Source organism: Chelonoidis abingdonii, chromosome 13 (genome assembly GCF_003597395.2).
Source record: "Chelonoidis abingdonii isolate Lonesome George chromosome 13, CheloAbing_2.0, whole genome shotgun sequence".
Classification (NCBI taxonomy): domain Eukaryota; kingdom Metazoa; phylum Chordata; order Testudines; family Testudinidae; genus Chelonoidis; species Chelonoidis abingdonii.
Window position 1 is genome coordinate 32,587,506 of NC_133781.1, and position 71,170 is coordinate 32,658,675.

A 71,170-nucleotide genomic window follows, 5' to 3' on the forward strand; every position below is an offset into this window, starting at 1 on the left:
TTTGAAGATCAGGGGACATGTGTGTGTCACAGGAGGGACAGGTTAGGGCCAGGAGAAGCAAAGGCGACTTTGAATCACATTTTCATTGCCTGGACTCTTAGGTTGGTTGGGAGCAAGTGCAGCCCCCACAGGTATTCAAATTTATGGGAGCCCTATGCAGTCTGCACTGAAGTCCAGAATCTTCGTAGCACTTAGCACCTTGGAGCCTCGCTTCCCAGGACATCTCTCCATACACATTATGCTATGGGATCAGTATAGGGTGGCTCCATGCTGCTCTTGTGCCAGAGAAATTCTTTCTCAGCCTGTTGTGATTTCTTTAAATGCCTTCTGTGCTATCAGAGCAGCATACAGGGGGCCAGAATTGGCCCTTGAGCTTATATATTTTTCATTGTCTAAGTTAAACTGGTAGACGTCTGTTTTCTAACAGGAGTAGACAGGATATTTTACCTCTGAATTTGGCACTGGTGTGACCACTGCCGGAATACTGTGTCCACTTTCTGGTGTCTACTGTTCAAGGAGGATGTTAGTAAATTGGAAAGGTTCAGAGAAGAGCCAGAAGAATGATTAAAGGATTAGAAAACATGCCTTATAGCAGTAGACTCAAGGACTGCAATTGGAGTTATCTTAACAGAGAGAGTTAAGGGATGACTTGATTACAGTCTATAAATATTAATATTTAATAATGGGTTCTTCAGTCCACCAGAGAAAGGTATATAACATGAGCCAGTGACTGGAAGTTGAAGCTAGACAAATACTGAGTGAAATAAGGTGTAAAATTTTAACAGTGAGAGTAGTTAACCCTTAGGACAACTTACCCAGCATCAAGGTGGATTCTCTATCACTGACAATTTTTAAATCAAGATTGAATGTTTTTCTAAAAGATCTGCTCTAGGAATGATTTTGTGGAGGCCTATGTTCTACAGGAGGTCAGACTAGATGATCAAAGTGCTCCTTTCTGGCCTTAGAATCTATGAATGCAAAGATTTTTAAACACTTAATATTTGAAACTATTTACTTGAGTTTCAGGTCTGCACATAGTCTGGAATTGTGATCCTGTATTAATCACTGCCACAGGATGGTGGATTCTGACTACCAAGTTCTGTAACTAGACTGTGCATTACATCCTTTCCATTCCAGAAATAACAACAAACATACTACAAAGGGAACATTGGAATCTAATTAATAATAATAATGCCAATACTGCCCTTTCCCACACACATGTCATCAGAAGAAAACCCCATCCCCAAGAGCAGTATTTACAACTTTACAAAGACATATGAGCAGTTCTCTGGGCAGCCCTTATAAATAGCATTTACATATTAAAATAAATATGTCCACATTGCCATAGTAGCAGGAGGTTTTTTCATTATTTAAAAAGAAATATGTTACAAAACAATATCATTAATTTTATATTTCTTGCTTAATTTTTTAAAAAATAAGTAATAAAAAAGTCATTTTATAAAATAATACAAAAGTAAATTGAGTATAAGAGTGTCCATTCCTAGCACATGTCCTTGGTTTGTACATTATGATACATCATGAGATGTTGACCTCTAGGAAGTCATGTAATCCTTCACTTCTAATTGGACAAAAAAATCCAGTGCTTTTTTCACCATATGTTGTAAATCTATGATGTGAAACATTCTCAGCAAGGGTAAGAGTCCTTTTAGCTCTTGGGAAAGGTTCTCAATGCTGGTGTTTATGACGTTGCTGTTTCCTGCTTCAGGCCACCTTGTGTAACACAGAAAGAGATTCTGAACAGCCAGGATTGGGCCCTGAAGTTTAAAGGTAATGAGTTTCAGTCAAATGGTGTAAGCAAGAATCTGTTCTTTTTTTTCTTGACACACACTAAGTGTGCACGTGTACTTGTGAGTGTGCATGTGTGTAAGTGTGCATAGCTGCATGAGAATGGAGAAGGTTAAAGAGTTTGGGAGAGAAGCTTAGAGGCTCCTCCTCCTTATCTGATCATTCTCCCCTTTCATGGAGAATTCTTTCTAGCTACCACTACTCAGCATCCCCAGAAGTTTACTGGGCTCCAGGCCCTGTTGCTGTGCCATCTTCTGAACATCAAAACCCATATGCATGAGGAACTGGATCACATTCATCTCCTGCCCCGTGAACTGGTCCCGGATGGTAGGACATGAGGGGTTACAGTGGGGCCAGGGACAGCTGTCAATCAGATGGATTGGGCAACCCTTCAAAGGGGCTTTCCCATTTTTGTTGCTGTCATGCAGGCTGCGGTCCCAGCAATGCAGGGCACGGGGTAATGAAGTCCCTTTCACCTGGATGTCTGTCCAGTGACTGCAAAAATCAAACCATACAGATTGTATCAGCGGGGTTAGGGTATCAGTATTACCATATTCCCTTTCTTGCTAACTCATGACATTTCATAGACTTTGAAGAGAGACACTTACTTGCGCGTAATGATCTCATGGGACAAACAGGCTGGAGCAAAGCTAGCACTGAAAGGAAGGAAACACAGATCAGGTATGGTGAGAAGCCAAAAAGGTGACTTGTCTGACAGATAATTCCCCGCTCCCTCCCATCCTGGAATTGGCCAGAAGTTCTGCTGTCCCTGGCATGATGCTTGAATACCACAGTGCTGGACATGCTATAAGAATCTGAATAGACTAGAAGAGGGTGGAATTTTCAGAAAATGGCACATTTCCATAGCGTATTGGTTGGGTGCATTTATAGGGGCTCATAGGCGCTACAGTGACTCCCGTGAAGAGCTGATTTAGCATGAAGCATCTAAGACATACGAGAGGTTTCATGTCATCCTTTCATCTGTTGCTGGGGTGTTTTATGATCAGTGTCTCTTAAAACATTCCAAAAAACTCTGTTCCTGCCTCATTTTTTTTTTTCAGATATGTTAAGAGTATGTTTCCTGATGCAGATTAGGTACACATACCAAATAAATCACATTGGTATCAAGACAGCCACTGTGACCCTCCCACAAACCAGCTTATGCACGACTTTTCTTAGGGAAAAAACACCCCAGCTTTTCCTGCTGCAATACTCACGTCACATCCTTCAGAGTGTTTCTTAGCTCCCGGCCCAGATTCTGGATGTAGAGCCACTGCCCCTCCTGGACAGGCTGTCCAGTTAGGTGCACATTATCTACAGTGAGCTGGGCCTCATCGAAGAGCCACTGCACCACAAAGACTGGACCTAGAGGGAAAAAGAATTGGAGAGTCTTCATCAGGTTAGCAGCAGTAAATGAAGGAATTGCCTAGGACCAATTTCAGACTCTCAGGCAGGTAGGCCTTTCTTTTTGCACTTACATCGAAGAGTGGGATAAATTTTATAGCCAAAAAAGCAATTCCATTCCTCCCCTTCTTTAAACTGCAGTTTGCAGCGTTCAGGAACAATCCCATTCCAATATCTGAAAGACATAGCAATGGTGGGGTTAGTGCCATGATGCCATGCAGTCTCATTCCGCTTGGAATATCTCCTATTCACTAGAACACTGGGGCATTTGCTGGTTGCAGTTGGAGAGTCCTCTGTGCATGAATGAAGCAGTGAGCACAAAAAACCCTGCACAGAAGAACAGAGCTAACCTTTCTTGATTCAGCTGGAAGGCAAGCAGGTGTGAACAGTATTATTTAATCAAACATGACTTATGACAAGGAGGAGAGCTGGGATTTCATTAGCCAATGATACTCTCTGTTCTGGAGGTGGACTGGCTGCTCTGATAGAGTTTTCCTGTCACTTGCTTTTATGATCCTAGGGTATGGAACCTTCCCCTAGATAACAATCACTCAGAGATGGAAGGATTAGAAAGACGGCAATTTCAGTTTATTAACAGCAACATTCTTCCCTGTGTCTGTCTGGTCACATCAATCTACAGTGTCTGCAATGTCACAGTCTCATGAATATGCCTTTGAAATTGTAGTTCTTTTCTTTAGAAGTATAAGTTCATCAACAAAGTGTGAGGCACGTGATAGGTATCTTATAAATACAAAAAGGACGCAAGGAAGACAGGAAGAGTGTCAGAGCCCTGCCTCAGGATTTCTCCTCATCCTTAGCTCTTGGGTAAGGGTAGTTTAGAATATTTTATTGTACCTGATTCCTCTCCTAATAGCTTCTGTTGGGGCACAGGTTATAGTATCAATACAGTCAGTTCTGCGGTACTGTTTATTATCCAGGAACCAGCCAGAGTCTGCCAGCCCTCGAACCTGAATCCCTTGATAACCCATCTCCTCCAGCTGCTCTGCTACTCGATCCACATTCAGAAGCACCCCAGTTCCCCCAGCACTGCAATGACAAGATCAGTAATTCAGTCACAGACCTGCAAGACAGCTACAATACATACTGCTTTCACCGTTTTGATGCATTGAGCAATTTGACTAGTCTGTAAGGACATAATCTAGTCAGCAAGTTATTTCCTCACTTCATAAATTCTCAGAAATAAAAGCAATGCTAACTAGTTCAGGAACCAAAGGCCATCCATTTTATTTGCTTCTTTCTGGCACAGCTCTTTCCTGTTATTACCAAGAGCTCTGGCAGCTGAAAATAGAAAGACTCTGAAATTTGGAGACAAAATTTTCCATGTTTCTATTGTCTAATATTCTTTCCCCATAAATAAATTCCTCTGAATCAAAAGCTGAGATTCTCCTATAGCCAGTATTTCTACATCATTCCCTATTGCAGCTCCTACAGGAAGAGGCTCAGAAGAGTATTTGTGTGAGCTTTCCGCTACCAGTGCTTCAGCTTCACTCTTCCTAGCACCACCTGCAGGCAGTGTCTGGGAACTAATCTCCCATGACTAATCTAAAGACAGTGCTCCATTGCAGTTGCTCTTTCCTGTTATTTCTCTCTTCATTGTAGGACAATCTTATGCAGATACTTACCTGCTTCCTGCCAGGAGTAGTACCTTTGCATTACTAAGGCCTTTTCCCACCAGCTCCTTTACTACCTCTTGTATTATGAGGGCTCCCATGAAGGCATATTCATCTGCAAAAGAAAGAGTTAATCATCAATAGGACTGTGATGTATAGGCTAAAACTTTATTGAATAGGCTTCCCTCACACATCCCCATCCCACAGTTGCTCAGGACCCTGAAGGCAGAGAAACTGTTTGCCGTGAACAAATTCTACCATTTGAAGCCTTTATACACTGAAATTTACAAATTGTAGCCTTGAAGAATGTTAGTCCACATGAAAGTAAGAGCAAGGCAGGTAGGTACTGAGGGTCTTTCCTAGCACAGGCCTTCACTGGCTTGATCCAGAGGGAAGCATATGTCCTGCTGAATTACTCGTACTACTTCATGCAGCACCTTCGGGCTATGCTTCTTAGTTACACCAGACTGTATCAGGAATAACTTGATTAAAGTCAGTGGAGTTTCATCCAGTGTAAGTGAGAGAATAAGCCCCCTTGAGTTTTCTGTAGCGGTCTCACATCCAAGTGCTAATCCTGGTTATCTTTTAAGACTCATCATATCCTGAGGTGGCATGATTCATCTGCAGGATGTTAAAGATCTTTAATTTTATCTGCATAAGGAAATGTCCATCTGTGTGTGCCAAGGAGACATCACAATTTTGCACTGTTGTCACAGTGATATTGTGTTGATCCAAAACAAATATCACCAGGCAACAGCATCATATTATAATGCACAAATTTTTGTCTTGCAGACCAAATTGCAAGCAGCTCCTGCCCAACAATGTGTGGGCTGAACATCCATTTGGGACAAGAATGTGACTGAATTAATTACACTTATCACTCAGGTCAGCAATATGAGAAGACATTACAAGCCATAGTGCCCCAACCATTCCATTTAATTTGCAGTGTATGCAGGGTAGGAGACGGTTATCTAAGAGGAAAGGCTGCTTCAGGAACTCCAGGTGCAGCCTGCAGGGACTAGATGTGCATCTGTGACATCCCTGCATGCAGGGACTCTGAACCATGCCTCGGCAGGATGTGATGAGGGAAGAGGGATGTTTTATCTGGAGATTACTTGTTATTCTTTCCTGCTCCTCAGCAGGAAAGGCTTGTCTCTCATTCACATAATTTCAGAGAAATCAGGCCATATCCTCTTATGTGTGATAATTGTCTGGCAGCCAGCCCATCGGCAGCACTCACTTTTTTCAGATTTGGAAGAGGCACCACTCCAAACATCACTTGAGCAATAGGGGATGAAACTGCAAGAGATGAGAAGTTCGTGAGCACTCATTTTCGCTTTATATACAGAGGGGTGAGGCTAGGGTCAACGAGCTGGAAGGAAATCCTGCAGAGAAGGGAAGAGACTGTTTTTTTGTTCAGTGAGATGCTTATACCACCCCCTTGAATACTCAAAGGATTACCTCTCGTGGCAGTCAGTTACTGTTGCTTTTTTTTTTCCTTCTGGATGTTAGCCTTTTTATTGATCTAATTAGGTAAGGCTACGATTTAATCATGGGTATTCTTAGTAAAAGTCACAGACAGGACACGGGCAAGAAACAAAAAATTACTGCCCATGACCTGTCAATGACTTATACCATAAATACCTGATTGAATCTTACAGGGGTGCTGCTGAGGGGGAACCCCGAGGGGCCAGTCAGTGGCTGCTCTGGCCGCTGCCAGAGCGGGAGCCCTAGGGGGCCAGCAACTGCTCTGGTCACAGCAGGGGGAGGGAGTCCCAGGACCACTTCCAGGAGCTGCTCAGATGGTCCCAGGGCCAGCTGCATTGGTCCTGCTCAGACGGTCCCAGAGCAATGGACAGTGCGGCTGGCTTCAGGGCCGGGGCCGCTCCAGCAATGGGTGGCTCCAGGGTCGCCCGAGCAGCTGGCTGCAGAGCCGCTCAATCAGCGGCCACTGTGGCTGTCCCCAGGGCCTCCTGAGCAGCCCTGGGATCATCCACACTGGTCAATGCTGAAGTCAGGGAGGTTGCAGGAAGTCATGGAATCAGTGACTTCCATGACCTCCATGACAAACACGGAGCCCTAATTATGGGCATCGTGCTCTAGAGCACAAATCTAAATTCTAATCCTGGCTTTTCCATTGACTTGGGCAGCATTGGGCAAGTCACTACCTTTCTTTGTGCTTTAGTTTCCCTCTATATAAAATGGGGAAAACTCACCTACCCTATGTAATTGCTAAGTATTGTTATTAAATGTCTCTGCAGAAATGGAACTATCTTTCCATCTCTTAGCTTTTTGTCCCCAGCTGCTGCAATAGAAATTATCACCTATATCCGCTTCTCTTCCCTTCTTGCAGCACTGCAGTCCAGAAGGTCTATGTAGAAGCACAAGCAAGCCAACCTCCCCCTCCTAGGTCTCCCCTCTGAACAGAAGTAGGCATCCGAAGCTCACTGAGAACTGTCAGGCACGTCACCAGCCACATGGCCTGATATGGTATTTCCCCAATTTATTCCTTTGGAGGATATCCTCTGGGATCTCCCCAGTTTTTCTTGAGGTTCATCATTAGACCAACCCATGCCTTCAGCTGAACTGGACACAGGTCACTCTGGACATTGTCAACACCGCTCCTGGGAAGGCTGAAGTGGTAGACAGAGAGAACAATGTAGGGTTTTCCCTTTTACCAAGGATTAATTGTGTTATCTGACACTGTAGCACTCCCTGTTCTTGCTGTCCTAGAAAGCAATAGATCATGTTTGCATGGTCCACTCCCCATTCTTACACCATGTTCCCTTTTCCTCTCATGGTGCCTCTTTGTACATAATTTTTGGAATATAAACTTGTTCCCCTTGGTGCCCCTCCTTACACCATGTTTGCGTTCCACCAGTGCGGATTTTCTTCTGGTTGTGATGACAGGATCCCAGTTCCTGCAGGTGGATGAAAAGAAATATACAAAGGCTGTTCTCAGATTTTAAAGCAATAAGAATGAGGCTGGTGTGGGGGCTCTGGCCGTACAGAAGGGAAACTTACACTGTAATAGCCATTGGTGAAGTGGGAGGGACAAACAGAAATGTGTCTGTGCCTACATCTTGATGGATATGATTTTCAGCCCTTGATTCACATCAGAGGTGAACCCCAGCACTTATTACCTTTCACACTGAAGAGGCGCTGTGATACCTACATAAAAATACATTCTTCCTAAATTCTGTAAGGTAAATTCCAATACTAGCAATTATAGGATTTGTGTGAATAAGAGAAAGAACCTACATGTACAATCAGCCCTTGGCATAAACAGTGCAAGGAAAGGTAGAGATCCCATAATCCTGTGCTGACTCAGTAACTGTGTGGTTTACAGACATGTGGGGATCCATGGTGTTACCTGCACCTTCTAAGCAGTACTAAAAGAAAATAAAAATTTATTAAATGCTTCCCTAATCTTCATAAAGGCAATTATAGTACAGTAGAACCTCAGAGTTGTGAACACCAGAGTTACAAACTGACTAGTCAACCCAGGGCCATCCCTAGCTATTCTGGGGCCCTATGCAGCCCCCCCATGGGGATGTGTGTGGGGCCCCAGGCCTCTGTGGGAGGGAAATGGGGGGGTTTTCCCCAGGCCTCTGCGGAGGGGGGCAAGGCTGACTTAGGGGACGGGGGGAACCACCCCCCAGCACTCACCGGCAGCGCGGCTGGGGCTGCGCTTCCTGCTGCTGGTGAGTGAAGGCCCAGCCATGCTGCAGAGCTTGGGAGTGGGCAGGGCTGGAGTGGACCAGGGGCAGGAAGAGGCGGGGCTGGGGTGGGAAAAGGGGGGCAGAGCAGAGCAGGGTGGGGGCCCTGGGGAAGAGCCGGAGCAGGGGCTGGAGCAGCACACAGCTGCACAGGGCACCAGGAAATTTGGGGCACCAAATATCCTGGTGCCCTGTGCAGCTGCATACTTTGCGTATGGGTAATGATGGCCCTGAGTCAACCACACACCTCATTTGGAACCGGAAGTATGCAATGAGGCAGCAGCAGAGACAAAATTTTATAGCAAATACAGTGCAGTGTTAAACACAAACTACCAAAAAAATAAGGGGAAAGCAACATTTGTCTTCTGTATAGTAAAATTTCAAAGCTGTATTAAGTCAATGTTCAGGTGTAAACTTTTGAAAGAACAACCATAACATTTTGTTCAGAATTACGAACATTTTATGAATACCCACCATTCCCAAGATGTTCATAACTCTGATGTTCTACTGTACATGCCAAAGGAATCTTACGTAGTTATGAATGGGAAAAGGGTGACCAGATGTCCTGATTTTAAAGGGTCAGTCCTGATTTTTGGGTCTCTCTCTTATATTGACTCCTATTACCCCCACCCCTGTCCCAATTTTTCACACTTGCTGTCTGGTCGTTCTAAATGGGAAGGAAGGTAGGGCTTTCACAAGGCCCTATGGGAGGGCAGGTGAAGCTCAGAAACTCACAATCTGGTTTCCCATCTGCAGCAGTTTGGGGCCTCCAAGTCATAGGACCAGGCCTATCTGAGGTAGATAAACTGATCCAAGTGAATTACATAATAGCATGTGTGTGTCTTTGCAAATACATTCACTGGTGTGTGTGAGTCCGTCTGTGAAGGCCTCTCTCCCAAACTACAGTGAATGAATTTCTTCTGGAAGTTTGACACGCCAAGACTATTATACAAGAATTATATAAGAGCCTGTTACGATGATTACCCCTTTAAGAACAACAGATGAAATACTGAAGTCCAAAGGTTCCAGTGAGGCTGGCCAAAGAAGTAGGAGACACAGAGTCAGATTCTGGCCTCCACTATGCCCCATTTATACCATTCTAGTGACGTAATGGAACCTCAATGGCCCTGATGGGAATTCCTCCAACACAGAAGCAGTGTAGAGCTGATGTGGGCAGCCATTCATCATTCTCCTGTGCTGTCCCCAAAAGTAGAGCCATGCCAGGGAGAGAAACGTGGTTGGTGTATTGAGGGCTGGATGGGGAGTGGCCCAAGTGCAAAGTAGTCCAGTTCTTTCCATTTTCAGCTGTGTCAGCTATACAAAGCCACCATAAATTGAAGCACCCCCTAGGACTACTGTAACTTACGCTGAGAGTTAAGCCACCTGTTAGCGAAGCTCAGAATTAGGGAAGTGAATATGTGATGTATATAGCTCACCTTTGCCCCCCCACCTCCTGTGCTGCGCCTTCTACGCTGTGCCTCCCGAAAGGTGCAGCATTAAATTTGGCCCACAATCAGGGAGCAGTGGGGTATGAAGCTCAGCAGCCAGAAGAGGAAAGAGAGGAAGGAAGGCTGGTAATCTGTATTTCTAGGCATTTATCTGAAGCTCTGAGCATCAAGCATCATTCACGCCATTATACAAAGGGGGTGGAATGAAAATAAAAATAAGATACAGGGAAGTCACCAAACAATAAAAATAGGAAAACATTTAAATATAAACTGCTGTAACTGCTTCCAGTACTACAGGAAGCTAAGCACAAGAACCCGTATCTTCTGGTATGATCTACTTTCCACTACCCGAAAGCACAAAGTAGATAGATTCTGGCTGAAAGTGGCTAACAGAAAATTCCCCTTGTGGAGGGAAATTCCAGTTTGCATAAAGCCAGCTGAGGCAGGGCCTGCACTAGTTTTGGGCAACATGTTAGGAGATGGAGGATACCTATCTTTCTCTTATGCCAGTGCCATAGGTTAAAGTGGGCCATCAGCTGCTCTAACACTGGAGCAGAATCAAGGAGCCAGTTATGGAGCAGCCACTATTGTGCACTGAGAGGAGTTTGGGCACAGAGAAAAATTGAGCCTAGATGCACTAAATAAGAGTATGTAACATTAAATGTCAATTTTCAAAACAGATTCTGCTGCTGGCTTTGAGTGGGTCATCCATTACGGGCAGAATTGCTGACTAAAGCTCAGATCTTTCAGCATGAGGGTAAGGGTCTCAGGGGGAGAAAATCTGTGTGAGCATCTTGCAGAGATCCCTCCCACCTCATCCCATTGGTGATGAGGAGTCAGGATAGTGTTTTTCACTGGTGCCTGAGGATCTGCAGGAAGTCAGGGCCATCCACATGGTGGCACTGTCTGTCTCCACTGACTCTAGCTCCTTGGCACATTAGAGCCATGTTACCATGGTGGTCCCCCTTCCACAGCTCCCTCTGGGACCTCAGAGGGAGGGACCCCCCCGTAGAATATTATATATTTGATTGATTTACACAGGGCTGGAAGAGGAGGGTGATGTGTACCCCTCAACCTACCCACCCAGTGTAGACCTTGGACTACACTTTAAAAGACTCTTGTCTCCCATGTTGCAATATATAAATCAATGATACTCCTTCATCTTAGATGCGTGCAATACTGGTCATCTCATCTGTAAAATTATATTGCAGAATTAGAAGGAGTTCAAAGAAGGATGACATCCCTGCAAGTGTACATGCATACATGTGTATGTATGTTTTCATGTTTTTGCGAGGGCATGTGCATGTGCATACTAATTAATGGTTCTGTGTATGCATGTACAGGCAAATGCGTGTGACTTACATTATATTAATATCTGAACAGGAGCAAACACGGAGAAATGACAGTGTATATTGTGAGGAATTCTGCTACACTACAAAATCTGTGTATTTCCCCCGCCTATTTTTTTTTCCTTTTGTTATAGAGGGTAGATGTAATGTGTAATGGTGTTTCCACCCCCTGCACAGAAAGACTTACCAGTTTTGGTAATGGGCCACTCCTTGGAGCTCATCAGCCTCCTCATTGTATCATAGCGAGTATCACAATTTTCTCTATTAAAGCAATACCATCCCCCTGGGTCATGAAAAAAAAAAATCAAGTCAGTTCCTTGCTGTCATTTTGTTCAGGGAAGGAGTGGCAAAGTGTCACAGAGAGAGAGAGATGAACGTGTACACTAGAACATGGGATTCCCAGGCTGAGATGAATGGTGCAAGCAGTGGGTAAAAGAAATGGCAGAAAGAAGTAGCTGGATTAAGAAGCTTTAATTAGGGTCAGGTGGGTAGTTAGGATGCCAAGAAATCCACTAAATTGTCAGGCAGCAGAGGTGTATGACAAAGTGAGTGTGTCGGGTGGAAGGATGGAGACACTGGTTATGCAAAAGGCAGCCAGCACACAGATTTTGCACAGCCTTTGAAGAAAGCAGTTGGGTAGCTCTCCCTCTACCCCCACCTCTTTATTTACAAAAGAGGCTAAAAAGCTTGACCTGTGCTTAAATAAAAAATAATCCAGGCTCACCTTCCAGGAACAGCAGCCACCTTCTACTGCCTTTCGATTCTTTGAGGTAGTAGCTTAAAAAAAAACACACACACACAAGCAGAAAGCAGCATTAAATTCTTTAGGCAGACTGACTAGCTTAACCACAAGCTCTTTGAATCACAAACTTATTATAATATCAAGAGGGTTATATAAAATATTTGGTTAAAGAACAAGAGAAAAAACAGGAAGGCTGTCAGAAGAGCTCCAAACCATCTGATCAAAGGGCCTTCCCAGAGATCCTGAGCCAGGCAGATTGGCTTTTATCTCTCTCCAAAATAAATGCATTAAACAAATTCCTAGAATTCTTAAGAATTTCCAGGCAGGAAAGAGTTATTCCACCTGTTGCTTGCTGTGTTTTTAGTAATGACCAGGAGGTGGAAGCAGAGATTGAGTGCTAGACAAAAATGTTCATACTTTGTTTAAATATACATAAAGCAGGACTAAGAGAGGGCCAGCAATCATCATCATAGGCACTTCTCTGGCTTCTTCCATTACAGGATCTCAAGGCACTTTACAAGGTGGGTAAGCATTGTTATCCCCACTTATACACACTCAGATGAAGAACAGAGGAGAGTGCTGGCTCCCTGAATTAACTACCTCATGCTGGTGAGGGTAAAAATAAAAGAGGGGTGAGGATGAGGGTGAGTGATAATACGGGAGGAGTCAGGATCAAGTAAAATAGCCGCAGGCAGATTTCTTTCTTAGGGACTCTGTCCCCATGTCATCCTGTCCACCCCTGTGACTGTGAACTTCTTTGGCTGCCTTTGGATGTGCCCTCTAAATGCTTCGGATTCTAATGGACTTTGGAAAACTACTGATAAGTTACAGTGAAGGACATTGACCCTCCCTTCCCCACCCCTCAGGGTTGGGAAGCAAGCACAGAGAGGGATGTGAATGAAGTAGTTAGTAAAGTGAATGAAGCAGGATGGGAGAGGAGCATGGAAGAGATGGAGTAAATGAAAGGGGGAGTTGGAGAAGCAGAGGCGTATGGGGTGGGTCATTCCCCGAAAACTTTGGTGATGGTTCTCCAGCATCCCTTCCAGCCCGCACAGCAACTTTGGGGCGCGGGATAATGCGGGCGGAATCGTGAAGCCAATGGTGGGGAGGTGAAAGGGCCTCTATAGTGCGGGAGAGCAGAGGGGCCAGGACTCTGACCTGACGCTGGCCGGGGCTGTATCGGGACGGGTGCGCTGGGGGCTGATCAGGACCAGGCTCACGTCAGGGTCAGGGGAGGCTCGAGTTGGTTGTGTGCTGGAAAGGATCCCAGCCCCGCACTCACCCGGCCGGGCTGCCGTCGTTGCAGGTGACCGAACTGTTGAGCAGGAGATGGAGGCGCAGCTCGTGGTGCAGGTTCTGGGCCGAGCAAGGATACAGTGACTGCGCCAGGCTCTTGATCTGAGCCATGAAACTATCCATGTTGCCTTCCACGGCGGTGAAGTCCAGCGGGAAGCTCTCCACGGGCTGCCCGGTCGCTTCGCTTCGCTCCCGGGCTGCAGCCGCAGCTCCCGGCTGCTGCCCTCGCCGCCTCCAGTTCTTTCTGCCCTCGCCACCGGGGCCCCAGTGCAGCAGTCCCAGGAGCAGCAGCACTTGCACGGTTCCTCTGCCCATCGCGACCCGGAGCCACCTGCGGGAGAAGGAGCTGAGGAGTTGGGCGCTCGGACGAGCTCTGCCCCCTGCTCCGCTAGGCTGCAGACTGGCGGGGGCTCCGGGTCCAGGAGGAGCTAGTCCCGGGGGCGGGCAGCGCTTCGCGAGCTCCGTCTCCCCCGGGCTGGCCGGAGTTGGGGTCTCTGGCCCGGGCCTGCTCCTGCTATTCCCAGGGCAGCGCAGGGTCTGGTCGCTCCGCTCAGTCCCGCTCCAATGAGCGGCGAGGGCAGCGCCTGGGCGTAGTTAGCGGTGCCCGGGCTCTGCGGCGGGGCTCGGGGGCGCTCGGCTTTTCTTGGCGCACGGACTCGCCTCGTCCCAGGGCAGACGCATGACAGCGGGGCACGGGGAGCCCGCGGGGCGCCGCCAGCCCGGGCGCCGCGTGGGGCAGCAGCCGGCCAGCCCCCGCCCTGCCCTCCCCTCCGCCCCTTGGGATCCAGGCGGAGGGTGGGGGGGCTTTACTGTTTCCTTGCCAGGAGATTCCGGCCTTTGCTCTGCCGGCTCCTGCCCCGCCTCCCCCGTCCTATCCTGTCCGGGCGCTGCGATGCGCAGCGGGGGGCAGCGGCGGATCCCCCAGCCAAGGGGTTCTGGACTCCAGGGCGGGCTGAGCCGGATAGGCCTTTGAAGTGCTCTGCTTCAGCCGCCCGGCGCTCTGGCCCGGCGGGCTTGTTTGCTCTGGGAGACGTGCCCAGCCCGCGACTCACCTCCAGTCCCCGGCTGGGCTCGCTGTGTGGGGCTGCGCGCTCCCGCCCCAGCCCCCAGCCCCGCGAGCAGACTCACGGCCTGAGACATTTCCACTGGCTGCTTCTCAAATGGCTCCTTCCCCCTGCCAGGGCGCTTCCCTGTCCCCCGTCCTGCCGCGGGCCTCGGTTCCGTCCCCTCTTAAGGGGCTCTCCGGCCCTGCGCGGCTCTGAACTGCTCCTCCCACTCTTGCACGCTGGCAGGGCTTGCTCGAATGAGTGTGGCAGCCCGGTCCCCGTTCGGGAACCGAAGGAGTCTCCGGTTCGGCTGTTTGATTTAAGTTTGAAACAAAGGCCTCAATGTTTAGGACTGCAGGGGGTGAAGGCGGCCGCTCCCATTGCTCCTCTCTTCCCGCCAGCACCTGCCTGGGCAACAGCAGGGCAGAATTAAATCCCATCCCCACCTGTGACCCAGGAACACCCGGCCTCCCCGCCTCATGTGCCCTGCCAAGGCTCTAGGGTAGGGTCCGGAGCTGGAGCCGCAGAACTCACCAGGCTCTGGAGCTAGCTGAGGCCAAGCCCAGACCCAGTTCTGTCTCTGGTGCTAGAGTTGAGCAATCCAGAGTGCTAATGGAGTGGGAGCCCTTAAGGCCCTATGCCTGGAGTCTCTCTCATATGAGATGGAGGCTGCGCTATTAGGTGGAGAAGGAGAAATGAATGAGCTTGGTGAAGGTTGAGATGGGACCCAGGACAGGTATTCCTAGTTTTCAAAGGAGAAAAGAACTACCTTTGGTTAGCTCCGATTCTGCCCCTCCAGTGCTCTCACTAAGGGCATGTTATATTCCCCAGGGTTTAGGTGTGGAGAGGAGGTACTTTAATGCTTTTGGAATTTCAAAGGAAAACACTCGTTGCATGGAAAAGCTACCCAGGCTTATCTCTGAGAGATGGAATCTCCCCTCCAGGGATGGTCAGTACATCTTTAATTATTGGAGAGGGTGGCTCCTTTGTCTATTTCACTGGAAGTTATCCCAACAGCACTCCCAGAATTTTTTCACATGGTACACAAAACTGAACCTCCTCATGTCTACCCCTTCCCCCCAGGGCTCCTCACTGCCCCTCTCCCAGCTGGCTCCCCTGTGTGAGTACTAACTGCAGCTCCCCATACTTGTAAGTAGGTCTTGATGCACTCTCTGAGCAAGTCCTGCAAGCAGAGTGCTACGTGAATTGGGGCAGGGCCCTAGGGTGGGGTAGCTCTGGTGCAGGAACTGACCCTATGGCTGCACCGAGGAGAAGCAGAGCTGGCCACCCCCTGCCCACTCAGGTTTGGCTCCACACCCCCATGATGGGAGTCATGGGGCCAAAATTGAGTGAATGGCATTGCAGCCTGGCTTATGCAGCACCACTCAGGTTTGGCCCTGCAGCCCCTCCCTGATGGGTGGGGGCTGCAGGGCCTTACCTGAATGGGCAGTGAGGCAGCCAGTGCCGCTCCTTTTTGGAGCTGCTGTGGGGCCAGAACCTACACCAGTGCTTCCAACTGGGGGCCTGCCCAGCGCTTGTCCCCTTTGATCCCCTGCCAATGGTGAGACTGCACATAAGGTGTAGGGCTATGAGCACCACTGAGTTATCTCTGAGTTTTGGTGCCTACTAGATCCTCTCTGCCCCACAGCATCAGCACCCCACTCCAGCTGTGATATCAGTCAGAGCTCTCTTGCTGCCTTTGAAGTCTTGACATAGTTCCCAGCTCACTCAAAAGCAAAGGAGCTAGCTCAGGGCAAACCAAACCCATCTGTGGAAAAGAGTCAGTGTAAGTGGTCAGCATAGCCCCCAAAACTAGGAAGTGCCAGCTGGGGAGTCTGCATGGCCAGGCAATCAGGAAGGCTGTGACTTGAGTGGGGACCTGAGATGAGTGTGGGACTGCTCATGTGACACAAGATGCAGGATATAGACACTACAGTTAAAATCTAACACAGTACATATACATACAAAAGGAAATTAAAAACACCCAAACCAAATCAGCAACTTTCTTCATGGTGGTGCCAGTCATGGTTCCATCATGAAGGCTGAGTTCCATTTTGAGAGATTCAATCTCATTGTTCTGTATGAAAACTACAGTGTATCCTCTCTGAACTTCCAGTGTTCACTCTGAGTGCAGAAAAAAAATCTTGAGAATTTACAAGTAAATCTGTTAGTTTATTAAAAATAATTTTAAAATGTGTCCTTTAAGATATGTAGCATCTGTAATAGACTTTTATTTGTCCCAAATTATCTTGACAACAGAATGGCACAGACTCATCAAAGCTTCCACATAGTTAAACTTCACTTGAACCTTATTTATAGGGTACATTTGAAGAAATTTAGGTGTAATTAAGCTAAAGTTATGAATAGCTGTTGTATGTAATTGTTATGATTAGATAGGCTACAGGCAAAGTCTGGTCAACATCTCAGGTAATTTAAATGGGTCCATTTTGACTCCACTGATCACTTGTCTCCTACAAATTATTTGCATACAGCAGTTCTATTGGTTGTAATTAATCAATGGTATGAGGAAGACATGTGGATACATGTCCAAAGTTCTCATGGGTCCAACTGTTGTTGCTGTTCTTTAAAGGTTCCATGGCCACATGCTAGTGGTTCCACTGCACACAGTGAAGCATGGTCTGTGGGAATTGAGACATGAGCATGGGGGGAACCTCAAAGTGCAGATGTTGAGCTCTCCAACCTCTCCTTTTACATAACACCAGTCTCTGTAACTTAGCCCTTTAAACCAATAGAGTAATTATACCTATCTCATAGAGCTGGAAGAGACCCTGAAAGGTTATCAAATCCAGCCCCCTGCCTTCACAAGCAGGCTCCAGTGCTGATTTTGCCCCAGATCCCTAAGTGGCACTCTCAAGGACTGAGCTCACAACCCTGGGTTTAGCAGGCAAAAGCTCAAACCACTGAGCTATCCCTCCCGCAAATTAAGGATTAGAGCCACTGGTACACTTTGACTCTTTTTTGATGCTATGGAGATGCAAAGCACCTGTAAACCCAGCCTAACTAGCCAATGTACTGTGGCTGATTTACACTGCTCTGGTATACTGGTGAATTGTTCTTAAAAATTAAAAATTTAAAAGTGATTTAAGGTTGGTATGATTGAGTATGAGATCATGAGAACTATCTCATAGTAGCATTTTCTTTATGTGTGTGTTTTGGAGGGGTTAGTGTTCATGTATGATATTTTTAATAATTTAAAAAAAAAATTCCCAGACAAAAAACTATGTTCAGATGGAGTTAGGGCTGAAAGCACATAACAATAATTTAAGGATAAAAAATATTACAGGCTGTTGTAAGTATCCCCAAACCATGGATTATAAAAGGAATACACTTTAAACACAAACTAATTTAGATAGGGAGTGCACAATGAAACAAACAACCTCCACTCTACCATATATTGACACTATCAGGGGAAAAATAAAAACATCTACGTTTAAATCAGTTTAATCTAATCTGAGACCGCAAGAACTAAAATGCTTTAATCTCGTAATTATATGGTATTTGCAGGGCAGAGTTAAGGCTGTGTGGATGCCTAACTGTGCATTTCTTACCTTAACATGTTTAGATGTCTTTGAAGTGACCATGAGAACAAAAGAGTGACCATACTGGGTCAGACCAATGGTCCATCTAGCCTTATATCTTCTCTTTTAGCAGTTGCTGGTGCCAGAGGCTTCATACGGAATTAACAGAACAAGCCTATTTATCGAGTGATCCATCCCCTGTCATCCATTCTCAGTTCCTGGCAGTCAGAGGTTTAGGACACCCAATGCATGGGGTTGCATCCCTGACAATCTTGGCTAATAGCCATTAATGGACTTGTCCTCCATGAATTTATCTCATTCTTTTTTAAACTCAGTTATACTTTTGACCTTCACAGCTTCCCCAGGCAATGAGTTCCCCAGGTAGACTGTGTTATGCAAAGAAGTACTTCCTTATATTTATTTTAAACATGCTGCCTATTAATTTAATTGTGTGACCCCTGGTTCTTGTGTTACATGAAGGTGTAAATAACACTCCACTATTCACTTTCTCCACACCACTCAAGATGATATAGATCTTCATCATAGTCCCCTATGACAGAGTGTACTCCCCATACTGGCTCAGAGTAGGGTTGCCAACTTTCTTAGGGCACAAAACTGAATACCCCGTCCCTGTCCACAGGCCCTGCCCCTACCCTTCCAAGGCCCTGTCCCTGCTCACTCCCTCCCTCACTTTCACTGGGCTGGGGCAGGGGGTTGGGGTGCAAGAGGATGGTGAGGGCTCCAGCTGGGGGGCTCTGGGATGGGACCAGGGATGAGGGGTTTAGGATGCAGGAAGCTGCTCAGGGCTAGGGCTGAGGGGTTTGTAGTGTGAGAGGGGGTGCAGGCTCTGGCTGGGGGTGTGGACTCTGGGGTGGGATTGGGGATGAGGGGTTTGGGATGCAGAAGGGGGCTGGGGTAAGGGGTTGGGATTTTGGGAGTGTGCGGGCTCAGGGAAGGAGTTTGGATGCAGGAGGGGACTCTGGGCTGGGGCAGGGGATGTGGTGCAGGAAAGTGTTCGGGGTCCCAGCAGTGCTTACCGTGGCTCCTGGGAAGTGGCCACCAGGTTCCCACAGACCCTAGAAACATGGGTGGCCTGGGAGGCTCTGCATTGTGTGCACTTCCTTTGTGCCCCCAGATGCTTCCCCTGCAGCTCCCATTGGTCACAGTTCCTGGCCAATGGGAGCTGCGGAGCCGGTCCTTTGGGTGGGGGCAGTGTGTGGAGCCACCCTGGCCACCCATGCTTCTAGGGGCTGCAGGGACCTAGCAACCACTTTCAGGAGCTTGCAGAGCTAGGGCAGGCAGGGAGCCTGCCTTACCCCCGGGCCTCCGCTGTGCCGCCAACCAGACTTTTAACAGTGCCGACCAGAGCCGCCAGGATACCTTTTCAACCAGGCATTCCGGTCAAAAACTGGATGCTTGGCAACTCTAACTCAGAGAGGGCTGAGGTAGCCCAGGTGGTCCCAATCAGCCAATTAGGTTGCAAGCTGGGAGAATTAAGGGTGCAAGGAAAGCTCTAATTAGGAGGAATCTTATTTGAGTAGAGGTAGGATGGGCTAGCATAAACTCAGGAAGCTGCTAGCAGCAAAGGTTGCTGGGAGGAAGTTTGTGGTCAACCCTTTGTTCAACAGAGAGAGAAGGAGGGAACCGAGGGAAAGAGTAGGACCCTGGGGGCCTGACATGGCCTGAAAGGAAGGGCATATCCTGAAGGGAGCTGTGTGGAGTTGAGAACCTGTGGGGTAGGAAGTAGCAAGGTTGGTGACTGAACAGACATTGACTGCGTATTGTAGGGTCCCTGGGCTGGATCCCAGAGTAGAGGGTTCACCTATTTGCCACTGGGGAAGGAGCAATGGCAGGGCAGTGAACTGGAAGACTGCCTCGGTCACTGCAGAAGTGACAGGATCAGGGCACTAGGCATGAAGACTGCTGGATGTCTCTTGAGCAGAAAAGACTTTGAAGGACTCTACCCTGTAAGGGGGAAATGCTGAATGACCTGGCTGGAGGGCCATGTCAGAAAGAGGCAGCTTCTGCAGTAAGAGAGGGGGCTGTAGACGGAGAAAGAAGGATGGAGGGGCAGCATGCAACTGTGGGTAGGGGGATTGACCTTGTGAAGCAAATTCTCAGAACAGCCAGGAGGAGGCGCCATATTGTGGTGAGTAGAGCACCTTGTCACACTGCCCCTTAGTCATCTCTTTTCTAGCCTTAACAGTCCTGGTCTTTTAAATCTCTCCTCCATATGGAAGCTGTGCCATAACCTTAATAATTTTTGTTGCACTCTCTGGACTTTTTCCAATTCTAATATATCTATTTTAAGATGGGGGTGCCAGAACTGCACACAGTATTCAGGGTGTAGGATACCATGGATTTATATAATGGCATTATGATATTTTCTGTCTTATCTATCCTTTTCTTAAAGGTTCCTAACATTCTGTTCATTTTTTTGACTGCCACTGCACATAGAACAGATGTTTCCAGAGAATTATCCACAATGACTCCAAGATCTTTCTTGAGTGGTAGCAGCTAATTCAGACCCCATATGTTATATGTATAGTTTGGATTATGTTTTTCAATGTGCATTACTTTGCATTTAATTATTAACATTGAATTTCATCTGCCATTTTGTTGCACATTATCTTGAGTAGTTTTGTATCATCTGCAAACCATGCCATCACACTGTTTACCGCTTTTTCCAGATCATTTATTAATATGTTGAATAGGACTGGTCCCAATATAGATCCTTGGGGGACCCAACTATGCACCTCTCTCCCCTATAAAAACTGACCATTTATTCCTACGCTTTGTTTCCTACCTTTTAACCAGTTACGGATCCACAAGAGAACCTTATTTCTTATCCCATGACTGCTTAGTTTGCTTAAGAGCTTTTGGTGAGGGACTTTGTCAAAGGCTTTCTGAAAGTCTAAGTACACTTTATTAATTGGAACTGGATCACCCTTGTCCACATGTTTGTTGACCCCTTCAAAGAATCATAACTGATTAGTGAGGCATGATTTCCCTTTACAAAAGCTGTGTTGGGGGGTACGGATCAGTGTTCACGTTGCACTCCCCATCAGTGCCCTGGCTGGGGAAGCTAATGATCCAACCACAGGACCAAATTCAGTGATGAATCCTGGTCACGTGCCACCTGAGGCACGTTGTGCATGCACTTAGAAGAAGAAAAGCTGTGTTGACTGTTTCCCAATTAATCATTTTCATCTATGTGTTTGATAATGCTGCTCTTTATTATAGTTTAAACCAATGTACCTGGTACTGAAATTAGGCTTAAAAATCACTGTTGCATTAGATATTTGCTATTCATCTGGTACTGAAGCTAATTATTGCAGAACTTCTAACTGGTTTGTACTCTGAGATCCTTGAGAATGTGAATGCCATCTGGTCCTCGAGACTCGTTACTGTTTAATCTGTTTGTTCCAAAACCTCTTCCATTGACACCTCAATCTAGGACTGTTCCCCAGATTTGTCACTTAAGAAGAATTAATGGCTCAAATATGGGAATTTCCCTCACATCCTCTGCAGTGAAGACAGATGCAAAGAATGAATTGAGCTTCTCCCCAATGCCCTTGTCTTCCTGGAGTGCTCCTTTAGCACCTCAGTTGTCCAATGGCCCCACTGATTGTCTGGCAGGCTTCCTGCTTCTGATATATTTAAAAAAAATTGCTGTTAGTTTTTGTGTCTTTTGCTAGTTGCTCTTCAAATTTTTTTTTGTCCTGCCTAATTATACTTTTACACTTAACTTGCCAGAATTTATGCTCCTTTCTATTTTGTGTAGTAGGTGTTGACTTCCAATTTTTGTCTTTTGTCTCTTTGCCTCTTTTACTCTGTTAAGCCATGATGACTTTTTTTTGGTTCCTTTTTCTTTCTTTCTTTCTTTCTTTCTTTTTAATTTGTGGTATGCATATAGTTTGAGCCTCTCTTATGGTGTTTTTTAAAAGTTTCCATGCAGCTTGCAAGCATTTCACTCTTGTGATTGTTCCTTTTAATTTCCACTTAACTAGCCTCCTTTTTTTTGTGTAGTTCCCCTTTTTGAAGTTAAATGCTACTGTGGTGTTTTTCTTTGGTATTTCCCCCATACAAGGATGTTAAATTTAACTACATTATGATTGCTATTACTGAGCAATTCAGCTATGTTCATCTCTTGGACCAGACCCTGTGTGCCACTTAGGAGTAAATTAAGAATTGCCTCTCCCTTTGTGGGTTCCAGGACTAGCTCTTCCAAGAATCAGTCATTAATAGTGTCTAGAAATGTTATTTCTGCATTCCGTCCTGTGGTGACATGTTCCACGTCAATATGGGGATAGTTGAAATCCCCTATTATTATTGGGTTTTCTGTGTTTGTAGCCTCTCTAATCTCCCTGAGCCGTTTACAATTACCATCATCATCCTAGTCAAGTAGTCAATAGTATAGTCATACTGCTATACTGTTGTTCAATCATGCAATTTCTATCTATAGAGATTCTATGGTACTGTTTGATTCATTTAAGATTTTTACTATATTTTACTCTGTTTTTCTTTCATGTATAATGACACTCCTGCACCAGCACAACCAACTTTGTCATTCCTATATATTTTGTACCCTGGGATTGCCATGGCCCATTGATTCTGTGATGCCTGTTACATCAATATGCTCATTTAATACCAGGCATTTGAGTTCACCCTAGTGCTGGCTCTGCAGCTCCCATTGGCTAAGACCTGCAACCAATGGGAGCTTTGGGGACAGTGCCTGTGGGCATTAGGGCAGCACGCGAAGCCTCCCTGTCCGCCCATGCGTCTAGGGGCTGTACTGCAGGGACCTGACATCCTCTTCCTGGGAGCCACGGTAAATGCTACCAGGACCCTGCACACCTGCCCGCCGTCCCCTTCTGCACCCAGACTCCCCCCTGGAGCCTGCACCCTGCACCCCTACAACATCCCAACACCCTGCCCCAGCCCTGAGCCCCCTCCTGCACCCTAAACCCCTCCTCCCTGGTTCCACCCCAGAGCCCACACCCCCAGTCACATCCCCCCCAACCCCTCCCTAATCCTGGAGCCCCCTCATGCACCCCAAACTCCTCATCCCCGGCCCACCACAGAGCCCCCACCCCCTACTGGAGTCCTCCACCCCCTCCCCCCCCAACCCCCTGCCCCAGCCCAGTAAAAGTGAGTGAAGGTGAGGGAGAACAAGTGATGGAGGGAGGGGGATGGAGTGAGCAGGGGTGGAGCCTTGGAGAAGGGGTGGGGTGGGAGGATTGGTTTTGTGTGATTAGAAAGTTGGAAACCCTACCTGCAGTCCTTATTTAACTAGAACTCCTTGGTGGGGTTTGTATTGCTCACAACTAGGAATATGCACAAGCCACTCCAAGAGGAAGGAAACTTATCAATAGGTAGGGTCTTGCCTCTGTGTAGCCACACAACTCTCAGCCACTTACTCCTCTTCTTCACAGTTCTAGTATCATTGACTGTGAGGTGCAGTGGGTGGAGCTGTGTCAATTGAATCTCCATGTCCCTGTTATAACTTTCGCTCTGAACGTTCAGTGCTACAAGTGGCCCTGGTGTGTGCTGGGTTCCAGAAGTTTCCTGAAGTGCAGCTGGGCTGGGGGCTTATACTAGTATAAATATATGGAAGGAAATGGGAATACTTATTGAAGGGTCACAGGTACTGTAGGGTAAATAACTGTTTCCCTGTGTGGTATTTATTGTAACTTGAAATCAACCACAGTATATTTTAAATTCTCTTAGTAGATTTTCTGTCCATTCTAATGTAACCGAACTCCCCCATCACCCACAACTAGCAGTAAATGTTTCAACTTATCAAATTCCATTATTACACACACACACACGTGCACACAGATGTACCTACTATACATATCCGTATGTGATGTGAAACGTTTACAGCTGCCTTAAAAGTGTTTCTAGCTCAAGGTCACTCAAGTTCCTTGTCTGTAGTCTCCAGTGAAATGTAAAAGGATTAGAATGTTTGCAGACACAGTTTTTGGGTGGGATAGATGATACATCATTTTGGTGCGAATTGAAGGGGATGTTTGGAGGCATCACATTGATCCTGTTAGTGGGAGAAATGTGAATTGTTTGGGGGTATTTTCAGCTGTTCCTTGATTAATTCATCCTCCTCTGTAGAGCTTTAATGAGCTCCAGGTTGTAATCCCTTCCCCCTTCCCTTTGCCCTGATGCTTCTAATTTCAAACAAGTATTTGAAAATAGAAGTGGCTCTGGATATGAAACATGACCTTTAACCTCCTTGCAACTTCTCTGATTATCACAGCCTTTGGAAACTAGATGCATCTCACCAAGCCTGTAACTTGGAAATATTCAGCTCAAGTTACTTCAAAGAGTGTCTTTCTAACATGTCTTAGGGATATGCCACTTTCAGATGCAAAATAGGAAACAGCTGCGTGCCTCAGACAGACAATAGGGACCATCCCACATCTTTAGTGGATGGGGAAACAAGCCCAAGTTCCACATGCCTTGTAAGAAGCAAGACTGTCCTTTTGAATTAGGTTATTGCTCTGTTTCCACAGCTGAATAATCACTAATGTTTACATGGCCAACTTAATGCAAAAAAGCAGCTGTTCCATCATTCTCTATCTGCCACTAAGATATTAATTAATGGGAAGGCAAGTATTCACAGTGTTCCAGACACCTGCTGTATTTTGAAACAAGATATGTGTCTTTACACCACCTCTCTCTTTTCCACCCTTAAGATTAAGGATAATTTGAAAACTGTAGAGATTTGTCCCCAATCCATCCTGTCATAGAATGGCTGGGCCTTTAAGGGGAGATAGGCCCCAGTCCACCCATGACAAACTTAATTCATTTCCACAGAATGAGTAGTAATGAGTGATGTCATGTGACAAATGGGTCATGTGGCTAAAATCAGGTCTCTGACTGTGGATAAGAGAAGCCTGGAGAAGCATAAGAGGAACATTGCTATAGGAGGAGCTAGTGCCTGTGGTGGGTCCCGGAACAAGGCTTAGACCATGGCTACACTTGCAGATGTAGAGCGGTTTGGGTTAAACCAGCCTTCGGAGAGCGCACCAGGGAAAGTGGTGCAGTCTGTCCACAGACAGCTGTACGCGCACTAGCATGGCCACATTCGCAGCACTTGAAGCAGCATTTGGAGTGGTGCATTATGGGCAGCTATCCCACAGAGCACCTCTTCCTATTCTGGCACTGTGGCTTGTGGGAAGGGGGCATGGGGTGTGGGGCATTCTGGATCCTGTCCCAATGCCCCATGATGCATCACTTCGCATCCCAGCAATCCCTGTGTTTCTGTCCACATTTGGTGCCGTCTTTCAATGGTTTCTGTGTAGAGCATGCTTTGTCTTCCCTTTTGGTCTGTGGGAATGGAGCCCGAACTGCTGTGAAACATGCTGACAAGTCTCACTAGCACGTCTCGTTGGGCAGTCGAGTCACTGCTCAAGATCCAAAGTGACAATGAGGGGTCCGATGATGATATCAAGTCATGTAACGCATATGACACAAAGTTCCTTGTCTCATTCATGGACATGGTCTCCGGTTCAACTACAGGCTGAGCCAATGCCCATGACTGTGGAGTGTGCTTTTGGCCATTTGAAGGGCCACTGGCGCTCTCTTTATGGGAAGCTGGACTTGGCGAAGACAGCATCCCCGCAGTTATATCCGTGTGCTATACCCTCCATAATATTTGTGAAGGTAAGGGTGAAAGTTTCACTCAGGCATGGGCCTCGGAAGTTCAACACCTGGAGGCTGAATTTGCACAAGCAGAGAGCAGGAGTATTAAAGAGGCCCAGCAGTGGGGCTGCAAGGATTAGGGATGCCTTGAGGGAGCAATTTGAGGCTGAAAGCCACCAGTAATGTGGTGGTGCTCTGCATGGGAGTTAAGTGCAGTGGCTGTGTTTGGTACACTGACTTGCAGTGCTTGTTGCTTTCCTGGGCTAAGGTATATTTTGCATTATGCACTAATAAAGTGAAGTAAAAAACTCCATTTATTTAAAAGAAAATTAATTTATTGAAAAAACAACAACAAAGTAACACAGAAATACCAAAAGGGCAAGGGGGTGGGGTGGGGTGGGGACCGGTTCACTCATAGGCTTGAGTATGTCCTGATTTCATACTCTCGAATCCTGTCTGGAATGCTGTGCACTGAATGCTGCACTTTAGGATGGCTATAAGGCATGTTGAGGGGAGTTGAGTGCAGTGGATAAGGGTCATAGTTTTCGTGGGTGGGTGGTAAAGCTACGGGTGTAGGAGGCAGCTGGGGCGGATGTTGGGGAAAGTGGGTTGGAGGGAACATGGGGGCACAAGGGGGAAGAGATTTGGGACAAGGGCTGTGGGGGAGGGGAGCGAGCGCGGTAGTGTTCCGCCTGCATGGCGATGAGCGCCTGGATACAGTCCGCTTAGTGCTCCATTATGCTAATCAGCCATTTCGTGCTTTGCCGCCGGTGCGTTGGGTTTTCCTGGCAGATCCTCCTTTCACTGTCCCTCCACTTCTGTGCCTTTTGATTAGACTGCTGCATGACTTCATGCAGCATGTCCTCTTTGCTTTTATGCGGCCTCTTCCGAAGTATTCTCAGTTTGTTGGCCAGTGATAAGAATGATGGCGGAGACCTCAAGGTTGCACCTATACAGGCAAAATGCAACACTTAACAGAGGCAGCATTTTACGCACCAGACAGAGCAAGGATTCCCCCACACTTAAGGAGGACAATCACAAAAACCATACTTTGCCTGTCCCAAAGCAAGCGGACATAACCCACGGGAGCCCCAGAAATGGTGAGTAAGCACAAGATCCATGGGGACTGATTGTTTCATGGCTGTACTGTCCTCTGGGTTTCTGTGCCATGGGGAGAGCCAACAGCTGCAGAAGGCACCTACACTGAACACTGTCCCAACATTCTCCACAGGAGTTCGTCCTGGAAGATATCTCACTGCTGAGGGTGACCAGGGAAGCAAGGGAGGGTCTTCTCCTACAATGCAGCTTCTGCCCTGGCCCATACGCAGCTTGCCTGTGTGCAGCAGTGGTCCCCCATCCTCTCCTAAAGAGCCCATACTTAAAAACTTCCTTCCCGAAAAGAAAGCGGTTTACCAGGAACCTCCTCTGTTGTTTGTCCTTCTCCAACCAATGGATGCCACGACTGGCTGCCTTCCTCCTGGCTCGAGAAGAGCTCCTGGGGTGTCTCCCCCCACCTCAGCACCATCGCTCGCGCTTTCCTCCTCCTCCTCTTCCCCTCCACCCCTTGCTGTGCTGGTCTCAGAAGTGTCCATGGTGGTCGTTACAGTGGAGATGGGATCACCCCCAAGTATTACGTCCAGCTTTTTGTAGAATTTGCAGATCATGGGGGCAGCACCAGAGCAGCCTTTTGCCTCATGGTAGGCTTTTGCCTTTGTGGTAGGCATTCCGCAGCTCCTTTACTTTAACCCGACACTCCACTGCATCCCGGTCATGGCCCCTGTCCATCATGGCCCTTGATATGTGCCCGAAGGTATTGTAATTCGTACATCTGGAGCACAGCTAGGACTGCACAGTTCCCGCCCGCCCAACACTGATGAGGTCCAGCACCTTGCCATTGCTCCATGCTGGGGATCACCTGGCACATGGAGGGATGACCACCTGGAAAGATGCGCTGAGAGCACTCCACGCCTGGCTGAGCACACAGGAAAGGCATTTTCAAAACTCCCAGGGAATTTAAAGGGCGGGTCTGACGCTTGGTCACCTGAAGATAGGGCAACAGAGTTAAAAAGTGATGACCAGAGTGGCTAGAATAGGCATTGTGGGACACTTCCGGAGGCCAGTCAGAGTGCATTAGGTGTCCACACTGGCACCGCGGCGCTCCAGCGAGAGCGCAACAAACGTTATTCCTCTCTGGGAGGTGGAGTACCAGGAGCGCTCCAGCCGCGGAGTCAGAGTGCTCTATGTGCCTTGCCAGTGTGGACGGGGAGCAAGGTAGAGCGCTCTTGACGGCTTTATTGCGCTATAACATGCAAGTGTAGCCAAGGTCTTAGGCTTCAGGGAGGCAGCCCTGGAGTCAGTGTTCCTGAAAAGCAATAGGGAACTGAAGAGAGTCCAAAAGAGGGGAGATATGAGTTTGGAGTGGGAGAAAGAGGCTTCAGTAATGTTCGTTGTGTTTGTGGTTTCAAATTTTGCTGAGGGGCTTGAGGGTGAAGTCCTGGGACCAGTTACTCTGCAAAGAAAGTGTGTGACTGGGGATGAACGTAGGAGGGGCAAAGGTGTGGCTGAAGAGGACTTTTGTTTTGAGGTTCTTTTTAATTTGGAAAGACTGTGTTGCTGGCCCCGGTGGTGCTGAGTGAGAGTAAGAAGCTATCTGGGCAAAGTAAGCTCAGGGCCTGACCAATTACAGATGGACTTGGATACCCTGAAAGCAGGGGTGAAAGTAAAATTGAAAACTTACCCGTACGAGGCTGGCTCCATCCCGCCCAAGGCTCCAGTGGGGATTTAAAGGGCCCGGGGCTCCGGACACTGCTGCCACTGCCACAGCAGTGGCTGGAGCCCTGGGCCCTTTTAAATCGCCAGCCCTGTGGCAGCTGCTCCTTTTGCCCTCCCCCCCATTGGCAGCCTGGGGGTGCAAAAGGGGCAGGAACAATAAAGCGCTGCTGCGGCAACGCTTTAAGCAGTGTACTTTAAGTGCTGCCACGGCAGCACTTTAAAGTAAGGTGGCAGGGGCCACTACCAGCCCATACCGCCTTACTTTCACTGCTGCCTGAAAGGCTAGTGAACTCTAAGAATGACCCAGCCAGAGAGCTGAACCACATTAATTCCTGGGAGAGAGAGACTCACAGGTGCTGACTTTCTGATTTTATTCTAGGGGTGCTCAAACCCTGCTCTACTCCACCCTCACTCCACTCCCTGCCCCAAGGCCCTGCCCCATTCCACCCCTTCCCCCAAGCACATCCTACCTTCTCTCCACCTCTTCCTGTCCCCACTTCTCTCCCCCCAGCATCTCCTGCCCACTGCTGATCAGTGGTGGGCAGTAGGCGCTGGGGGGTGGGGAGGAGGAGCTGATTGGTGGGTGCTGAGTACCCACTGTTTGTTTGTTTGTTTTTTTTTCTGTGAGTGCTCACAACCCTGGAGAGAATAGACACTGCAGTTTGCACTAAGAACAAGAATTTTTGCTGCAAGCTGAATTTACCAGCTGGAAGTGACATAGGAAGAGAAATTGATCACAGACCGCCAGTGTGTTGGGGCCATGAAAAAGGCTAATGCAATCCTAGGTATTTTCAGTAGAGATAGGGAAGTGTTATTACCATTGTAAAAGACACTGGTGAGACCTCATATGGAATAGTGTATGAAATTCCGGTCTCTCGTGTTGGAGAGAGATTAATTCAAGGGATGGAGACCTTTCCTTATAAGAGGAGACTTAAGGAGCTTCACTTGTTTAGCCTAGCCAGCCAGAAGCTAGGGGGAGATATGATTGCTCTCTATAAATACATCAGAGGGATAAACTCCGGGGAGGGAGAGGAGTTATTTATGTTAAGGCCCAATGTTTGCACGTGAACAAATGGATATAAACTGACCATCAACAAGTTTAAGCTGGAAATTAGATGAAGGTTTCTAACCATCAGAGGGATTAAGTTCTGGAACAGACTTCTTGGGGAGCAATGGGGGCAAAAAAAGTTAACTTGTTTCAGTACTGAGCTTGATAAGTTTATGGAGCTGACGGTATGATGAGTTTGTCTACAGCAGTGGTTCTCATCTGGGGGTATGCATACCCATGAGGATACACAGAAATCTTCCAGAGAGTACATCAACTCATCTAAATATTTGCCTAGTTTAAAAACAGGCTATGTAAAAAGCACTGCTGAAGTCCATACTAACTAAAATTTCATACAATGACTTGTTTATACTGCTCTATATACTATACACTGAAATGTAAGTGCAATAATTATATTCCAAATGATTTATTTTATAATTGGTAAAAAGGGAAAAGTAGGAATTTTTTCTTAACTTTGACACTTTTGTATTTTTGTCTGATTTTGTAAGCAAGTAGTTTTGAAGTGAGGTGAAAACTTGGGGGTATCCCAGACAAATCAGACTCCTGAGAGGGGTATGATAGTCTGGAAAGGTTGAGAGTCACTGGTCTACAGTGACATATGGCCCATCTATGACTGCTAGTAGCAAAAATCTCCAATGTCTGGAAATGGAACACTGAGAGGGCTCTCCGTTATTATAGAGAATTCTTTCCCTAGTATCTGGCTGATAGGCCTCACCCATATGCCCGGGGTCTGATTGCCATATCTGGGGTTGGGAAAGAATTTTTCCCCAAGTCAGATTGGCAGAGACGCTAGCATTTTTTCACCTTCCTCTGCTGCCTGGGACACAGGTGATTTGGTTGTTTGAACTAGTGTAAATGGTGGATTCTCTGTAACTTGTACTCTTTAAATCAATATTTGAGGACTTTAGTAACTCAACCAGAGGTTGGGAGTGGATGGGTGAGGTTCTGCGGCTCGTGATGTCCAGGAGGTCAGCCTAGATCGGGGTAGCCAATTATTGTTTGTCTAGGTCCATATTTCTTAGTTAAGGTCCAGACTTCAGAGAAAATAATAAATGATAACTAATGATAAGTAAATAAAAAGATTTCGGGTTCCAATCAAAAGCGTCTGGCAGTCTGGATTTGGACCATGGTCTGCCTGTTGACTACCTCTGGCTTTGGTGATCATGTTGGTCCCTTCTAGCTTTAAAGTCTGATGGTGGACTGTATTCTGGAAAAGTGACTCTGAAATGCATGTCATTTTCACAGTTGATACCATAGGCACTAACTTCTCCTGGCACCACTGGGTGCTCATGCTCTCCTGCCCCTGCCCTGACTCAACCCCTGTCCTACCCCCATTCCAACCCCTTCCCAAAGTCCACGCCCCAACTCCATCCACTCCCTGCCCCTATTGGACTCCTTCCCCAAATCCCCGCCTCTTCCCCACCTCCTCTCCTGAGTGCGCTGCATTCCTGCTCCTCCCCTGCCCTCTCATAGCTTGTTACACCACAAAACAGTGGTTTTGTGGTGGCAAGCACTGGGAGGAGAAGCAGGGAAGGCGTGCTCAGGGGAGGATGCAGAGGTGAGCTGGGGTGGAGAGCTGCTACCAATTTTTGCCCGTGAGTGCTCCAGCCCCAGAGCACCCACGGAGTGGGTGCCTATGGTTGATACTCAATTGAATATGAGCTTCCAATTGCTATAGCTCAGAAGGTGAATTCAATCCTTGGATGTATAAGTAGGAGAATATAAAGTAGGAGTAGAGAAGTGGTATAACTTCTTATATACAGCTTTAGCGATCCTATTTCTGGGATACTGTGTCCAGTTCTGCTGTCTATATTTCAAAAAGGATGTTGACAAATTGGAAAGGGTTTGGAAAAGAGCTACAAGAATGATCTGAGGTTTGAAAAACATGACATGACTTGATTGTGATCTATAAGTACCTATATGAGGAAGAGATATCTAATAGTAGATGGCTCTTTAATTTTGCAGAGAAAGGTATAATCAGATCCAGTGGTTGAAAACTGAAGATAGACAAATTCAGACTGGAAATAAGGCATATTTTTTTTAATAATAAGGGTAATTAATCATTGGAACAACTTACCTAGGAATGTGATGGATTCTTCGCTGTTTGAAGGCTCAAACAGAAGTCATGAACTTGATGAAGAAGTTACTGGGCAAGATTCTTTGGCCTCTGTTTTGTAGGAAGTTAGTTTAGGGACATGTCTGCTCTACAGTACAAAATTCTGCTGGCACAACTCTGTTGGTCGAGGTGTGATTCCTGATCAACAAAGCTGTGCCAGCAAAAACCCCTTCTGTAGACACAGTTATACCAGCAGGACTACTCTTTTTCAGCATCGTTTATTTCACTCAGGGGAGCTAGAGTTAACTACACTGTCAAAAATGCAATTTTCTCAGCATAGCTGAGTCCACACTAGGAGTGCTGTGCCAGTATAATAACCAGTACTGCTATGCTGGCAAAGCCCTCCCAGTATATACACGGACTAGATTATTATAATGGTCCCTTCTGGCCTTAGCATCTATGACTGTATGAATACTCAAGATGCTATTGCCATATGTACCTTGACCATAACAATTATAGTAACAGTATGTAGGTTGCTGTTACTATAATTGTTAAGTATCAGGAGGTAGCTGTGTTAGTCTGTATCCAGAAAAACAACAAAGAGTCCGGTGGCACCTTAAAGACTAAGATTTATTTGGACATAAGCTTTCGTGGGTAAAAAAAAATCACTTCTTCAGATGCATCTGAAGAAGTGATTTTTTTTTTTTACCCACAAAAGCTTATGCCCAAATAAATCTGTTTGGTCTTTAAGGTGCCACCGGACTCCTTGTTGTTTTTACACACTGTTAGATGATAGTGATAAAAATGCCTGAATTTAATCTACACTACAACTTTTCACCTCTGCTAATGCTGGCAGAGCTGCATTGGTAGTCAAATATGGCTATGAAGTTTGCCTAGTATAGATCCAAATTTGGGGCCATTTGACCAAGGGGTTCCTGAGTGAGGGCTCAGATTATCACACCATGGTGTCCAACACCCAAAGGTTACCCCCACAGCATGCATGCTGCCCACCAGCCCTATGGGAAAGATATAATTAAAAGGTTATTTCAAAAAGATTTTACTTCTCCAGTTTGTCTTGTCACAAGCCTCATGCGTTAATTCTGGCACCAAATTAATGATACTGAACATATGCTGGCAGAGGCATTAATAGAATGTTTAGCCTTTAAAGTTTCATCTCAACTGACTGGCTCAAGGGGCTAAGCAGTAGTCCTTTGAACCTGACCCCTCCTCACCCTAGCTAGTGTCAGTTTGAGTCCCACTTTAGGCAGAAATCTGGAAGAGGTAAGGAGACATATTGCTAAAATCTGTCAGGAGGGGTGTATTTTTGGGAAATATGATCAAAGTATTTTTTAAAATTAAATATGCAAATACTTGCTGGCAGGGGAGGGACATTTTAGGGGGTGGGGGAATAGATGCAAGGGGTTTGGAGCTGCATTGAGGGGAGGGGGATAAGTGGAGATGAGTGGAGTCATGGGGACTCAGGTGAGGGGGAAGGGTATATGGGGGTGAGTGACATAGGAACTGGAGGAAAATTGGGGTAGGGGCACCTGTCAAACCCACATTCTTCAATTCTCTGTGTGCCAGAATATGGAGTGCCTGAGCCCCTCTCCCTACACACACGCACGACCCGCCTGGATCTGGGTTTTCCTGACCCCTGGCAGCCCCCTCTCCCTTCCCTATGTGAGCTGGGGATCTGGGTGTGGAACTTAGAACAGGCATAGCGCGTGCACTAGGAGGAACACATGGATGACATTGGACACTCAGCTCCACATCTATGCTTGACACATCAGAAACCTTCCTGTACTGGGGATGGGGGAAGGGAACACACACTGGCAGGAATGGGGCTGTTCACATATCTCAGAGCTATTGTTTCAGGCTGTATTCATCTCCATGTGGTATCCTCTCTCAGCTGACAAGTATCAGAGGGGTAGCCGTGTTAGTCTGAATCTGTATAAGCAGCAGAGAATCCTGTGGCACCTTATAGACTAACAGACATTTTGGAGCATGATCATGGTCAGACGAAGTGGGTATTCACCCACGAAAGCTCATGATCCAAAACGTCTGTTAGTCTATAAGGTGCCACAGGATTCTCTGCTGCTCTCTCAGCTGAGAACATCTAGGGTCACTTAACACCTCTCTTATCCTGCAACTCTCAAGTCTGAAACCTACCCTGGGCAGAAGGCTGAGAATGAACTGTGAACACTTAGCACAAAGCTGCCTCTGTCAAGGTTTTTAATTATTTTGGATACATGTAATCTGAGTACAGCAGAATATTCAGAAAGAACAATCTATTTTTAAAAGAAAATAAATCATACATGCAAAAGCTCCCTGGGAAGCTGGGGTGTTTAGGGGTGCAAGAGTGAGTGGTAATAGGTAAGAGGGATTTGGGTCTGCTGTGAGTGATAGGTAGGGTTACCATATGTCTGGGTTTTCCCACACACTGCCTCTTTTTTTTCAATCCTCTGTCCGGGCGGACTTTTCAAATAAGAGGCAATGTCTGGGTGTTTTGTGGAGCAGACATTGCAGCTCAGAAAGAGCCCCAATTCGTGCCTGCCCTGCATCCACATCTGATTGGTCGCCAGATCACGCCCACCCAGCAGCTGCCAGATCACGCCCACCCAGGCCCCAGCTCCTAGTCCTGGGGTGGGGGAGAGTCCCACAGGAAGACACTGATTGACAGTTATCACAGCATCCTGGGTCTGTGCCAGCTGCCCATGATAGGGAGTGACACTGTCCCCTGCCTTGAGAGTGAGGTCCCAAGTACCCCTTTCAGTACCCCCTAATTGTACCCCCCCCCCCCAGCAATGTTCTCTTTTTGGGAATCTGAAACAAGGTAATCCTAGTCATAGGGATATCATGGGGAGGGGCATTAAATGGGAATGGGTGGTAGGGGAGGGAAAAGGGGTTGTGGGACTCAGGTAAGGGGAGGTGAAGGATTAAGGGAAATTGGAGGAAGAAAGATGAGAGAGGTAGCAGAGGAAGTTGGCAGGGGGTTAGGGATAAAATGGGGGCCTGTCAGTCCTGAATGCACCTCTTCCATGTGTGTGCTGGGATCTGGGGGAGCATAACCCATCTGTAGAGGTCTGAGCCTCAACAGATGCTGCCTAGTCTATTCTGGGATCTGGGGGATCCTGCCCCTCTCCCTGCCCCTCTTGTGAGCTGGGATTTGGGGTGGTAGACTGAAGGTAACACAAATATAAACATCTGAAATCTAGACAATTTATTAATTAAGATAGATGCCCCCCATATGAGATGGGGGGCTGGCCAGAGTGTGTGGGGGAGGGGCTTGGTTTGGGGGAGGGGGCAGACTGCATGGTTGGGGAATCCTGGATGAAGCAGGGGCAGCAGGAGTCCCAGCTGGAGTAGAAGTGAGGGGCCCAGCTCAGGCTCCATAAGCAAGTGTGCAACCTTCAGTAAGCTGCTGCCTGTGATATGTGTACGCGGTAGCACAGGTCACAAAACAGCAAGGAGCAACTTCTTAAGTGTTTATGGCATCTGTGGTGTCAACTAATGGCTTAATGGGAGGGGGAGCTGGAAATGTTGGCTGGGGAGGGCTACATGTTGCAGGTAATGGTGGGAGAGGGGCTGGAGAAGGAGAGACACCAGTCTTCTCTCACGTGCTTAAAGTTACGGTAACAGCCATGTAATAAAACCATCAAGGTTTGGGACATAGACCATGGATGAGATCTTTCAAAGCCCTGTTAGCAACTACCCATTGTAAACATTTCAAAGCATAACCATTATCCCATTCCACTATAACAAAGTGTACAGGGGAAGGGAGGAGCACTGAGGAATCACAGAGAAATTGTATGCCCTAGTGAAAAGACCACTGGACTGGGGCTCTTTCTAGCTCTGTCACTGTCCTGCTGGTTAACCTTGAGGTAGTCACTTTGCTATTCTGTGTCTCAGTTTCCCAAGCTGCACAGTGTAGATAATTATGTAAAGTTCTTTGAGATCTACTGAAGAAAAGCACTAGAGAAAAGGTAGGTCTGCTTAATTATTACCTGGCCGTACTAACATATGAACTGCAAACCTACATGAGAACTATAACTACCTGAATGGCCACTAACTCCTACCAACAAACATTTCTCATTCTGTTAAAAAAGAAAAAAGGAGATTAAATGGGAAAAAAAGTATTATCACACAGTTAAGGTTGCCTGGTGACAGCTTGTGCCCTTCCAGAACGTTGTGTTCAGCAAAACTCAAACTTCTGAAACCCAGGAAATAGAGTTAAGGTAAATGCCCACACATTCTTAGTGCTCCCCTCTTTGAGCAATGGCCCATAATGCCCATACAAACTCTCACTCTACCCTTTCACTGTAATGGACTGGTGCTATCTATACTCGCCCTGTGCTCAAACACTGAGCCTACTCCCTCACCAGAATACCACACTTTTAGAAGAGGTTGTTTGTTAATTTTTACACTTGCACATAGAATACAACCTAAACCTATACTTCCCCATTCCATCATTAAATCTACAGCCTGTTGTCATATCTCACCTCACAATGATGAAAGCCATAGCCAGAAGACCCCAGTGCCCTACTACTGACACAACGTACCCAGTTCTGCATTGAAATTATGCAGACTGGATCCTCAAGGTAATCATGCACCTCTTTCCTTTGATAACACACATTTGGGAGGCAGGGAGTCAGATCTCCTCATATCAGAATCACTGCTCTTCCAAGTTATTCCAACTTATTCCTCCACCATTCAAGACAGCTACATCTAAACCAATTAAACCAGGTGGAGTGCATACCTTAATTCCCAGTAGGTATTGCCAGCTACAGCTGCATGCACGTGATGGAAATGGAAGAAGTAAAGGAAGCATTTAGAATGTCAGTTATGGAGGGTAAAGAAATACCAGTGTTTATCAGTGCTGGAATACCTCTTGATAGAAAGTGAACTAATGCTTCAGAATTGTAAATGGGTAAAATCACAGAGCCTGTCGCCCTTTGAAAACAAGAAAATAGGCTACAGTTGGGTCATTCCACACTAATCTCTAAAGGTTGTGTTGATAAAAGTGATGACACCCAAAAGGCTACATAATAAAGATCAGAATTTCCTGTTCACACTTGCTCTCTCTGTTGGCAGATCGCATACACATTGGGGGCATCTTTGTCAACAGTGTGAGCATTGCACTGTGGCTACCTATCCCCTAGTCCAGCTCAACACCTTCTGTTAGGTGTTGTGGGAAAGCAGAGCAGGTTGTGGCATATCTTGAGACCTGGCTAAATGTCCTGTGATGCATTGCTTTGTGTCCCAGTCCTCCATGGGCTTCTGGCTTTCTTTCACAACATTTTTGCAATGGCCATTCTCTGCTGTGCCCCTGGCATCTTTGTGAGAAGGGATGGTGTTATCGTGCCTCCCTGGGTCACAACTGAAAATGCCAAATTCAGGACAAACAGCTGAGAAATAGGGCAGACACACCCCAAAACTGTTGGTTATTCTCCCATAAGATATACTAAATCAGCAACAAAAGTAGACTTCTGTCTCACCACACTGGCTAACAAGAAGTCAGAAAAGCAGGCATTCCTGGATTCAACACCCAGACACTAGACTTAAAGATGAGTGGTTATTTAAAACCAGTTTAATCAAACAAAAGGGTTCTTCTGATCCCAATAGAACAGCCACGTACCTAGATCAATATACAACTCAGATCTTACCCAATAATCATGCTGTTGCCAATCCTTTAGTATCTGAAATCTAAAGGTTTATTTATAAAAAGAAAGAAAGGTGAGTTAAAATTGGTTAAAGGAATCAAATGCATACACTAATAGCAAAGTTCTTGGATCAGGCTTGTAGCAGTGATGGAGTAAACCACTGGCAGACATCTCACTGCTAAGGGTAAGCAGTGAAATAAGGGTACATCTACTCCATATCTGTGGCTTGCACCCTGCTCCCTATGCTGCTCACCTATATGCCGCTTTGGTCCCTGCACAAGCAATTGCCAAATGGCACGGGAAAGTTCCCTACAATGAGGGAAGGAATAAAGCTGCTCTGCCACGGAACCTTTGGCAGAGGATCCCTGAGTACCTCCAGGAAACGTTCCTGGAGATCTCTCTGGAGGATCCCCATGAGATCTCAGCATAAATCAACACCCTGTTCTGCCCTACCAATTAGATACACAGGGAAATGTCCACTTCACAGAAACACAGACAGCCTCCCACATTTCTATACCATGACCCCCCCTCCATACTACACGAGCCACAGCCACTTACCAGGCATCTCATCTCCTGCTTCTTGCGCCCCAGAGAGTGACTGCTGAGACTGGATAGACACGTCTGGAGTGGAGAAGAGTTCCTGGCTGCCTGCCCCATCAGGCGACATCCTCATCTAACTTCACCTCTTCATCAATAACTTCGTCGTCTGGGTTAGGTCCTCTTTCTGCTGCCTTCATTCCCTCCGAAGTATCCACAGGGCTCTTGGTGATGGAGGAGGGATCTCCACTGAGGATAGCGTCCAGCTCCTTGTTGAACTGGCAGGGCTTAGGTGAAGCACCAAAGCGACACTTTGCCTCCCTCGCATTATGGTACACCTGCCTCAGCTCTTTTATCTTCGCTCTGCACTGCAGCATGTCCTGATCATAGTCCTTTTCTCACAAGCCTCAAGAAATGTATCAGTAGGTATCCCAATACCTACAGCTCAAGTGCAGCTGGAATTGCACAATCTCCTCTCCCCCTGCAATGATCAGATCCAGAAATTCCGCAGTGGTCCAAGCGGGAGAGTGTTTGGTGCGATATCCGCCATAGTCACCTGGGAAGATGCGATGAGACTTCTTTACACCAAGCCAGCAGGAAATGGAATTTCTAAAATTTCTGGGGCTTCCAAGCAGGAGGGACGGATGTCGTTTAGCTGGCTGCAGGGCAGTGGAGTTAAAACGGCTGACCAGAGCGATCACAATTGGCATTGTGGGACACCTCTAGGAGGCCAATTAAAGTGATAAAATCAAGCGCGGTGTCTATGCTGTCACTTTGTTGAGAAAAATGTTGCGGAAAAAGATTTAAGTCTCTTGTCGGGGTGGATATATTTACTCGCCAAAACTGGGCATCTTTCCCAACAGAAGTTATCTTGCAGTGTGTATGCACACACCGTTTGGTCGACACAAGGTAGTTTTTGGTGACACAACTTGGTAGTGTAGACAAGGCCTAACAAAAAGGTATTTATAGTCAGATAACTAGCGCTCTGGTCAAAAGGGCTGATGCAATCCTTGGATGATTAAATGGGAATTTTAGGAGTAGAGAAGTTATTTTACCCCTTTATTTGGCACTCGTGTGGCTGCTGCTGGAATACAGCATGCATTTCTGGTGTCCACAATTCAGAACTGTCCCTGCCCGCAGGTATATGGGATCTTGGGGAGCAATTACCACACAGGTGGGGTGCCAATTAATTCCTTTATTAAAGGAAAAAGGAAGTGGTGGGAATTTAACAATGAAATACGATGGGATGGGGTGTATAGGGTGTTTACAATAGACAATGATGGGGGGGTTTCTTCTTATTGAACAGTGTAGGGAGTTCTAACAGTGGGGTACAGTAAGTGGGGTTCAGCACAATGGATTACAGTACAGTCAATAAGCAACTCAACTTTATATAGGAACAACTCTAGATGCACTGTGGAATGCAAAAAATGTACCAAAAGGAGAAATGCAAAGTAAAATGGTAGCTTTATATAAAATGGTCAACAATCTCAGATAGAATGTATTAAGTGGTTAATAGCTTTATACACAATGTAACACAATGGCATCAATGCAAATACAAAATATATCAGAAAGTGGAGGCAACCAATGGGGTGTTATAACCACAAGTAAAAATGTGAATCACGGTGCAATGATACAATATGGGTGATAAGTGAAATTATGCAATGTAACAGTATAAAAGAAAATTAATGACTTAATTTGTGAGGCTGTGATAGCAGATAATCAGCAAGAGTGTACCTAAAGGCTGGGTCAAGAAACAGGAGTGGGGAGGGGAGTGAATGATCAGTGGCAACTGATGAGAGGAGAGTGCAGCTGCCAAGCAGCGAGAGACTCTGAAGCCCTGTAGGGGTGAAGCCAGAGCAGTCCTCAGGAGTCTGCGGGCTGGACCGTAACGGGAGACAAGAGCAGCTGGAGCGCACTTAAGGGGAGTCTGGGAGCAGCAAGAGGGGAGGGCGCTGAAACGTGCAAGCGATGAGAAGGCAACGTGGAGAATGGGGGAGACGGCTGAGGGAAGAAACAGGTTGCAAGCAGCGGAGAGCACTTCAGGGAAGTTGCGGAGGCAGCGGGGTGAAGACAAACGGAGCAGTGTGATGGTGATCTTCGGTAGGGGAGGGGCAGGAGGAGAAGCGGAGCACGAACACAGGGATACAGGGAAGAGGCAGCAGAGAAGTTGTAAAGAAGGGCTAGAGGGAGGTTTAAGCAACAAGTGGACACCCCCCAAAAAAAGATAGAATAAGCGGCAAAGGGTTTGGGAAGTTACACAGGGGGAGAAGCAGCAAGGGGTCTGGGAAGTTTGGAGGGGTGATGGCCAGACGGGGGGGGAAGCAGCAAAAAGAGTGGGAAATTCGGGGAGAGTGCAGATATGGGGGAAAAGCAGCAAAGGGTTACAACAGGGAGACACGGTATCGGATAGAGATTTTGGGCGGGGAAATAAAAAAAAACAGACAAGGGAAAATTTCAGGGAGAGATCGGGACAGTGGGGAAGACGAATTTCAAACAGCAAAAACCTTATCTTATCATCTAACTTAATCAAATTTATAAATAAAATGACAAGCAGCTTAATTACAACGTAACAAAGTACAGGAATAAACCAGCAATGGCTTTTTAACTCTATCTTAACCAATGACTAGGCCAAAACAACAAATATACAATTCTAAGCAAACTATAAACAAGCAACTATACGGAGCCACAAAACAGAAACTATTAGTCAAGGCAGGTGAAACTTAACAAGCGCTTACAACCTAGCAACTCTGACTTATTTAACTAAAAAGCAAACCTTATGGTGCAACTTATGCTATGGGGAAGTCACAGAGGGCAGAGTGGTATGTGGCCCAGGATACAGCTCCCAAGGCAGCCCCCAAGGAAGCCAGGATGTTGGCTTGCAGCAGTGGATACCCGGCTTAAGCAGTGAGCCCCGAAGCAAAAGCCACAGAGAGCAGAGCTTAGCGGCGGCCCAAATTTTATTTTTAGCGGCAGCGCCGCGGGTTTAAGAGAGGTATTTAAGTACACAGACCAAGGTTTAGTTGAAGTCTGTTGCTGGGGAAACAGACCAGCAGCTGAAAGTAATAAAATAAAATGTTAGAAGTCACAGAGGCGATTCTTATCAGTCCCCAAGGCAGCGCAAGGCAGAAGCAGCAGCAACATCAGAAGAAGCAAGGAGAGCTCGGTCCGTATGTATCGGCATCGATAATCGAGACGTCATGGGCAAGTGCAAATTCCAGGTCCTCTCTCGTGGGGGGTTTTAAAAGAATGGGGTACGTCAAAAATAAACGAGAGCGGAGAAAGGACCCCCGAACCCTGGCTGATCAGACAGGCAGCAATGCAAGGAACCTTTCTGATGTTTGATTTAAAAAAGCGCTGTTTTTAACAGGCAAACTCAGGCAAGTGTCCCCCAGTAATCCTGATCGGCTCGCCTCTGTACAGGGGAGGAGACAGAGGAAAATGCAGGTGAGCACAGAGACGTGACCATGGGCAGAGTCTGAAAATGTGTGAGTTCATTACACTAGGACTCAAAAGCACATGAGGCCTGTGACTCCATGCCCACGGATCTCAAAAAACATTAGTCTTGGCACTCTGGACATTGCCTACCTACACCAAGCCCAGTTTAACAAGGTGATAACAGGACCCAACCCTGCTGAACAGGGCAGTGGTCATTAAGCACACACACGAAGTGGCCACACTTGTAAGATGGGCATGTTCTTGGTAAACAACTTAACAGCCAGGGAGGGGCGGCCACAGGAGGAGAACAAAAACAAAATGGAGTATGGGGACAGCTGTAAGAAACAAAATGGAATAGGGGGATAGCTGTAACAGACAAGAACAATGTCAATAAATTGGAGAGAGTTGAGAGAAGAGCTATGAGAATGATTAAAGGATTAGAAAACATGCCTTTTAGTGATACTCACTGAGCTCAATTTATTTAGCTTAAAGATAAGGCTAAGGGATGACTTGATTCAATCTGTAAGTACCTAGATGGCGGACAAATATTTAATAAAGGGATCCTCAATCTAGCAGAGAAATGTATAACATGATCATCTAGTGTCTGGAAGTTGAAACTAGACAAATTCAGAGTGGAAATAAGGTATAAATTTTTCTCAGTGATAGTAATTAACCATGGGCGCAACTTACCAAGGGCCATGGTAAATTCTCCATCACTGACCATTTTTAAATCAAGATTTAATGTTTTTCTAAGAGATCTACTTTAGGAATTGTTTTAGGGAAGTTCTCTGTGCTGTGCTATATAGCAGGTCAGACTAGATGAGTACAATAGTCCCTTCTGCCTTTGGAATCTAGTGACCGTAGGCAGCCCTGTATTCACACCCTACGCAGTACTGCGATTGTACTGGTACAAAATATGCCTTGTGATGTATCATTTTAGGACTAATAACACGCTGGTTATTAATATAATTGTAAAATTAATTGTAATGTTATATGTGAAGTTATGAATTCCCTCTGTATGATGTTACTAGAACATGTTTAAGACCAGACAGCCTATCCTAGGTAAACGTGGTAAGATCTGTCCTAGACAGAGGAATGTGGGTTTACCTTGATTTACATATTAGTAGTAAACTAAACTATTGAGCTAAAGTGGCAGTGGTTATCCTGATCCTGAACTTGGGAGAGAGAAAATTAGTATGACTCCAGAGAGACACAGGAGACTGAATCCCCAGAAGGCCTTCCTGACTTGTAAACAAGCCTTTGTCTTACACTTAAAATGCTGCAGACACAGCTCTACTGCTGTAGTTGTGCCGCTGTAGTGCTTCACTGTCGAAGCTACCTACGCCAATGGGAGGGATTCTCCCATTGGCATAGGTAATGTACCTCCCTGAGGTAATAGGTATAGGTAATCTACTGGAGTTACGTTGGTTTAACTGCATCGCTCAGGGGTATGGATTTTTCACACTCCTCAGTGGCATGGTTATACTGATCTCATTTCCTGGTGTAGACTGGGGCAAAGATCTCTCTTGGGGTGGGGGTGTGGGAAATAAGGAACAGAGAGACTTCTTTATCCTTCACCTTAGGAGACAAAGGAAATGAGCAATTTGGTCTCTCTGGTGGATCTTGTCTGTAAAATCTGGAAAGAAGACTGTTAAAGATGGTTTCTCTCAACCCACAAAGGGTTTGGCTATACTTGCAGGTGTGCAGCGCTGGGAGTTAAAGCTGTCTTTGTACAGCTGTGTAGGGAAAGCGCTGGAGTGTGGCCACACTGACAGCTACCGGCGCTGCAGTGTGGCCACATTTGCAGCATTTACAGCGGTGTTGGGAGTGGTGCATTATGGGCAGCTATCCCACAGAGCACTTCGTCCCATTTTGGCGCCGTGGGTTGTGGGAAGGGGGCGGAGGGTGCGGGTCATTTTGCTTCCTGTCCCAACACCCCGTGATGCATTGCTTCACATCCCAGGAATCCCTGTTTTTCCATCCACATTTGGCACCATCTTGACTCTCTCAACGGTTTCTGTGCAGCACGATTTCTGTGGGAATTGGAGCCCCAACTGCTGAGGAGTATGCTGACGAGTCTCGCCAGCACATCAAATTTGGCAGTTGAGCTATTCCTTAAGATTCAAAGTGATGAGGAGTCTGATGATGATAGTGAGTCGCTTGATGCGTATGACACTAAATTGCTTCTGGCATTCACGGAAATGCTCAGCACTGTGGAACGCCACTTTTGGGCTCGGGAAACAAGCACTGAGTGGTGGGATCACATCGTCATGGAAGTCTGGGATGACGAGCAGTGGCTGCAGAACTTTCGGATGAGAAAAGCCACTTTCATGGGACTGTGTGAGGAGCTCGCCCCCATCCTGGGGCGCAAGGACACGAGATTGAGAGCTGCCCTGCTGGTGGAGAAGCGGGCGGCTATTGCAATCTGGAAGCTGGCAACTCCAGACAGCTACCGATTGGTCAGGAACCAGTTTGGAGTGGGAAAGTCGACCGTTGGAATCGTGTTGATGCAAGTTTGCAGGGCCATTAATCGCATCCTGCTAAGAAGAACCGTGACTCTGGGGAACGTGCAGGACATTGTGGATGGCTTTGCACAAATGGGTTTCCCTAACTGTGGAGGGGTGATAGATGGGACGGATATTCCTAATCTGGCACCACCTCACCTAGCATCCAAGTACGTTAATCGGAAAGGGTATTTCTCTATGGTTCTCCAGTCGCTTGTGGATCACCGTGGGCATTTCATTGACATTAACACAGGCTGGCCTGGAAAAGTGCATGATGCATGCATCTTTCGGAACACTGGCCTGTTCAGGAAGCTGCAGGCAGGGACTTTTTTCCCAGACCAAAAGATCACAGTAGGGGACGTCAAAATGCCCATTGTGATCCTTGGAGACCCCGCTTATCCGTTAATGCCTTGGCTCATGAAACCTTATACAGGGAAGCTTGACAGGAGCAAGGACAGTTCAACTACAGGCTGAGCTGGTGCCGAATGACTGTGAAGTGTGCTTTTGTCTGTTTAAAGGAGCGCTGGCGATCTCTGTATGGGAAGCTAGACTTGGGGGAAAGCAGCATCCCCGCGGTTATATCTGCGTGCTGTACCCTCCATAATATTTGTGAAGGGAAGGGTGAAAGATTCAGTCAGGCATGGACCTCTGAGGTTCAACACAGGCTGAATTCGACACAGCCAGGCAGCAGGCTACTAGAGAGGCCCAAGCACAGGGCTGCAAGATTAGTTGTGCCTTGAGGGAGGAATTTGAGGGGCTGAAAAACAAACAGTAATGTTTTGGTTGCCTTGCACGGTAGTGAAGGTGCGTGGTTACAATGTAGTAGGAATCTGTGTTTCCTACAAGCTGATTTGCGAGTCTTTCGAGTGCCTGTTTCTATTCCTCGGCTAAGGTATCTTTGACTTTCTGCCATAATAAAGACTGTTTTCACAGCAAGATTCATTTATGAAAGAAAATAACTTTATTGGACAGACACCACCTTTTGGGATCTAAAGGGCAGTGGCCACACTGGCGGAGCAGCGCTGCATCACCAGCACTGCAGTCGTTATTCCCCAGGCCAAGGTGGAGTACAGCCAGCGCTGTAGCCAGGGAGATACAGCGCTGTATGTGCCTTGCAAGTGTGGACGGTGAGTGAGTTGCAGCGCTGTAAAGCCACCAGCAGCGCTGCAACTCTCCAGTGTAGCCAAGGCCAAAGACTGTATCTTGCTAGATTGATTTTGTTGTTATTGTTGGGGTTTTTTTAGTCTTTTAGAAGATTTTTTTTAGTCTTCACTTTTATTTTGCTGATAGCCATTTCTCCCTTTATCCCTGCTACTTGGTATAACCTAGCCTATGTTCTTGGCTGTTAAAAAGCTGTAAAGTACTGACTTTTTAAAACAACAGTGAACTTAATATCTTCTGTGAACGAAGAGTGATAGGGGCTGTGCATTACAGAGAAACATCTCTGAGGAGCTCAGAGACTGGAATTCCCTGGTTGTTACCTGCTAAGCAAGGCTTGGGCTGGGAGAGGCCATGAGGTTTTTGCTGGTGAGGAAGACAGACTGATGTGGCAGGGAGCTGACACAATCTAATCTCTGGCAAAGATCACTTGTGCTAAGGCAGAGAGGTAACACAGTGGCTCACAGCTCTGTGTGGCACCAGGCACAAGTTACAATGAGTGCGCTCTTGCTGTAAAATCCTAGTGGAGACAAGGCTCTGTAGTTTTTACCTTGATGTAGCTAAGTAATATACGTTAATCCCAGGTGGAGGTTATAGTGTTGACCTAACCTATCTTCCTCCAGGTAAAAACACTAGGATTTTACAGCAAGAAAGCTAACTCATCTTAGTTATCTCGCTGTGACTTCTCCTTGGGCTGCCACCTTGACATGGAGGAGAAGCTTCCATATACTTAAGACCATAAGAGCGATGCCGTCCGGAGTCCTGTACTCCTAATAGGGTCACCCATGGTAGTAAGGTCGAAGGTGAGGTACCAGACAAAGTGCAGCCCAGCACAACACAACCAGTATAAGACTTCAATGGCAGAACAGGTGGATGAAGCAGGATCACCTCTCAATGGCTGCAAAGGCGGACCAAGGCTGCAATGAAGGAGAAACCCCTGATCATCTTGGACCTCCTTGTCACTAGACACAGATGCGTCTTCCGCCAAGATTTGTGTGGCTGCTCGTGTGCATCAGCTCCCCCACATTAAACTACTCACGCACAGATTTCTTTCACAGGAAGAACTTTTTTCCCACCCTTACCCATAAAAGTCCTGGGGTGATGGGCGAGTGGCAACATGGATAGGTGAAGTGATCACCAGGAGTCCCTAGTCCCAGACCCTCACACAGGTAGTGACCGCAAGATGGTCATCATGTGCCCCTGGACTGGGGTGGGGGTAATTTTTGGCAGCAGTGGTCATGACTGAGCAGACCTTTTTAGGAACCCCTCTGCTCACTCCATATGGGGAAGGGGCTAGAAAAGGTGCCCCAAACATAGGGTATCCCACCATACCTGACTGGATAACCATGTCCAGAGGGATCACTCCCAATGCGGTCGAAAAACAAAAATGTTTCTTGCAACTTGGAACGTCCATACCCTACTAGACGAATCAAAAAATGAAAGACCCAAAACAGCAATTGTTGCCCGAGAACTCTCGAGGTACAACATCGATATCGCTGCTCTCTGTGAAACAAGACGTGCAGATGAAGGCCACTTGAGGGAAGAGGTTAGCGGTTACACTTCCTTGTGGAAAGGAAACCAGCAAGCGACAGGCAAATACAGAGTGTTGGCTTTCCAATCAAAAACTTCTAGTCAACTGCCTGACTGAACTCCCCTTCGGCATTGAGTGCCTTATGACCCTCCGCATCCAACTGGTCAGTAAGTCATTTGCCACTATCATCAGTGTATATGCACCAACTCTTGATACAGAAGAACAGAAAAAATCCTTCTACGCTGACCTTGATCAAATTTTGTCATCCATTCCAAAAACAGATAAGATAATCCTCTTAGGGGACTTTAACACAGGAGTTGGCCGAGATTCTAGTGTATGAAGTAGCATCATTAGGAAGGGAAGAGTGGGTAAGACCAGTTCCAACAGCAATCTTCTACTCAGCAAATGTGCAGAGCACGACCTTGTGACCACAAACACAATCTTCAGACAAAGCAACAAGTACAAAACAACTTGGCCACACCCTCACTCAAAATAGTGTCATCTCCTAGACTATGTCATTGTAAGAACACCGGATCTACGAGATGTCCAAATCACCCATGTCATGAGAGAAGCTGATGATTGCTGGACTGACCACTACCTGATGAGGTCAGTCACGTCCATTAGGATTACACCGAAACACAGAAAACAATCCAAATCACACGGGTGGCAGTACAGCATCCGAAGACTTCAATCCTCAGTTCACCAGGAGAACTTCCAAACACTCCTCAGTGAAAAACTGCCCATATGCACACTTGGAAATTACAACACAAGTGTCAAAGAATGGGAAGCCCTAAAACAGACCATCCATGAAGTTTGCGAGAAATCTAGTGGCCTTGCTACCCACTGCCATCAGGACTTGTTTGACAACAACAACACTGAGATTACAGCCCTTTTAGACCAGAAGAGAAAAGCTTTCTGTGACTGGCAAAACCAACCGCCGTCCAATCAGAAGCAGAGCTCTTTCCATCAGCTCACTGAAGGTCAAAGGAGGATCTGAGAAATCAAAAACACATGGTGGGAGGACAAAGCAAAAGAAATCCCCAAATATTTGCTGATGGACATGACATGCAGAGCTTTTGTTGTGCGACAAAGACTCTGTATGGACAAAGCTCATGTGGCCTTACACCTCTAAAATCCAAAGATGGTAGTACCCTTCTTAAAGATAACAAATCCATCAAAGAGCACTGGAAGGAACACTACCAAAAGCTTCTAATTCAAGAATCAACTGTGACTGATGACACCATCGACTCCATCTCTCAGCACCCAATCTGGGAAACTCTTGCCAACCCACTAACACCTGAGTAGGTCTGCAAAGCAATTAAACAAGTAAAGCACCAGGTCCTAATGGCATACCAGCTGAAGTACTCAAAGTGGGGAGAGAAACACTGACTAACAAGCTTCACTTGCTGCTACTCAAAAGCTGGCACATCGAAGAAATCCCTGCTGACTTATGTAATCCTAACATTGTCACCATTTTCAAAAAGGGAGACAGGGCTGACTGTGGAAACTATTGAGGCATTGCCCTGTCCATCACTGGGAAGATTCTTCGTAGAATTTTACTGAATCACTCGCTTCCTCTTGCAGAGGAAATAATTCCAGAGTCCCAGTGTGGCTTCAGAACACCACGAGGCACAATCAACATGATTTTTGCAGCCAGGGAGATCCAGGAAAAATGTCAAGACCACCACCAGGAACAGGATGTGGCCTTTATCAATCTGACCAAAGCCTTCAGCTCTGTCAACTGTTTGGCTCTGTGGAAAATCATGTGAAAGTTTGGCTGTGCAAGGAAATTGACCACCATTGTAAGACTCCTTCATGACCAGATGACTGCCTCCATCCTGTGCAGTGGCTCTACCTCTGAGCCCTTTGTCATCTGAACTGGCATAAAACAAGGTTGTGTACTGGCACCCATCCTTTTCTCCATTTTCTTAGCTGCTATGAAAACATTAACCCAAGACCGTCTGCTCCAGGGCATTGGCATCCGATACTGCATTAACAGCAACATCTTCAACATTTCTTGTGTCCGTGCCAGAACTAAAGTAATATTGGCAACAATAACTGAACTCCAGTACACAGATGATTGTGCTGTAATTGCACACTCAAAGGAGGATCTTCAAACAGCCCTTAATTGCTTCTCTGAATCTTACAAAAGCCTAGGGCTATCTCTGAACATCAGCAAAACAAAAGTTCTCCACTAGCCAGTCGTTGGTCAATCAGACTCAGCAAGGAAGATCTATATCGACAAAGAAGAACTGGAAGATGTAGACTACTTTGCCTATCTTGGCAGCCATCTCTCACAGAGGACAGACATAGATGTTATGATTCAGCACAGAATTCGCTGTGCTAGCCTTGCCTTTGGCCTTTGACGCACAAGGTGTTCAACAATCACAACATCAGAACACATACTCGACTTTTAGTTTATAAAGTGGTGGTAATCCCAACTCTTCTGTACAGCTGTGAGACTTGGGTGACCTACAGAAAACACTTGAAAACCTGGAACGCCAACACCAGGATTTTCTCCAGAAGATTCTGAACATAAAGTGGGAGGGTCATTGCATTAATGTCAGTGTCCTCACAGAGGCCAACATCTTCAGCGTTGAAGCCCTGATTATCCAGCACCAGTTGAGGTGGAGCGAGCACTGTGTGCGCAAGCCTGATGTATGCTTATCAAAACAAAAGAAACGTTGTAAAGACACTCTCAAGATAAACATCAAGGGATGTGGTATTGACACCACATACTGGGAGACAGCAGCCCAGGATAGGGATAACTGGCAAAGACTTGTCAGAGAGGACACGTCCACTTTTGAGGAAAATCACCTTGCCCTGGTCACAGAAAAACGCCAGAAAAGAAAGGACAGACAACTGTCACACAGCAATCGCAGCCCAACCCTGTCTTCCAGTACCACCTGCTATGTCTGCCAACAAGCCTGTAGCTCAAGCATCAGACTCCTCAGTCATCAAAGGACCCATGAAGAATTAAACCTGTAAAAGAGATCATCTTCACCCTCGAGGGATCGTGTAGTGGGGTGGTCACCCGCTCCTGCAGGGAAGGGCTTAAAACAGTCCTTGGAGAGGGCTGGGGCAGGGGAAAAGCTGGGCTGATTGGGAGGCAGCCTCAGCTGTGGTCATGCCCCAAACAGACCCAGCTGGTCCTATAAAAGCCAGGGAAGCCAGGAGCAGGAGCACTCTCTCTCTAGCCTGTTGAGAGGGAGGGACCTGGCTGCAGAGAGCATACCAAAGTACCTGAGGTGGAGCAGGGTTGATGGAAGGCTAAGGGAGCTGGGGAACTCCAGCCTGGAAACCCCCAACGCTGCGGCCTAGTGGAAGGCCAAATAGGTACTGGGGTTGCAGAGGGCAGCCCAAAGGGGTAGGCAGAGGCAGCCGGTCCAAACCTCCCTTGCCTATGATTAATGGCTTTTACACTGCAGTCTGCCCCAGTGAGGGGTGGGCTAGATGGAGACTGGCAGTAGTCAAGACTGAGGTAAGGTGGGGATAAGGGGGTGGAGGTTCCCCGGGGAGGAGAGACCCACCGAGACTGTGGGGGTACTGTGAGGGGCAGAACCCCAGCGGAAAGGGTCACTGGGGTCCAGGAGGGACACGGGGGCACAGCAGTAGTGAGACACCGGCCAACAGAGGCCACTCCGGAGGTTGGTGAGCTAATTCCCGGGGAGGCCAGCAGGAGGCGCCGCAGGGGTGAGTCCTGCACCAATACAGATCGCCAACAATCTGGCTGTGAAATCACTCCTTTTTTGGCAGTCCACACAGAGCAGGGGCAACAAAATCTCCAAATTCCACAGGGTGAGGTCCCTCACTCCAAACAGTTTAAAATCATCTCTCTCTAGGTAAATCTGACATTTGATCAACAAGTACCCTCTCACTGTTGATAAATCTAAGGTGTTAACCATCCACTTAACATTCATTAGTACCAATGCAAAATCATAACACTTTCTCCAGTCCAGTAGACAGATGTTCAAACGTCACTAAAAGATGACCTTTTCAAATCTACAACATACTAAAGAGTACCTTTTCAAAAGACTTACAAGCTGAGGCCTGGTCTACACAACAAAGTCTGATTAATTTAAATTGCCTGCCATCAAGGTAGTTCTGCATGTGTCTAGACTCAAAGTTGTGTCCTGACAATGTAAGTGCCTCATTAGGGGCAATGCAGTAACATCACCTCCCTGATCAGCACTGAGCCCCAGTCACCCTACCATGGTCAATGCAGCAGGAGTGTAGACACTGGGTGGCCTATGTCTACCATGGCAGTTTTCCAGCATCTGTCCCACACTGGCTGACACTGACTGCTCTGCTCACAGTTGTGAACTCCATTGCTCATAGAGACCAGAAGCCACCCCCACCACTTAAAAAACCCTGCATCTTTTTAAATGCTTTTTTTCTGATTGTACAGCTTAGCAACTATACCTTCGAGCTCTCAGTTATTGTGTGCAACTGCCCTGCTAAGCATGGCTGCTACACGCTCCAGACATGCTCCTGTCTGGAATAGTTAAGAGGTATTGGACCTCTGTGGTGAGAAGGGGCTGTGCGGGCTCTGCTACAGAGCAGTTGTAGAAATGTGGACATGGACATCTACGAGTAGATTGCAGGGGGAAAGCAGGTGAAGGGTTACAACAGGGATCAGCAGCAGTGCCACATGAAAGCAGAACTGTTGCAGGCATATCAGAAGGCCAGGAAGGCTAACAGTCAATCTACTCCCAAGCTGGAGACCTGCCACATTTAATACAAGTTGCATGCCATACTTGGGAAATACGACTGTCACCTTGCAGAGCACCATGTATACCTCTGAGGAGCCCAAGATGGATTCCTGATGTGACCAGTGAAGAGGAGGAGGATGGGGGTCATGTGACTGCAGGGAGGGTCCAGATATGCATGAGCCAAGTTCTGTTGGAGACTCCACTGCTGTTTAGTCTGGCCCAGCAGCCAAGCACAGGCAAGCCTGATGTTGGGGAAGGATCCTCAGTCAAGTTTGTGAATGCATTCCCCATCACAATGTTTCAATGTACAGATGACACCCAACCCCAGTATAGCAGGTACTGACTTTTCATTAACTTACTCATACTAGAAGAAGTAGCAGTGCAACAGACAGAGGTAGCATTAGCTTCTTTTCATTCTCTTGTAGAGTTAACCTGGAATGGGGTGGAGGAGGGAAAGGGGAGCATGCAGAGCAGTTTGATTATGTGCACAGAGATGTCCCTTGAATCCTTATGAGAAATCTCAATTAACCTTTAATGGGGGTACTCTGCAATCCTCTTCCAAAGGTTTTTAGGGTTATTTGTTCCTCTGCAGTAGGACACTTTCCTGTGCCACTCTGCAGTGACTTCAGCAGGCGGGCACCATTGCACTAAACAGATTAGTGGCATGCAGGCCCAGCTGGCTGCGGAACACCAGCAACAGCTGTACCCTGTACCTTTGTTACACTCAAGAGTGAGATCAGCTAAAATCACCTGTGGAAAATAGTGCTGGTGCTCAGAGGGATTACCCTCCACATGTACTCAGGGAAACAGGAGCTGAAATTTTGTTTCATACAATTCCTTATCCTCCCCCGCCCACATACACACCCATGAAGGCCATACTCACTATGGCTGGGGCTGAAGAGCACAGGTGCTTTGAAGTTGAAGTGTTAATAAACATCTTGTTAAAATAGGGTAACCAGATAGCAAATGTGAAAAATTGGGACAGGGGGTGGGGGGTAATAGGAGCCTATATAAGAAAAAGACCCCAAAATCAGCACTGTCCCTATAAAATTAGGACATCAGGTCACTCTATGTTTAAAATATTAGGGGAGCAAGCAAAGAGAGTTCTGAAACTTAACTTTTGTTTTCTGTTGTAACTATACATATGGTACCTCTGTGTGACTGCCGCCTTTGTGGCCTTAAGGGGTACCCTCTCCACATTTGTGGAATGCTTAACCATGATAAGTAGAGAAAAGAAGAGGACGTAGGAGGATATGTTCAGTGAGATTCTGCAAGCCAGAGCAGCATCAGACCATGAACAGAAAACCTGAAGCGTGAATATTTCAGATTGTATGGAAATGGAAAGAGCAGACAGGAGAAGGGCCCAGGAGTTGGAGAGGGAGATGCACTAGGACATAATGGGGCTTCTCCAGCACTAAACACAAATGCTGCAGATTCTTGTTGATCCACAGGTTATCCTCTCTTCATAGTCAATGGAGTACTCCATTTCAACACCTCCCTTCCCTGCTCCCCACATTCCACATGGCATCAAGGGGCTATGTCCATATCCAAACCACTCCATGCCAGGGAACAGTAAGGAGAATCACTGCTTTACATACAGCAGCCATGTCTCTCTCAGCTCAGTGTATGTGTAACTGAAATGGACGTGAATAGTCTTTCACCTTGTTAAGTCCTGTTCTGTTCATTTCAGAAATATTTCTTGTATTTAATTACACATTTTGCACTGGTTTTAGTATTCAGTACAAATCTATTTGTTGATAAATAAACTTTATTACTTCATAATACATACTGCAGAATGCCTATTGGTACTGAAAGTGCCCACTACTGTTATTGCACAGCGTATTAGAACTTACAAGATCAATGACAAACACACAGATATGATGGTGTGTACTGACACCATGCTAAGGCAATGGGAGATGGGGAGCAGTAGTGAGGAGCCCCACCCCTCGGCAGCAGCAGAACATGCTCTAACTGGAGGGACGCAATTCCTAGTAGCTGCCAAAACTTCAGGGCCACGTACACCAGAGTCCACCAAACCACATTTCTGCAGTTGACTTTTAAAGTGATCTTTCAAGTCCTCCTTCAGCCTTATAGCTCCATATTGAGCTCTTTAATAGCTCTTATGTCTGACTGTTCAAATGCAGCAGACAGATGGTTTATCTCTGCCTGGCAGCAACTTTTCCCTGTTTGCTTCACAGATTTAAACATTTATTAAATTAAATGTTTGAAATGAAATATACACAGGTTGAGAGGGAAGGTACTGTACATCTGGGGTCAGGCTTGGGTTATGGGGGGTTACAGATACCATTTGCAAGGATGAAAAGATACATACATATCGCATAACTGGCATAGACCCAGATTGAGATGCAAGAGTTTTTAAAGTGTCAGTGAATAAGTGGGCTCAGGTTCACCACCCGTGGAATGAATAAGGAGTCCAAGTCAGTGGAGCGGATAGGTACATGGGTGGGGTGTGTCTCTTGGTCCCTCAGGGAAGGAAGTGGGTTATTTCCCTGGTCGGCTGTCTCAATTACTCAGTGTGGTATTGGCAGTGTCCAGTGATGTGTTCGGTATAAATGTCTCTGGACCACCTAATGGTGTCGGACACCATGAGCTGTCTCATGAGCCGGGCGTAACGTCGACTGACCCCACATGCTGTCAGAATCGGCTCGTTGCGGGGGTCCCATGAGCCCAGGGCTCCCACGATCAGGGCGTGTACCTGGACTCATAGCCTTGGGCTCTCAAGGTCTCAGCCAGCGAGGCATACTTTGACTCCTTCCGTGCTCGGGCCTCGTGGAAGGCAGGGGACCGGTTTTCGAAACGCACCGTGATGTCTACCAGGAGGACCTTCTTCTTTTCTGTGTCCATCACGACAATGTTGGGTTGCAGTCGGCTGTCTGTCCCGGGGATGGCGGAGTTGATGGTGATCTTCCCGAGGGATGGTGGGATGGTTTTCACTAGTCGGTTCTGGATGGCGTTGTGGTGGTGCCACCAGGCTCCGGAGTACTGCTTGCATCCACACAGGACGTGCGGCAGGGTCTCGTTCACGTAGCTGCACTTCCTGCAGCGCTTGTCCCGGCTGCCGCGGCGGATGGCTCCGTTGATGGGAATGCAGTTGCGTCGGGCCCTGGATAAACTGCCAGTCGGCGAACCTGGTGAAGCTGCCCCTGGGGAGGAAGTGGTTACTGGCGTCCCACTTGCTGGACACCTCGAGCACCTTGCCCTGGTCTGGCTTCCGCTTGAGGTTCTCAGCGTAGTGGTAGCAGATGGCGTCTTTCAGGGACCTTTCTAGCATGGCTCTGGTGGTCGGGGTGACGATGGTGTGGTCCGGGGTCTTTACGCGTGGCACCAGTATTCCCAGCTCCCGGCGTTCATCGCACCACTTCCAGCAGCAGCTGATCCTCTCACCCAGGCATCTTGAGGCGTTGCGGGCACGGGACCAGAGAGAGGATAGGTCTCCCCCCTCTCTCCCGAACTCAGCCTCCAGGGAGCCGCTGAGGTAAGTGGCAATGTCCCGCTTGGAGGGGGCCCTGGCGATGCGTTTCCTGACCACACCCTATACAGACTCCTGTGCGATGCTCCTCACTGTTGGGTCCGGGCACGTCAGCAGGCGGAAGGCATGGGTCATCACCGCCATGTCGCACACATCACCCATCTGAGGTACGTTGGCACCGCCCTCTCTATGGGAAATGTAAATGATGTCCGTGCACGCCCTCTGGGGAAGGTGGAGCCATTTCTTCACCAGCTGTCTGATGGTGCTGTCAGACTTGTTCAGGAGCACCTTGGCCACGGCCGATCCCCTGAGGACAAAGGAGATGCGGGGGATCAGGAAGGTGTTGAGGGCGTTGATCTTTTGCCAGGGGGTGAGCAGGGAGGAGTCGATTAGGGTCGCGTCTCACAGGATCTCTGCGATGGTGTCTTCGGGGGTCTGCCGGACGCAGACTCTTGTGGGTGTGCCGAGGTGTTGGTATATCTCTCCCTCTTCAAGGAAGGTCAAGGACTTGCCCTGGAAAAGGAACTGCGAAGGCCGGACCAGCGCCCTGGTGCCACCGTCGACGTGGAGGGAGGTGCAGTTTTTGGGGTTGAAACGCAGGGCTATCTACTCGGCGGCTTGGCTGGTGACGTTGAGGATTTGTTGGAGGCTTTCCGAGCTGTCGGCGACCAGGGCCAGATCATCCGCATAGGCCAGAATGCTGATTTTCTTGACATGCGGGTCGAAGCTGGTCGGGCCATTGGAGATGGCTCGAATGAGTGGTTCCATGGCCAGGTTGAAAATGATGGGACTGATGGGGCATCCTTGTTTCACGCCACGGCGGATGAGAATGGTGTCCATTTCTCCGTCTGTAGCACGGATGGTGGTGGTGCAGTCCTTGTAGAGGTCCCGGAGGATCTGGATGAAGGTAGCCGGCATCCTGAACTCTCCCAGAGTGGCAAAGATGTGGTGGTGGGGTATGGACCCGAAGGCATTGGTCAGGTCGAGCCATGCTATGACGCACTGCCTCTTGGACCTCCTGGCCTCCTGGATGGCCGTCTGAAGGAGGAAGTTATTCTTGTAGCATCCCTTGGAGGACATGAAGCCCTTCTGGACTGAACTGATGGCACCCCCGCAAACTGACCACTCCGTGATCCTTGCTGCGAGGCAGCTAGCATACAGCTTGTAGATGGTGGAGCAGAGGGAGATGGGCCTCCAGTTGCCGGGGTTGCCTTGGTCCCCTTTTTTGTGAATGAGAACAGTCATGGACTTTTTCCAGGAGCAAGGAACGCGATGGAACTGCTTGCATTTGGTGAAGATGGCAGCAAGCACCAAGCAGCCGGGGTCTCGCTTCCTCAGCAGGTGGTAGCGGATGCCATCTTTTCCAGGCGCGGTGTTTTTGGTCCTTGTCAGCCTTGCCTGCCCCTCCTGGGGGGAGAAATCTCGCTCCAGATCTTCAGTGAGGTCGATCTGGGGTAGCGGGAGAAGGCACTCCGGGCGTCGCAAGTCGGTCTGAGCCTTGTTATCGAACACGTCCTTGAAGCAGGAGTGGAGTCTTTCGGGCTGGATGGCACAATATAAGGAGGACCTGTCGAGGATCTCCCTCATGGCTTTCGGCTAGTTCATCCTGTATAGTTTCTGTATATGGGATGCAGCCGCCGGATTGTGATGGCGGCCGACGTGCCCTCTCCTGCCTTCTCTGGACACAACATGCAGCTATAACCATTGAAATATTTTTCTCACTAAGATCCAATCGTGTGAGTGAAGGAATGCTGGCATTGTTTAATCTACCAAAAGCACATTCAAATGTCATTCTGCACCTGCTGAACCAGTAGCTGAATCTTTCCTTGGAGCTGTCAAGGTGGCTGGTGTATGGCTTCATGAGCCAGGGCAGCAAGGGGATGGACTAGGTCCCCCAGGATCACTACTGACATTTCAGCATTGCCAATGGTAATCCAACGGTCAGGAAAGAAAGTCCCTTTTTGTAGCTTTCTGAACAGTCCTGTTTTTTAAAAGATGTGAGCACCATGTACCTTCCCTGACCAGCCAACACTGATATTGGTGAAGCATTCATGATAATCCACCAATATTTGTGTAACCATAGAAAAGTAGCCCTTTCTGTCAAACTCTGTGGGGCAAGGTGGTGCCAGAATACACATTGATGGCATCTTATCACTGCACCAGAATTTGGGAATCCCATTGCTGCAAATCCACCCACTATTCCCTGCACAGTGCCGAGAGTCACAGTCCTGTGTAGCAGGAGATGATCAATGGCCCTGAACACTTGCATGGCAACAGCCCCCGCAGCGGATTTTCCAACTCCAAAATGATTTCTCAGTCACCGGTAGCAATCTGGAGTTGCAAGTTTTCACAGTGTGATCACACTCGCTTCTCCACTGTCAATGTAGCTCTCATTCTAGCGTCCCTGTGCTGGAGGTCTGGGGCAAGCTTGGCACACAGATCCAGGAACGTGGCCTTGCATATCTGAATGTTCGACATGTACTGCTCATCTTCCCAAGGCTGCATTACAATGAAATTCCCTCCAGTCAGTGCTTGTTTGTTGGTCCCAGAAGCAACATTCCACCGTCTGGAGCTCCCCTGTGAATAATACTATTAACCTTGAACTGGTTCTTGCTGGATCCCACAGCAATCTGTCCTCCAAGAACTCATGATGTTTCCTGCTGAATTGGTTCTTCTCATGGCTCTGCAAACACCAGAGGATCATGAGTCCTATGAACTTGCAACTCTTATGACAATAGTTCAGAGCTGGGCAGGCTCCATGCTTCTGTCAGAGATGGCAGACAAGTGGGGAGGGATTTTTAGAAAAGGGGCAAAAATTATGAGATACAGGTGACATTATGGGATGGAGACCGTTGCATGCTGGGAAGTTGATCCTTTGCTCCCAGTCACCCCTTCATGACTTGTTTCTGCCCCACCCTAGATTGCCAAAACTTCCCAAAAGCCAGTGTGCTGAATGGTGGCATGTTGTACCCTGGGATACGATACCTATTGATGGCGCACCACACACTGCATTGACACAAGCACTGCTGGTGAGTATGTGCAGTGCTGATGCAAGCAGCCAAGCACACGTGTTCAAGCAATATACTAACTGTGGTGGTTTTATGCTGACGTGACTTGTGTCAACCAAAGTTTTTAATGTATACATGGCCCGACAGTTATGGGTGAGGAGGTGTAGGCTGTAGGGGACTGGGCAGTGTGGGAAGGGAGTGAACTTTGAGGAAGTAATGAGCTGCATGCATGGGATGATAGAGGGACAAGTGACCTATGCAGCAGGGGGAGGGCAGGGGAAGGGGAACTGTGGAGAGAGCATGCTGTGAGAGTGGAGGGAGTGTGAGCTATGGGGGAAGCAGCAATGTTTAGGGATGCCAGGGGAGAGCTGTATAAAGGAGATGGGTGAGGAGGGAAGGGATGAGCTGTGTAGAAAAGGGGGAGGGAGTAGTGTGTGGGGTACAAGGGAAGGGGTGAGCTGTGTAGCACAGATGAAGGTTTAGCAGGGGGAGCTGTGTAGAGGAGGGCAGGGTGCAGGAAGTTGTGTAAGAGGGTAGAGGGGAGGGGAGGGGCGGGGGAGAGGAGCTGTGGGAGTATGGGAGGGGTAGCGGTGCAGGAGGAGGGGAGCTGTGTGAGGGGAGGGGAGGGGGTGCAGGTGGGAGGGCTGGGGGTGCAGGAGGAGGGGAGCTGTGTAGGGGGTGCAGGAGGAGGGGAGGGTGCAGGAGGAGGAGTGCTGTGTTAGGGGAGGGGCAGGAGGTGCAGGAGGGGGGCTGAGGGTGCAGGAGGAGGGGAGCTGAATGCAGGGAGGGACTGGGATACAGGAGGAGGAGAGGGGCTGGGGGGTGCAGGAGGAGGAGGGGAGCTGTGTGGGGGAGGGGCAGGAGCAGCTGGGCGCGAGGAGCCCTGTAAGGATGAGGAGCTGAAGGGGAGGGCTTAGCGCATGCGTACTGTGCTGTGAATGCTGGCGACAGCTCAGGCACGGCGGTGAGGGCGGGGCCAGGGACCCAGGCGTTGGCGCCAAGATTCGCGGGCCTCCAAGCGCGGGGGCGGTTCGTGCGTAGGCCCCGCCCATCACGGCTCGGTCCGGTCGAGGGGGCGTGGCACTGGCGCGGAGAGGGCGGGCCTGATTGAGGGAAGATGGCGGCGGCCGCTGGAGGGGGGAGCTTCGCGGTCTCGGTGCTGGCCCCGAATGGGCGGCGGGTCACGGTGCGGGTGGGCCCCGGCACCACTCTGCTCCAGGTTGGTCCTGGCCGGGCGGGGAGGGCCCAGCGGAGACACGCCCCGGATTGGCGCGGTGCGGGAGAGACCCCTGAGAGCGGCCCGTGAAAGGAAACCCGCTGGGAGCGACGCCTCACTCCGCCGCCCTGCCCCCGCTGCGGGCAGCCCCGGGCCTCTCGCTTGCGGCGCTGCCTGCTCTTGGGCCCGCCTGTGGCTGTATGGAATGGCAGGCGGCTCTGCAGCGCCCAGCCCGGATAGGGACCAACCCAGATAAGGGCTCTGTAGCGCCCAGCCCCTGCTAACGCCCTTCTGTTCTCTGCAGATTCTAGAGGAAGTTTGTGAGATGCAGAACTTCCGTGCCAACGAGTATGATTTGAAGTGAGTCTTGCTTTGGACACATCGTCTTATGGCCTGGTCAGGCCTCAGACAGTGCCTGCGTACTCCCACTGAAGGTTGTGGATGGGAAACTTGAGTGTCATTGCTGTGCAATTTGATTGAAGTGGTCCCCCTCCAAAGACAGGGGATAGAGTTCTATTTATTCCATTCATTATACAAGTGATATCAACAGTGAGCTAGCTGGTGATGTGCCAGTCAGTTGCTATGCTAACAGGGGAGAGGTGGCAGCTCCACAGGGAAAGCCTAGAACCTTCTCTGCGGGCTCCAGGCCTGAATCACACATCAGAAGGTGCATGGCTGTCAGTGGCTGAGCTTTGAGATTGGGAGGGAGGAGGCTCTGGAGCAGCAGGGAAAACCGCCTTGAGTGTTTTATGTTTTGTTAATTTATCCCAGCTGGTGTTATGGGAGAACATACACAATGTGTTTCAGGCTCTACCATGCTGTAAAGATGCTTAGAGGGCTGATGTACTGCTTTGTTCAAAAACTTCAAAATGGATGTTTATATTCTGAAGCCCCGGACATCCACCTCCAGATCTCCATAAAGGTGGTAGTTCCACCATTCCTATTACTTTCTACGCCATGTGTGGCCTGGCCTATTCACTTGTATTCTACCCCCTTATAGTCTTGGGAGAAGAGACGAGCACGATGAGGCCTCGCAAAGTATATGATGGGGTACGCAACTTATGGCACACATGCTGATTTTCAGTGGCACTCACACTGCCCGGGTCCTGGCCACCGGTCTGGGAGGCTCTGCATTTTAATGAAGTGTCTTAAACATTTTAAAAATCTTATTTACTTTACATACAACAATAGTTTACTTATATATTACAGACTTATAGAGAGAGACCTTCTTAAAATGTATTACTGGCACGCGAAACCTTAAATTAGAGTGAATAAATGAAAACTAGGCACACCACCTCTGAAAGGTTGTCGACCCCTGATATATGATCTCCACGGCCAGTCTGCACATTTTCAGTATGCTGAATTGTTTTTGGTGGGTTTGCTTACGAAAATTACAGTTTTGCACCATAAACTCCAACCCATGGCACTTCATCAACATATGGAAAAGTACAGGGTTCTTTTCCTGCTCCAGACAGTGTATTGCTAGAAATCTCTATAGAGGTCTGAGGGGCAGCATGTGGTTTTACCTGATCTCCTTCTTGGGCTTGTTTCCTTTGCAGGTTTCAGAGGTCTGTGCTAGATCTTTCTCTGCAGTGGAGATTTGCCAGATTGCCCAACAATGCCAAGCTGGAGGTGGTGCCAATTTCTCGTAACAGAGCGGGAACTGAAAACAGAGTATGTCAATTTTACAACATCACCTAACTTCATTTAGTTTGCAGCCATACTGGGTTTGATCTTGTCAGATCAAATGAGCATGAGAGACAAGGTGGCTGAGGTAATATTTTACTGAACATGAGAACGGCCATACTGGGTCAGGCTAAAGTTTCATCCAGCTTAGTATCCTGTCTCCTGCAGTGTCCAATGCCAGGTGCTTCAAAGAGAATGAATAGAACAGGGAATCATCAAGTGATCCATCTCCTGTTGCCCATTTCCAGCCCCTGGCAAACAGTGGCTCGGGACACTTCAGAGCATGGTTTTGCATCCCTGCTCATCCTGGCAAATGTCCATTGGTGGACATACCCTTCATGAATGTATCTAGTTTTTGAACCCCATTGCATTGTGTAAGCTCAAAAGATTGTCCCTCTCACCAACAGAATTTGGTTCCATAAAAGAGATTGCTTCACCCACTTTGTCTCTCTAATATCCTGGAACCAACATAGCTACAACAACACTGCATATAGCTAATGAGCATGGTCAAGTTTGGCCTCTACTTGGTTTGGAAACCACCCAAAGAATGCTCAGGTGCTTCAGGAAGTAGTGTTGATGATTCAGTAGTTGACACTCCCCATTTACAGCCAGTGGTAAACCAGTGTCCCAGCCTTATGGTAGGACATGCTGTTGGAGGAAGGGAAATTTTTTAGGTGAGTTATAAAACTAAGGTTCTGATCACCTGTAATCATTGAAGATTCCAAATCATTTTATTCAGGAATTGAGGCCATTTTCCTGACCTAATTTTTGTTTCAGGAATTATGTTCTGCAGCCCTAAATTCTACCTGCAATCTCAAATTGTTACAGGATTCTCTTTCACTTTTTATTCTGTGTTGTTTTTTATTGTTGTTTTACTGTGCACTCAGACAACTTCTGAGTTTTATCTCAAAGGTGGCCGTGTTCAGCAGTGGGTCCAGTAGCCCCTGTTTATATAATTTGTAGGGCTGTCAAACAATTACAAAAATTAATCTCAGTTAATCACGTGATTACAAAAATGCACTTTTAAACAGTAATAGAATACTTAAATATTTGTGGCTGTTTTCCACTTATTCAAATATATTGATTTCAATTTCAACACAATACAAAGTGTACAGTGCTCACTTTATATTTATTTCTTAAATTGTTTTAATTTTTGAAAAATAAATGTCAAACTTTAGAACCTACAAGTCCACTCAGTCCTGCTTCTTGTTCAGTCAGTCTTTCAGACAAACAAGTTTTATCTTGCAACGGCTGTTCTCACTTTCGGGTGACATTGTAAACAAGAAGCAGGCAGCATTGTCTCCTGCACGTGTAAATATTTATGTGCCAGATATGCTAAACATTCGTATGCCCCTTCATGCTTCCTCCACCATTGCGGAGGACATGCTTCCATGCTGATGATGGAGCTCGTTAAAAAAAACAATGTGTTAATTAAATTTGTGATTGAACTGCTTGGGGGAGAATTGTATGTCTCCTGCTCTGTATTTTACCTGCATTCTGCCAGATATTTCATGTTTTATCAGTCTTGGATGATAACCCAGCATGTGGTTTGTTTTAAGAACACTTTCATTGCAGATTTGACACAATGCAAAGAAGGTGTTAATGTGAGATTCTTAAACTTTGGGTGGAGTGCTGTAGCAATCTTTAGAATCTGAAGTGCCTTCCAAAATATGAGAGGGACGAGGTGTGGAGCATGCTTTCAGAAGTCTTAAAAAAGAAACACTCTGATGCAGAAACTACAGAACACAAACTACCAAAAAAGACATCAGCCTTCTGCTGGTGGCATCTGACTCAGATGATGAAAATGAACATGTGTTGGTCTGCACTGCTTTGGATGGTTATTGAGCAGAACCCTTCATCAGCATGAATGCACGTCCTCTGGAATAGTGGTTGAAGCATGAAGGGATATGTGAATCTTTAGCGCATCAAACAGGTAAATAGCTTGCAATGCCAGCTACAACAGTGCTGTGCGGATGCCTGTTCTTACTTTCAGGTGACATTGTAAACAAGCAGGCAGCATTATCTCCGGTACATGTAAACAAACTTGTTTGTCTGAGCAATTGGCTGAATAAGAAGTAGGACTGAGTGGACTTTGTTTTATTTTTGAATGCAGTTTTTTTTTCTGCATAATTCTACATTTGTAAGTTCAACTTTCATGATTGAGATTGCACTACAGTACTTGAGTGAATTGAAAAATACTATTTAATATTTACAGTGCAGATATTTATAACGCTATACTTTATATTCTGTGTTGAAATTGAAATCAATATACTTGAAAATGTAGAAAAACAGCCAACATTTTTAATAAATTTCAATTGGTATTGTTTAACTGTGATTAAAACTGTGATTAACTCAAAACAATTAAATGATTAAAATAATTAATCACAATTAATCCTGGGAGTTAACTGCGATTAAGCGACAGCCCTAATTCTTAAAATGCTGGAATAACTCTCGTGGCCACTTTTATTCTCCTTATGTTTATATTAAAGATTGGTAAAGTATTGCTATAGCAGCTAAATGCTTATTTGCAGTAAATTTTATTTAAAACAATAAGTAGTGATTTATGGGAATTACCCTGTATTTTATTATTAGAAATGGATAGTGAGTGATCTTGCTTAAGTGGAGTCTGGAAATATTAAATTGTCACTGTGATCACTGTGAATATTTTGTCTAACACAGGGGTTCTTCTTCGAGTGATTGCTCATATCCATTCCAGTTAGGTGTGCGCGCCATGCGTGCACGCTCGTCAGAAGATTTTTACCCTAGCAACCCTGGTGGGTCGGCAGGGTCTCCCCTTGGAGTGGCGCCGCCATGGCGCCGGATATATACCCCTGCTGACCCGACCGCTCCTCAGTTCCTTCTTACCGCCTGTGTCGGTCGTTGGAACAGTGGAGCACAGCTTAGCTGTCCTCCACTTCCCTAGCTTCTCCTTGTTCATTTGATATCTTGTTGTACATAGTTGACCTAGTCTATAGTGTATTTAGTTTTATAGTTATTAGATGGTTAGTGTACATAGTTTAGCTGGGTTTGGGCATTAGCCCTTCCCCGCACTCGGTGCCTGGACCCATGTCTGGTTCACTTGGGTTCAAACAGTGCTCGGCCTGTAAAAAGCTGATGCCCACGAGCGATCCCCATGACTCTTGCCTAAAATGCCTCAGGGAATCGCACATCTCAGATAAGTGCCACATTTGTAAGGCTTTTAAGCCGCGGACAAAAAAGGAGAGGGACTTTCGCTTGAAGACTCTCCTTATGGAGGCAGCCCTGAACCTTCTGTCCTCGGCACCGAGCGCTGATAGCGCTCCTCTGGCACCGGACCGTGCCGGCTCCGCCAAGACACCTTGGCACCGGCCTTCTCCGGCACAGGGACCTGATCGGAGGCCCTCCGCTTCCTCCACGCCTTCAACGCAGACTCACCCTCGTTTGGACCACCCGGCATCTACTCCTCTGTGGCACCGACGACTGTGGTACCGTCGACTCCGGTCCCGAGAGGGCCGTCGAGTCTGGTCCTTGAGAGCTCCCTGCCGAGGCCTGTGGTTGAGCTTACAGTCCCTTCCACACCGGAGACATTCTCCTCAGCCAGGGACCTTATAGTGATGACTGAGTCTACCCTGCCTCAACCCCCGGCATCGCCGGTGCGGGTACTACATTCCAGAGGCAAGCCAGCCGCTATGAGACCTCCTTCACTGGAATCGGCAAGCCGGCACCGATCTCGATCCAGGTCCCGGCACCACTCGCGGTCTCATGGACGGTCCTGGTCTAGACGCCGCTCGCAGTCCCGGCACCGCTCACCTAGGCGGTACCGGTCGTACTCGCGGCACAGATCCACTTCTTGTCCTGCCCGATACTCTCGGTACCGCTCCAGTTCTAGGCACTGCTCCCGGCACCGAGACTCTCGCAGCTGGTCCCGCTGCAGACCGTCGAGATCCAGGTCAACGTTCCTGCACCGTGCTGATTGCAGGTCCCGGTCTCGTTCTTGGCACTGATATGACCTCCGGTACCGATCCCCGGCACCGAGGAGATCTCCGGCGACGAGAGCGAAGGACTCATACCAAGCTTGCTCAGCTCCTCCCTGGCTGTCCCGACATCCGTCCGTGTCTTCTCAGGAGGATAGTGCATACGTCTCAGACACCGACGTGCCTGCTGCATTATTCCATGAGCCTCAGCCTCAAGATCATGGGCCGTGACTGTGGGGTTTCTGGATGCCTTGGGCGTACTATCTGGCCCAGGGCTCTCACCCAGGTCCATCGCGCTCGGCCACCTCAGAACACCGGGTGCTGGATGCCACGATCACCCGAGCTCCTCCTCCTCCTATGGAGGAAGGGTTGACCCAGCCTCAGGACTCGCAGCTCTCCAGGGAGACAGAGACAGTCCACCAGGAGGAGCCATCATCAGACCCGCTTGTTCCAGGTCTCTCCTCTTCATCCTCCGCTGACGAGGCTGTAGCTGGAACCTCGTCTGTTGGCCCTCCACCGATCGACCTCAGAGCCCACCAAGACCTCCTCAGGCGCGTTGCACAAAATATGAACTTGCAGATCGAGGAGGTCCCGGAGGTACAGGTCCCAGTGGTGGACATTTTATCATCAGATGCCCCCACTGGAGTGGCTCTTCCCTTCATTAGGACGATACAGGCCAATGCCACTACGATCTGGCAGTCCCCGGCCTCTATCCCACCTGCCGCACGAGGTGTGGAGCGTAAATACATGGTGCCCTCCAAGGGCTATGAATATCTCTATGTCCACCCTCCTCCTTGCTCCCTCGTTGTCCAGTCAGTTAACGAGAGGGAGCGCCATGGCCAGCAGGCTCCAGCCCCTAAATCAAAGGACGTGAGGCGCATGGACTTGCTAGGGCGCAAAGTCTATTGCACAGGGGCACTCCAACTCTGCGTGTCCAATCGGCAAGCCCTCCTTAGCCGCTATAGTAATAACACCTGGGCGGCAGCGGACAAATTTAAGGAGTTGCTTCTGCAGGACACACGACAGGAGTTCTTGGCGATCCTCGATGAAGGAAAGAAGGTGGCAAGAACTTCCCTCCAGGCTTCCCTGGACTCCGCGGACTCAGCTGCTAGGACTCTGGCCTCTGGCGTGACTATGTGGCGTATCTTGTGGCTGCGGGTCTCCGGCCTTCCCCCGGAGCTCCAACACACTATTCAGGATCTTCCCTTTGAGGGCCAAGGGCTGTTCTGAGATAAAACTGACCCTAGGCTGCAAAGCCTAAAAGACAGCAGGGTCATTATGCGCTCTTTAGGCATGCACACGCCAGTGACTCAGCGCAGGCCCTTCCGGCCCCAACCTCACTGCCCTTACCCTCAGCCTCGACAGAGGCAAGACTTTGCCGGAAGGTGAGGCAGAACTGGTTGCCGGAGGCAATCAGGCAACCAAGGGGGCCAAAATCAAGGCTCCTCCAAGCCTTCCTCAGGGTCAAAACCTTCCTTTTGAAAGTGCGCCCGAGGGCATTGTACCAGTTTCTTTAAAGGATCCGTCCCCTCCTTTCTCCAGCCGTCTTTCCTTTTTCCTCCCTGCATGGTCCCAGCTAATGTCAGATCGCTGGGTCTTACGCACGCTGGAATTTGGATGCCACCTCCCGCCCCCCCCCGTCCTCTTCAGGACCCCTCTACGAGCAGTCCTCCTCCGGGAGTGCAAACCTCCTCGCCAAAGGAGCCATAGAGAGGTACGCGGAGCACGAATGGGGCAGGGGTTTTACTCCCGCTACTTCTAATCCCCAAGGCAAAGGGAGGTCTCAGACCTTCCTTGGTCTGCGGAACTCAACAGATACATGATAAAGTTAAGTTCGTATGGTATCCCTGGGACCATTATCCCATCCTGGATCCTGGAGACTGGTATGCCACCCTCGACATGAAAGATGCCTACTTCCACATAGCCATCTTCCCACCTCACAGGAGGTTCCTCCGGTTCGTGGCCAACTGCCAACATTTAAAGTTTGCGGTCCTCCCTTTCAGCCTCTCTACAGCCCCAAGAGTATTCACCAAATGTATGGCTGTAGTCGCCGCCCACCTCCGCCGCCGTCGGATACATGTGTTTCCGTATCTAGATGACTGGCTCATCCGAGGGACCTCTGAGGCTCGAGTTCTCCGTCTCGTCCACGTTGCCAAGGACCTTTTCCTACATCTAGGCTAATGATCAATGCGGAAAAATCGACTCTGATCCCCACTCAGAGGATAGAATTTATTGGTGCCACCCTGGACTCCAATCTTGCCAGAGCCTGTCTACCACGGTTCCAGACTATGGTAGCCAACATCCAGAGTCTGCGAGCGGCGCCATTGACTTCGGTATGCGCTTGCCTCGCTTTCCTGGGCCACATGGCGGCCTGTACATTCGTAACGAAATACGCCAGACTGTGCCTCTGGCCCCTCCAGTCGTGGCTCAACTCACGATACCGAACAGCCAGGGATGCTATGGACATGGTTGTCACCATTCCCTCGACTGTCCTAGACTCCTTAGAGTGGTGGCTGGATCCCTCCATGGTGTGTGCAGAGCTCCCGTTCCATACGCCCCAGCCCTCAGCATCCCTGAGAACGGATGCATCATCCCTGGGTTGGGGGGCTCACCTCGGGCACCTACGCACCCAGAGCCTTTGGTCATCTCAAGAGCTGACCCTGCACATCAACGTCCGGGAGCTGAGAGTGGTCCGCCTCGCTTGCCAGACGTTCCAACAGCACTTACAGAGCCGTTGTGTGTCAGTATTCACCGACAACACAACGGCCATGCACTATAGAAACAAGCAAGGTGGCACAAGGTCTTCGCCCCTGTGTCAAGAGGCCTTACGACTCTGGGACTTCTGCATCGTCCACTCTATGCACCTCATCGCATCCTTTCTCCCGGGAGTTCGGAACATGTTGGTGGATCGCCTCAGCAGATCCTTCCTTTCCCACAAATGGTTGCTTCGCCTGGATGTTACTCTTTCGCTCTTCCAGAGGTGGGGGTTTCCCCGGATAGACCTCTTCGCGTCCCGCAGGAACAGGAAATGCCAGATGTTCTGCTCCTTTCAAGGCCTCTCACCAGGTTCAGTGGCGGACGCCTACCTTATACCATGGTAGAGCAGGTGCGTTGTCGCCTTTCCACCATTTCCGCTTGTCCACAGGGTTCTACTGAAAGTACGCAGGGACAAAGCCCGCTTAATCATGATAGCTCCAGCTTGGCTCGGCAACACTGGTACACCATGTTGCTAGACCTATCCATAGCCAGCCCTGTCCCCCTGCCTCTTCACCTGGACCCAATCACTCAGGACCACGGCAAACTGCATCACCCGGACCTTCAGTCCCTCCACCTCATGGCATGGCTCCTGAGTGGCTGACCCAGTCTGAGCTGTGTTGCTCTGCCCCAGTGCAACAGGTGCTCCTGGGTAGCAGGAAGCCTTCCACTAGAGCGACATTTTTGGCCAAGTGGAAGCATTTCACGTGCTGGTGCGTGGAGCGGAACTTCCTTCCCACCGAGGTCTCCATCCCTAACATCTTGGATTACCTCTGGTCTCTCAAACAGGGCCTAGTGGTATCATCTTTGAGGGTCCATTTGGCGGCCATCTCTACCTTCCACCCAGGGGAGAATGGCCGCTCGGTATTCTCACACCCGATGGTGTCTAGATTCCTTAAGGGCCTAGAGCGCCTCTACCCCCAGATACGCCGCCCCACCCCAACATGGGACCTTAACCTGGTTCTTGCCAGACTCATGTCCGCCCCATTCTAGCCGTTAGTAACTTGCTCTCTTCTCTATCTCTCATGGAAAACCGCTTTCCTGGTGGCCATCACATCAGCGAGACGAGTCTCCGAGCTTCGGGCCCTCACGGTAGATCCCCCTTATACTGTATTCCACAGGGACAAGGTGCAGTTGCGACCACATCCAGCCTTTCTCCCCAAAGTGGTATCGGCCTTCCATGTTAACCAGGAGATTTTCCTGCCTGTCTTCTTCCCAAAGCCACATTCGTCTCGCAGGGAGCAGCAGCTACACTCCCTAGACGTCCGTAAAGCTCTCGCTTTTTATATTGAGCGAACAAAACCATTTCGCAGAACCCTCCAACTCTTTGTTGCGGTGGCTGAGTGTATCAAGGGCCTACCCGTTTCCTCACAGTGGATTTCCTTCTGGGTGACGTCGTGCATCCGCACCTGTTACGACATGGCTCATGTTCCGTCGGGCCACGTGACTGCGCACTCTACCAGGGCTCAGGCCTCATCGGCTGCTTTCCTCGCTCACGTACCCATTCATGAGATTTGTCACGCAGCTATCTGGTCCTCGGTCCATACCTTTGCCTCCCACTGTGCCCTGGTTCAGCAGTCTAGCAATGATGCAGCCTCCGGCTCCGCAGTGTTACACTCTGCGACATCTCACTCCGACCCCACCGGCTAGGTAAGGCTTGGGAATCACCTAACTGGAATGGATATGAGCAATCGCTCGAAGAAGAAAAGACTGTTACTCACCTTTGTAACTGTTGTTCTTCGAGATGTGTTGCTCATATCCATTCCAAATCTGCCCTCCTTCCCCGCTGTCGGAGTAGCTGGCAAGAAGGAACTGAGGAGCGGTCGGGTCAGCAGGGGTATATATCCGGCGCCATGGTGGCGCCACTCCAGGGGGTGACTCTGCCGACCCACCGGGGTTGCTAGGGTAAAAATCTTCCGACGAGCGTGCACGCGCAGCGTGCACACCTAACTGGAATGGATATGAGCAACACATCTAGAAGAACAACAGTTACAAAGGTGAGTAACTGTCTTTTCTCAAACTTTGTGACAGAACACATGATGCTGGTTTCTTTTTATTTTCACCTGCCAAATTATGTTGGAAGACTACTGTCCCTAATGTTATATTTTTGCATAGGTATTTTGCAGAAGTTGCAGTAACGTTATATGATTCAAACAGAAAGGCAGGTGAGGTCTGGTAATGGAAGGCAGAGATCCATGAGTGATTGTCCTTATAGGCTTGTGGTCCATATTGTGAAAAAGTTTGTGAGCCTTTGCTCTAGCCGTCTGTGTTGGAGTTGGGGATGTTATCATACATCCAGACTTCTCCTCTGCATAACCCTTCCACCTCCATTTTATGCATTGCTTCAGTCACTTTACTTTTCACTTTGTGGAAGAAGGAAGTTTGTGGTCGTCTGGCCTCATATGACTTACCATTTAATAGATCCAGGTGGGCACCATATGCTGTAATTTTTAACTACAAACTGCTGTTTGGGGAGAGGGATGAGGCATGGTGCAGCTGAAACGTCTGTGGAGTGAGGACCTCACCTAGAGTATATATCCTGTTCAAGTTGCCTTATCTTAAAGAAAAAGTTGAGGTTGAAATGAAGGGCAATTAAGTTTTAGGGGCCAAGGGAAAGGGGTTACATGTGAAAGAAGTTATGACCACTGGGACTTCCCCTGGAAAAGAAATGAGCTAGAGCAGCGGTTCTTCTTCGAGTGCTTGCTCATATCCATTCCAGTTAGGTGTGTGCGCGCCGCGTGCATGTTCGTCGGAAGATTTTTACCCTAGCAACACTCGGTGGGTCGGCAGGGCGCCCCCTGGAGTGGCGCTGCTATGGTGCCGGATATATACCCCTGCCGACCCAGCCGCCCTTCAGTTCCTTCTTCCACCCATGTCGGTCGTTGGAACAGTGGAGCGCAGCTTAGCTGACCTCCGCTTCCCTAGCTACTCGTAGTTCTTGTGTATATTAAGTTATAATCCTTTTTATTTGTATATACTTATACGTTTTTTCTTTACTAGCATAGTTAGTTTTATAATAGTTAGCGGGGTCGGGGAGTAGCCCCTTCCACGCAACCAGTGCCGGAGCCCATGCCCGGCTCACCGGTTCTTAGACTGTGCTTGGACACCTCAGACCGTTGCTGACAGGAGATCCACACGACTCCTGTTTACGGTGCCTCGGGGGACTGCATTTCACAGCTAAGTGCCCATTTGCAGGCGTTTAAGCCGAGAACAAAACGGAGCGGCACTTTCATTTCCCCTCCGCCTTCTGCCACCGAGCGCTGGCTACTCGGCAGACGAAGCGCCTCCTCGGCACCGGACCCCTCCGGCCCACCGGCCATTACTGGCACCGAGTCGACTCGGGCACCGCTCCTCTCTCTGAGTTGCGGAAGCCCACGACTCTTCCTGCCAGTGCCTGCCAGCTCCCTGGCACGCGCCGTGGTTGAGCTTCTGGCTCCTGCTGCTTCTGTGCCAACTGCACCGCAGCCAGAGAGCTCATTTCAGTCAGATCACCTGGCACCGACCGACACCTGCCACAGCACCGACAACGCCGGCACCGTTGATTCCGGTCCCGCAAGGGCTGTCGAATCCAGTTCGTGGCCGCTCCCCGGCACGCGCCGTGGTTGAGCCTCCTGCTCCTGCTGCTTCCGTGCCAACGGCACCGCAGCCAGAGAGCTCATCTAAGTTAGATTGCCCCGGCACCGACACCGCCGGCACCGTCGATCCTGGTCCCGCAAGGGCCGTCGAATCCAGTGCCTGGCCGTTCCCCGGCACGCGCCGTGGTCGAGCTCCCTGCCTCTTCTTCCCGTGCGAACACACCGCAGACAGAGAAGGCCTGTCTAAGCCGATCGCCCGGCACCGACACCTGCTGAGGCACTGGCGACGTCAGCACCGTTGATCCCACTCCCGACGCCTCTTACAATCCCAATGCTGTTCTCCTCGGCACCGGTCGCACGCGCCGCACAGGTCAGTGTCGCGTTCACCGACCCGATAATCTCGGCACCGTTCTGGCCT

General features: G+C 48.2%; 2 protein-coding genes across 4 annotated transcripts in view; one reads left to right on the top strand and one right to left on the bottom strand.

Moving 5' to 3' along the window:
- Window positions 1-998: 998 nt before the first annotated feature.
- Window positions 999-14,568, bottom strand: NOTUM (notum, palmitoleoyl-protein carboxylesterase). Of its 2 annotated transcripts, XM_032764498.2 has the most exons (12): window positions 14,448-14,568; window positions 13,382-13,726; window positions 12,082-12,134; window positions 11,545-11,640; window positions 7,702-7,762; window positions 6,082-6,140; window positions 4,854-4,956; window positions 4,066-4,257; window positions 3,285-3,385; window positions 3,024-3,171; window positions 2,415-2,462; window positions 999-2,301 (listed from the first exon to the last, which is right to left on the bottom strand). In XM_032764498.2, exons 2-12 carry the CDS (start codon window positions 13,708-13,710, stop codon window positions 1,995-1,997), a joined length of 1,497 nt encoding a protein of 498 aa, XP_032620389.1. In that variant the 5' UTR covers window positions 13,711-13,726; window positions 14,448-14,568; the 3' UTR covers window positions 999-1,994. The 2 variants fall into 2 exon arrangements, with proteins under 2 accessions (XP_032620389.1, XP_074928037.1); XM_075071936.1 differs by lacking the exon at window positions 14,448-14,568 and having other exon boundaries at window positions 13,382-13,901.
- Window positions 14,569-58,647: 44,079 nt separating this feature from the next.
- The window catches only part of ASPSCR1 (ASPSCR1 tether for SLC2A4, UBX domain containing), a 96,947-nt gene continuing 84,424 nt past the window's right edge, over window positions 58,648-71,170 (top strand). The window contains exons 1-3 of one of the 2 annotated variants that reach the window (XM_032764518.2): window positions 58,648-58,787; window positions 59,089-59,144; window positions 60,344-60,458. In XM_032764518.2, the coding sequence (XP_032620409.1) occupies window positions 58,686-58,787; window positions 59,089-59,144; window positions 60,344-60,458 (273 nt within the window). In that variant the 5' untranslated portion in view covers window positions 58,648-58,685. The remainder of the gene's footprint in view (window positions 58,788-59,088; window positions 59,145-60,343; window positions 60,459-71,170) is intronic. The other variant, XM_075071943.1, reaches the window with a different exon arrangement.

Bases quoted from the DNA above. Each gene is read 5' to 3' on its own strand.
- NOTUM (XM_032764498.2), bottom strand. From the start codon at position 13,710: ATGGGCAGAGGAACCGTGCAAGTGCTGCTGCTCCTGGGACTGCTGCAC. The intron at 3,386-4,065 runs GTACAATAAAAT...TATGTCTTTCAG, and splicing joins GCTATTAGGAGAGGAATCAG to ATATTGGAATGGGATTGTTC. The intron at 2,463-3,023 runs GTGAGTATTGCA...CCTTCCTTTCAG, and splicing joins AACACTCTGAAGGATGTGAC to TGCTAGCTTTGCTCCAGCCT.